The 72,089-nt window shown below is 37.1% G+C and overlaps 1 protein-coding gene and 1 pseudogene across 2 annotated transcripts; one reads left to right on the forward strand and one right to left on the reverse strand.

Annotated features, from left to right (window-relative positions):
* Positions 1 to 4,713: 4,713 nt before the first annotated feature.
* On the reverse strand, positions 4,714 to 40,022 carry LOC129088182 (dnaJ homolog subfamily B member 14-like; annotated as a pseudogene).
* A 27,332-nt stretch (positions 40,023 to 67,354) lies between these two features.
* Positions 67,355 to 70,493, forward strand: PPDPFL (pancreatic progenitor cell differentiation and proliferation factor like). Of its 2 annotated transcripts, XM_054595782.1 has the most exons (5): positions 67,355 to 67,506; positions 67,818 to 67,928; positions 69,121 to 69,186; positions 69,290 to 69,389; positions 70,155 to 70,493. In XM_054595782.1, the coding sequence occupies exons 2-5, from the start codon at positions 67,874 to 67,876 to the stop codon at positions 70,165 to 70,167; spliced, it is 234 nt and encodes a 77-aa protein (XP_054451757.1). In that variant the 5' UTR covers positions 67,355 to 67,506; positions 67,818 to 67,873; the 3' UTR covers positions 70,168 to 70,493. The 2 variants fall into 2 exon arrangements, with proteins under 2 accessions (XP_054451757.1, XP_054451758.1); XM_054595783.1 differs by lacking the exon at positions 70,155 to 70,493 and having other exon boundaries at positions 69,290 to 69,393.
* The last annotated feature ends 1,596 nt before the right edge of the window (positions 70,494 to 72,089 follow it).

The raw sequence follows: 72,089 nt of genomic DNA on the forward strand, positions 1-72,089 counted from the left end.
TTTCTTTCTTTCTTTCTTTCTTTTTAAGGCAGATTTTATTTATTTATTTATTTTAATGTCAAGATCCATTATAAAATATTAAAAAATTTAAATCCATTATAAAGTCTCAGCAATTAAAACATGACACCAGCACAGAAATATTCAAGTAGATCAATGACATAAAATCAGCATTGTAGGAACAAATGTATATATCTGTCTAACAATGTAATATATGATTAAACTGATATTTCAAATCAATGGGGAAGATAAGGCTTATTCAACAAATAAGGTGCATGGACCACTATTACTTGAAATAAAACCAATATGGAGTCCTATTTCACAAATTATACAAAATATATTCAGGTGAGTTAAAAAATAATATGTAAAGTCTAAGGAGTTTTAGGAGAAAATACAAAATAATATTTTTCTTACCCTGAAGTAACATATTCAACCCCAGAAGCTATAAAGTAAGATATTGACAATATGACCATATAAAACATTTAAGTTTATACAATAATATACATATGAAAAAAGTTAAAGGACAAGGAATAGAATAAGAAAGCATTTGCAACACATCTATAAAACGGTTAATGGGCTTTTTTTAGGGATAAATTTCTATAAACATTTAATCAAAAAATGGATAAAGAATACCAAAAAGTCATTTAAAGCTTTTAAAAAATAATATAAATAGGCAAGAAATATACAATAACAGATTTAGCTTCAACTAATAATAAAGTAACAACTAAAATAACACATCATTGCCACAGTCAGACTAAGTATTAAAAATATTGGTAACTGTGAAAGGAACTGGGTACTCATAGACTCTTTTCCTTCATCTTCTTAAAGCAGACTCTTTAGCATATTTTGCAATGCTGATTTGGTGGAGGTGCATTCTTTTAGCCTTCTTTTGTCTGGGAAACTCCTTACTTCACCTTTCATTTTAATTGAGAATTTTGCTTGGTAGAGCAGTCTTGGTTGCAGGCTTTTGCTTTCCATGACTTGGTATATATTTCTTGCCATTCCATTCTGGCTTGTAGTGTTTCTGTTGAGAAGTCAGCTACTAGCCATATTGGGGCTCCCTTATATGTTACTACCTGTTTCTCCCTTGCTTCCTTTAGATTCTCTGTTTGTCTTTGATATTTGCCATTTTAATGATGATGTGTCTTGGAGTGGGCTTCATTGGGTTCCTCTTGAGTGGGACCCTCTGTGTTTCCTGGACTTGTGTGACTTTTTCTCTCCTCCAATTAGGGAAGTTTTCCATCATGACTTTTTCAAACAGGTTCTCTATCCCTTTGTCCTCTTCTTCGCCTTCTGGTATCCCTATTATACAGATATTATTGTGTTTCTGGTTGACCTGCATTTCCCTCAACATCCCTTCTCCTTCTTCTTTTTTTTTTTTTTTTTGAGTCTCTTTTCATTTTCTTGCTCTTTCTGGGAGATTTGTTTCTACCTTATCCTCCAGCTCGCTGATTCGATCCTCTGCTTCATCTAGCCTGCTTTTGATTCCTTCTACTGTGTTCTTCAATTCATAAATTGTATTCTTCATTTCCTCTTGTCTCTATTGATAGTTCCTATGTCCTTTTTCATGCTTATATAGTTTGCAGTAAGTTGCTCGTAGTTTCCCTGTAGTTCTTTGTAATTTTCACTGAGGTCACTGAGCTTCCTTAGAACTGTTGTTTGGATCTTAATACCTGATAGTTTCCTTAGCTCTATTTCTTTTAGTTCTCTTTGTGGTGATTCCTCCTTTCTCTTTGATTAGGGGGTGTTTCTTTGTTTTCCCATTATTTGTGAGATTTTTTTTTTTTTTTTTTTGCTTCTGCTTCTTAAATTGATCTGCCTTGATTTCCTGACTTTTTGGTGTAAACTTCTATGGTAGGAGAATGCTGTTTTTTTTCCTTTCTGGATCTGCCTCTGATGATGTCAGATGTTGACCCTGTCTGACCTTAGGCAGCCTGTTTACACTTCCAGGAATCTATTGTCTGTGGCTGTCTCCTTCAGCTGTTAACCTAGTCACTCTGTACTCAGAATACTCAGAAGGCCAGCTGAGAGACACCACAGGGCAGGGCTGAGTCCCTTCTGGGGGTGGGATTATCATATCCTCTCAAGTTGCTGCTTCTCAGGGGAGTGGTCTGCCTGAGCCAGATGGCTGCTGCCACATGGGGAATGAGTCGGCACTGGGATCCAACTGGCTATTCTCTCAGTTCTCTCCCCAAAGTCTCTTTCCCTCGTCTCTCCTCTGGCTTCTTTAACCCACTCTGTTCCCACCTTTGCCAGAGACCAGGGTAAGTGGCTACATTGTCCCTTTAAATGGCTCTTTGCATCTCCAGCCACCTATCTCTGGCAGAAAGCAACCTTGCTGCTTTTTGCAGCTGGCTGTTTTCTATGTACTTTTTGGGCTCTGGTGCTGTGGGCTGGAGTTCCCCACCAATGTCTATGGTTTAAGACCCCACTCTTCTCAGGGGGATCCAACTGTCTGTTTCAGTATCCTTCTGGGGTTGCCACCCGTGGGTGCCCCACCCACCGTCTCAAGTCTCCTGGACTCCTTACCAGTTAGGTTGTGTTAAAGCTGATTCTTCTGTCTGTTTGAGATTTTCAGGCTCCTTTCTCGCTACTGTTCAGTTTTCTGTTCCAGGTAATTTCTTCACAATTTAGTTCTAAGTCCAGATTGGTCCTGGGAGGAGGTCAGTGTGACTTCCACTCACTCCTCTGCCATCTTGATTCTCTGTGTCAGTTGTTGTTTTTTAAATAGTTTTCACTGCTTTCACTGGTGAACAGGTTAGTGGAGCAACTTATGCTGTCAGACTGGAAGTTAATTTCTACCTATGTAATTTTTGATAAGTATATTTTATTGACCACATATAAGTGCAGACTTAGAACACTGGAAGCAACATAAAATGCATGGTACAAATTAGGGACAGGAGGTCAATGAAAGTCAATGAGTCATGAATTAAAAAATAAATCAATATCTTAGGGTTTTAAAATTTCTAACAGATTTTCTCACATTTAATAGATTAGAAATACTTTTAGGAAGCAAGCTGGCAGTTTCCCAAAGTTATAAACAAGAAAACAGAATAATGATGATTTATCCAGGGTCACATAGCAAGATGGGACAAAGTATAGCTACAATTAAAGTTTATTGAAGCACAGTCATAACCTCTTAACTACAGTGATGTGTTCTGAAAAATATATCATTAGGTCATATTGTCATTGTGTGAACATACCAGAGGGTCCCCTCTTGAGTGGGACCCTCTGTGTTTCCTGGACTTGTGTGACTTTTTCTCTCCTCCAATTAGGGAAGTTTTCCATCATGACTTTTTCAAACAGGTTCTCTATCCCTTTGTCCTCTATTAGGACAACCCAGAGTGTATTAGGCTGTAAGGTATAGTCTAATGCTCTTAGTTTGTAAACTTGCACAGCCTGTCACTGTATTGAATACCATAGGCAATTGTGACATAATGGTAATTATTTGTGTATATATAAACTTATATAAACATAAGAAGATTCAGTAAATATACAGTATAAATGATTCTTAAAAATGGTACACATTTATAGGACACAACATGAATAGAGCTTAAAGGACTGGAAGTTGCTCTAGGTGAATCAGTGAGTGAGTGGGAAATAAATATGCAGGCCTAGAATATTACTGTACACTACTATAGACTTTATAAACACTGTCAACTTAGGCTACACAAACTTTATAAAACACCACAAGATTAAATCAAACACGAGAAAATTATGCAATCAAGAGATGCAGTAAACACAAGATGCTTGAGATTGATCCCAAAGTAACACAGCATAAACTTTTATAAAGAGCTTCTTTTTTTTAAATAACTAGAAAAAGTGCACTCTAAAATAATGACTAAAAGTATAGCCTACTAAAGACATAAATCAGTAGCATAGTTATTTATTATTATTACCAAGAATTATGTACTGTACATAATTGTATGTACTATACTTTTATATAAGTGGCAGCTCAGTAGGTTTGTGAGCTGCCTACACAACAGTATCACCACAAACACATTAGTAATGCATTACACTATGATGTTTTGATGTCACTAGGGGATAAGAATTTTTCAAGTCCATTACTATGTTGTGGAATTGCCATCATATGTGTGGTAATATGTTGACTAAAATGTCATTACATAGCACATGACTGGATACTTAATTGCATTTTCCACAAGTTACTTTTCCTGAAATCAACAGTCAAATCTATAGAAGTAGCAGAAATCATTAGTTATATTGAAATTTGTTTTCAAAGAGCTCAACATTTATTATTTTTTAAGTAATTTTGTCATAGAACATATATTCCATCAATTTAAACTGAACTGTCTTATGGGACTAAACACTACAAGAACTTAAATAAAAAGATAAAGATCTTTATGTATACAAAATAATCATTTCATAAATATTTGCGTGACAAGGGAAAAAATGGAGAATCACTAAAACTGTAAACTGCTGTAGGTGTGATAATCCTTTCTTGGGAGATTTTAAGTTAATAATCATATAAGCTTTTAAAGTAAAAATAATTACAGAAGTATAACTAAAATGTTAATTTTAGTGTTTAGTACCTTACTATTTTAGAGTCAGTAGGTCATGAACAGTCTAAGATTTCAGGGACCAACTAAAAAGTTTAGTTTTTAACTTCAAATCACTTTCATTAACTCTCATGATGAAACTAAACAAAGGGAATAATAGAGAGAGAGTGCACTAAATAGTATAAATAAATTTAGTTTATCAGCTTGTGTAAATACTGGTCAGTCACTCCAGTTTTGTACAGTTGTGCTCAAGGCACCTGTCTTCCTTCAGAGTGGATCATCACACTACCCTTTTGCTGCATATTGCATGTCTGTTTTCCATTGTCTTTCTTTTCAGTAATTATTTCCAATATTAGCCACATTACCTTCTTCTACACTCTTTTCTACCTTTTGTAGTTATATTCCTTTATATTCATTTTTAAAGTCCTTATTGACATAATAAATGACACCTAAGTCTTCTGTCTGAATTTTAATAATGTGTCCTTATCTATATCTGGGATATAAAGAAGAAGGAGGATTATAGATCATCCATTGGCTTAATAATGGCATGAGGATCAATACAATAGTGGTCATCAGCTAAATAAATGCAGAAAAGCCTCTATCCCCTCTTCTTCCTTTCTTTCCTGTTCACTATGTTGATACTGATGTTGATGGCCATAACCAGCTCTTACACTTGAAAACGAACATGTGCTACCTGAAGGAAATCTACCACTAAATAATATATTTAAAAAGTCTTCTGATGTTTATTAGCTTTGCAAGCTCTATGAAAATTTAATCTACCGTTGTTTTGATGATTACTTGTGTTACCAGACTAGAAGGGTCCATTTGTCTGTGTGCATCAGAGCCCAATAAGACAGCAAACAGAAGCTTGCAGCAAAGAAAGTAATGGTTCATGTTTAGGAAGAGGCCCGTGCCCAGAGACAGATTAGCTTACACTCGAAGGCCTGGCTGCCTGATGACTTCCAGGGCATGGGTTACATAGGAGGAAAATCATTAATCATTATTACTAAGGGAGTTAGATTAGGGTCATGGTCTCTACTGATTGGTCAGTGCTAGGTTAGGGGACAGTTGGTCATTGCATCTGGTCCAAATATCAGCCATGGCATCTCTTCATCTGGTTTTGATATTTTTCTGGGCCTGAAGCTGAAACACAAGTATGGACTAGATGTTATTTCTAATTTGACTGAAACTTTCTCTCTGGGGTCAACAGGTCCAAGGCTTTCTTCCTAGGATTATTTGATGTGGGCCAGAACCTCATTGTTCTGAGGGATAAATGATTAAGGGGGTGGTCTGTAAGGGAGAAGGTGACAGGTGAGTCAGAGTGCTGGATGGGGCTAGGCTAAATCAAAAGGAAGAAAAGAGAAATGCTCATATTAAAGAAATAAAGCTTCTAAATGGTTACTCATGCTTTTTAAACATTTATTTTATTTTTGAAATTTTTTATTGTATTTTTCCATTACCATTTAGTTCCTTTATACCGACCATCCCCCCTACAATCACCACACTGTTGTCCTTATCCATGAGTCCTTCTCCCTTTTCTCTCAATCCCTCTGCCCCTTAACCTCTCCCCCAACCCCTTAACTATCATCCTGCTCTCTATCTATGAGTCTGTCTCTATTTTATTTGTTAGTTCAGTTTGTTCATTAGATTCCACATATGAGTGAATCATTTGTGTTTCTCTTACTGGCTTATTTCACTTAGCATAATGTTCTCCAGGTCCATCTATATGGCTGCAAAGGGTAAAAGTCTCTTCTTTGTTCCGGCTAAGTAGTATTCCATTGCATAAATGTCCCATAGTTGTTTTATCCACTCATTTACTGATGGCCACTTGGTATGTTTCCATATCTTGGCGACTGTAAACAATTCTGCAATGAACATTTGGGTTCCTTAGGATATATTCCTAGAAGTAGGATCACTGGATCCAAAGGCAGATCCATTTTTAATATTTTGAGGTATTTCCATACCACTTTCCACAGTAGCTGCATTAGTCTGCATTCCCACCAACAGTGCAAAAGTGTTCTCCTTTCTCCGCATACTTGCCATCACTTGTTTGTTGATTTATTGATGACAGCCATTCTGTCAGGTGTGAGATGATATCTCATTGTGGTTTTAATTTGCATCTCTCTGATGATTAGTGATGGTGAGCATTTTTTTGTATGGCTATTTTCCATCTGTATGCCCTCTTTGGAGAAGTGTCTATTCAAGCCCCTTGATCATTTTTTAATTGTTACTTGTTTTTTGGTGTTGAGTTTTGTACTTTCTTTTTAAATTTTGGTTATTAACCCCTTATCAAATGTATGGGTGACAATGTTTTCCTGTTTTGTGGGTTGTCTTTTTTTTTTTATTGATGTTTTTCTTTGCTGTGCAGGTACTTTTTAGTTTGATGCTTTTTACACCACACACAAGAATAAATTCAAAATGGATTGATGACTTAAATGTTAGACCTGAAACCATAAAAATCATAGAAGAAAACAGAAAATTTCAGACATTGTTCATAGCAATATGTTGTTGGATGTACCTCCCCAGGCAAGGGAAACAAAAGAAAAAAATACATACCAATGGGACTATATCAAACCCATGCTTGTTCTGCATTGTCTATGAGGTTATATCTTTTTTTTTTGATTGCTTAAAACAGCATAAGCATTTCCAATCTTTTTAAAAGCATCTGTTGCTCCAGAGGCATGGCTTTATCTGGATTAAACTCTAATCAAGCTTTCTATAAGCTTTTTTCAACTCTTCATCATCAGCATCTTTGGTAATTTCAAGTACTTTACAGTGACTTTTACAATTGTTAATGCTGAACTCTATATCCTTGGTCATTGGGGTACCTTTTCCATTTTCCCCACTACCAGATGTTCTGTCCTTTGTGCAGCTGGCCTTGCTTTGCTCACCACTACTTGATAGTTTTCAGTAATTAAAGCTATTTATAACCACACTTCCATTTTTGCTCATTATTTCCAATAGTGCTCTGGGTCATAATATCCAGTTTTATTATCTTAAAAATGGAATTAGCAAGGTTTTCCATGTGAATAATCACCAGAGCTGGTGCCATGGGCCAAGGGCAGTGGCTAGAGCTTCCATGCTTTCTGCAGGAAGCTAGGCCTTCTCCAGGATGCTGGCGTTCAGGGCCTCCAGGGTGATCTCCAGAGTTCTCCCCTCATCCCGGTTCCCTGCCAGGGCTTTCACCTCCCTTTATCATTGTTCATTGTCAGAGAAGTGCTTAAGGGATATAGTCTTCATAGATCCATGTAATAAAATAATGTGCAAAAGAAAATCTAATGAAAGTCCTACACAAATGACCTTTTGAGGAGTGGGCCAGGAATAGAGCCATGTTGATGTTTCTCTCTCTCTGAGACCAGCACCACTGCCTCACTCTGATTTCTGCTTTTCTGAAACATTGTTCTCTTTTCTGTCACTGTCCAATTCTCATCCAACAGAGAGTGAAGACCCAATGACGTTTTAAGAGTAGTCAGCTACAGAAAATGAAGGTTGTTCTAGCATACGTTCAACAGAAAACTATTGAAGAATATTAATACTTTATTTTTATAAATAAAAATGTATTGTATTTGAAGCATTTACTTTCTGGAAAAAAATGATCTATGTCTGTCTACTTCTTTATATTTTTGTTTACTCCTTATGAATTGTTTATAATCAAAATTTCTATTTTGACATAATTGTCTTTTGCTATGTAATTGTAAGACATAGTACAAAGAAGTAACATTTATTTCTATTAGTTTCAGGCGTAAAAACATAGTGGTCAGATCATCATATATTTTACAAGGTGTTCATTCCAATATATCCTGAAAAAATACAGGTTTTCTGGAAAAAAATGGATTTCTGATAATTGTTGTAGAAGATATTGTTGTTTAATTGATGTGCATTGTATGCAAATAAGTGCTCTCTTACTTCTTACCTGAAAGGTAAGTAAAAAATAAAAATAAAAAAGGAAATAAAGAGAAATAACATTTATCCTTTATCTGTGTTCTCTAAATGGCAACATCTTCCAAGACTGTAGTGCAATAGAACAAACAAGATGGTGACATTAACACAGGAAAGATACAGAAGAGTTCTAGTACCACAAGAGACCTTCATATTGCCCTATTACAGTCACAGCAATTTTCTTTCTGCCACAACTTCTGACTATCTCCAACCCCATCCTTCACCCTGGCAGCCATTAATCTGTTTCCTATTTTATAATTTGGTTATTTCAAAAATATTAATAAAGCATGCATTATGTTACCTTTTGACATTTTTTTTACTAACAGCATAATTCTCTGTAAGTTCATCCAAGTTATTGCCTAAATCAATAATCTGTTTATTTATTTATTTATTTTTTGCTGATTAGTCTCCCATGACATAAATATACTAAAGTTTATTTAATTATTCACATGTTGAAATCATTGGTCTTTCTTTGGGTTGTTTCCAGTTTTTGTTTATTACAAGTGAAGCGTCTACAATGTAAGGTTTTCTTTCTCTGGGGTAAATGGTCAGGAGCACAATCCCTGGGTTCAAAATGTCTTACAAAGTGGCTTTACCATTTTATACTCTCTTCAATAATGTATAAGTTATCTTATTTTCTCAAACTATCACTGACATTTGTTTTTGTCACTATTTGTTCTAAACATTTTGGTATGTGTGTAATGATATATTATGATTTTATTTTATTTTTTATCTTCACCTGAGGACATTTTTTCATTGTTTTAAGATAGAGTGGAAGGGAGAGAAAAAGAGAAAGACAGAAACATCAATGTGAAAGAGAAACATTGGTTGCCTTCTTGTATGCATCCTGACCAGGGTACATGGCCCCACCAGGGATTGAACCTGCAACCCGGGTATGTGCTCTACCTGGGAATCAAATCCATGAACTTTTGGTCTATGGGATGAACCTCCAACCACTTGAGCCACACCAGCCAAGGTTCTCATGATTTTACTTTGCATTTCCTAAAGGTGAATGAAAGGTCACATTTTCATGTTCTTATTTTCCATTTGTATATGATCTTTAATTAAATGTATTTTGTTATTTTTTCCTGATTGGGTTGTTTCTATTTCTACAGTTGAATTTTGAAAGATAGTAATATATTCAAGATATTAGTGCTCTGTCAGATATGTTGTTGGAAAATCTTTTCTCCAAATAGGGAACTCATTTTTTATTTTCTTAACAGAGGTTTTCACAGAGCAGAAGTTTTAAATTTTGTCAGTTTCTAATTTACTAACATTTCCTTTTATGGATTGAGCTTATGGTGAAAAGTTTGAGAATTCTTTGTCTAGCTTTAATTCCTGAAGAGTTTTGTCTTATTTTTCTATAAGGTTCATAATTCTATATTTTATATTTAAATTTTATTTATTTTTTGTTTTTCTATGATATTAAGTATATCATTTATTTTTTAATTTATTTTTATTTAGTTTTTATTTTTTTATTTTTTAAATTTTATTTTAATTTATTTTTTCAAATACATTTGTCTCTCCCAACCCCCCACCACTTTCCATTGCCTCCTTCCTTCTTTCCTCCCTCAGCTCTTCCCCTTTGGTTTTGTCCATAAGTCCTTGCTATATGTTCCTTGACTTTCCCCTTCTCTTCCTTGTCCCCACCCCCCTCTTCCTCCTTCCCTCTTCTCTCTGTTGATTTCTTTTCCTTTCAGTGTTGTTGGTCTTATTTTCCTTGCATCTTTGTATTGTTGGTTAGGTTCCACTTATAGGTGAGATCATATGGTATTTGTCTTTCGCCCCAGGCTTTACTCGCTTAGCATAATGCTCTCCAGTTCCATCCATACTGTCGCGAAGTTTAGTAGTTCTTTTTTTCTTTCTGCTGTATAGTATTCCATTGTGTATATGGACCATCACTTTTTGATCCAATCATCTACTGATGGGCATTAAGGTTGCTTCCAACACTTGGCTATTGTAAATTGTACTGGATGAACATTGGGGTGCATAGGTTCTTTTGTATTGGCCTTTTGGTGTTCTTAGGGTATAGTCCTAGCAGGGGTATCACTGGATTAAAAGGCAGTTCCATTATCAGGTTTTTGAGGAAATTCCACACTGCTTTCCACAGTGCCTGCACCAGTCTGCATTCCCACCAACAGTGGACTAGGGTTCCCTTTTCTCCACAGCCTCGCCAGCACCTGTTGTTTGTTGATCTGTTTATGATGGCCATTCTGACCGGTGTGAGGTGGTACCTCATGGTGGTTTTGATCTGCATTTCGCTGATGGCTAGTGATGCTGAGCATCCTTTCAAATGCCTCTGGGCTCTCTGTATCTCCTCCTTGGAAAAGCGTCTGTCCAGCTACTTTGCCCATTTTTTGATTGGATCATTTGTCTTCTTGGAGTGGAGTCGAGTGAGTTCTTTATATATCTTGGAGATCAAACCTCTATCTGATGTATCATTAGCGAATATATTTTCCCATAGGATTGGCTCCCTTTTCATTTTGCTGATGTTTTCTTTAGCCGTGCAGAAGCTTCTTATTTTGATGAGGTCCCACTTGTTTATTCTTTCCTTTACGTCCCTTGCTTTAGGAGACATATCAGTGAAAAAATTGCTGCGTGGGATATCTGAGAGTTTCCTGCCAATGTCCTCCTCTAAGACTTTGATGATGTTGCGACTTATATTTAAGTCTTTTATCCATCTTGAGTTTATTTTTGTGTATGGCGTCAGCTGATGACCCAATTTAAATTTTTTGCATGTGGCCATCCAGCTCTCCCAACACCATTTCTTGAAGAGGCTATTATGGCTCCATTTTATGTTTCTGCCCCCTTTGTCAAATATTAGATGCCCATAGAGACCTGGGCATATTTCGGGGCTTCTATTCTATTCCACTGGTCTATGGGTCTGTTCTTGTGCCAGTACCAGATTGTTTTGAGTATAGTGGCTTTGTAGTAGAGTTTGATGTCCGGTATTATGATCACTCCTACTTTGTTTTTCTTTCTCAAAATTGCTGCGGCTATTCGGGGTCGTTTATGGTTCCATATAAATTTTTGAAATGTCTGTTCTATTTTTGTGAAATATGTCATTGGTATATTAATAGGGATTGTGTTGAATCTATAAATTGCTTTGGGTAGTATGGACATTTTGATGATATTAATTCTTTCAATCCATGAGCACGGTCTATGCTTCCATTTATTTGTGTCTTCCTTAATTTCTTTCTTCAATGTTGTATAGTTTTCTGTGTACAGGTCTTTTATGTGTTTGGTTTAATTTATGCCTAGGTACTTTATTTTTCTTCTCGCTATATTGAAAGGCATTTTTTTTCTGATTTCTTCTTCTTCTATTGCATTGCTGGTGTACAAAAATCCCTTTGATTTCTGAATGTTGACTTTGTATCCTGCTGTTTTGCCAAATTTACTTCTTAGGTTGAGGAGTTTTTTGGTAGAGTCTACAGGGTTCTCTATGTACACTATCATGTCATCTGCAAACAATGATAGCTTTACTTCCTCCTTTCCTATTTGGATGCCTTTTATCTCTTTCTGTTGTCTGACCGTTGTGGCTAGGACTTCCAATATGATGTTGAAAAGAAGCGATGAGAGCGGACATCCTTGTCGTGTTCCCGATCTTAGTGGGAAAGCTTTCAGTTTTTGCCTGTTGAGTATGATACTGGCTGTAGGTTTTTCATATATGGCCTTTATTACGTTGAGGAATGCCCCATTTATTCCCACTTTGCTGAGTGTTTTGATCATAAATGGGTGCTATACCTTATCGAATGCTTTTTCTGCATCTATCGAGATGATCATGTGGTTTTTGTCTTTTCTTTTATTTATGTGATGTATCACGTTTACTGATTTGCGTATATTGAACCATCCCTGCATGCCTGGGATGAATCCCACTTGATCATGGTGGATAATCTTTTGAATGTATTGCTGGATGCGGTTTGCCAATATTTTGTTGAGGATTTTAACCTCTATGTTCATCAGCGAAATTGGCCTGTAGTTTTCTTTCTTTGTAGGGTCTTTATCTGGTTTTGGGATCAAGGTGATGCTGTCCTCATAGAAAGAGTCTGGGACTCTTCCCTCGTCTTGGATTTTTTGGAATAGTCTGAGAAGGACAGGGGTTAGCTCTTCCTTAAATGTTTTGGAAAATGCTCCTGTGAAACTGTCCGGCCCTGGGCTTTTGTGTGCCGGGAGTTTCTTGATGACTGCTTGAATTTCCTCAGCTGTTATCGGTCTGTTCAAGCTTTCTGTTTCTTCCTCCTTCAGTGTTGGAAGACTATACTTTTTAAAAAATTTTTCCATTTCATCAAGATATTCAAATTTCTTGGCATATCATTGTTCATAATAGTTTCTGACGATCCTTTGTATTTCTGTGGTATCAGTTGTTATGTCTCCTCTTTCATTTCTGATATTATTAATTTGGGTCCTCTCCCTTTTTTTCTTGATGAGTCTGCTTAAAGGCTTGTTAATTTTATTTTATCTTTTCAAAGAACCAGCTTCTGGAATGGTTGATCCTCTGAATTGTTCTTTTTGTCTCTATGTCATTCAGTTCTGCTCTCATCTTGACTATTTCTGTCCTTCTCCTTGCTCTGGGATTTATTTGTTGTTGTTTCTCCAGTTCTTGAAGTTGTAGTGTTAGGTCTTTTATTTGAAATGTTTCTCTCTTTTTTAGGGAAGCCTGTATTGCTATGAACTTCCCTCTCAGGACAGCCTTTGCTGTGTCCCATAGGTTTTGGACTGTTGTCTGTTCATTTTCATTTGTTTCCAGAAGTTTTTTGATTTCTTCTCTTATCTCATTATTGACCCATTCATTGTTTAATAGTCTACTGTTCAGTCCCCATGAATTTGGAAGTTATTGAAGTTTCTCTTTGAGGTTGATTTCCAGTTTCAAGGCCTTGTGGTCTGAGAAAAAGTTTGGTATTATTTCAATTTTCCTGAATTTGCTGAGGTTTGCTTTGTGTCCTATCATGTGGTCTATCTTTGAAAAACTGCCATGAGCATTTGAAAAGAATGTGTATTTTTCTCCTTTGGGATGTAAGGTTCTATATATGTCAGTTAAGTCTCTTTGATTCAGTGTGTAATTCAGCACCACAATATGTTTATTAATGTTTTGTTTGGAAGATCTGTCCATTTTTGACAGTGTGGTGTTGAAATACCATATTATCAGTGTGTTGCTGTTTATATCTTTTTTGAAGTCATCCAACAATTTCCTTATAAACTTGGGGGCTCCTATATTGGGAGCATATAAGTTAATGATGTTGATGTCTTCTTGATAGATTCTTCCTTTAAGTATTATAAAGTGCCCCTCTGGGTCTCTCTTTCTGGCCTTTGTTTTGAAATCTACTTTGTCTGATACAAGTATGGCAACCCGGCCTTTTTCTCATGCCCATTAGCTTGGAATATTTTTTTCCATCCCTTTCCTTTCAATCTGTGTAGGTCTCTTGCTTTGAGGTGGGTCTCTTGTAGGCAGCATATGTGTGGGTCATGTTTTCTTATCCATTCAGCTACCCTGTGTCTTTTGATTGGGGCATTGAGTCCATTCACATTGAGAGATATTACTGATAGAAACTTACTCATCTTTTCTCTTTGTACCTGTGTTCCTCTCTCTCTCATTCTTTTCCTTCATCTGCTTAAACCAGTCCCCTTAGCATATCTTGGAGTGCTGGTTTGGTAGAGATGTATTCTTTTAGCTTTCTTTTGTCTGGGAAACTGCGTATTTCTCCTTCTATTTTAATGGAGAGCCTAGCTGGGTAGAGCAGCCTTGGCTGTAAGCCCTTGCTTTTCATGGCTTGGAATATTTGTTGCCATTCCCTTCTGGCTTGTAGTGTTTCTGTGGAGAAGTCAGCTCCTAGGCGTATCGGGGCCCCCTTGTATGCTACTTACTCCTTCTCCCTTGCTGCCTTGAGGATTCTCTCTTTGTCTTTGATAGTTGCCATTTTAATGATGATGTGTCTTGGAGTGGACCACTTTGAGTCCCTCTTCAGTAGGGTCCTCTGTGCCTCCTGGATCCATGAGAGTGTTTCTCCCTCATATTAGGGAAATTTTCCATCATTACTTTTTCGAGGAGGTTCTCTATCCCTTGCTCCTCTTCTTCTCCTTCTGGTATCCCTATTATACGGATATTATTGCGTTTCAGGTTGTCCTGCATTTCCCTAAATGCCTCTTCATTCTTTTTGAGCCATTTTTCCATTTCTTGTTCTTTCTGGGAGCTTCTTTCTACCTTGTCCTCCATCTCACTGATTCGATCCTCGGCTTCATCCAGCCTGCTTTGGATTCCTTCTACTGTGTTCTTCAATTCAGAAATGGTGTTCTTCATATCCTCTTGTGTCTTCGTGATAGTTTCTATGTCCTTTTCCAGGCTGATATAGATTGCTGTAAGATCCTGATAGTTTCTCTGCAGTTTCTCATAGTTCTCTTTGAGCTGGCTGAGCTCATTGAGCTTCCTTACAACCATTGTATTGAATTCAGTATCTGATAGTTCCCTTGCCTCTATTTCATTTAGGTCTCTCTGTGGGGAGTCCCCTTTTCCACTCCTTTAGGGGGAACTTCTTTTTCTTCCCATTTTTGTGAGAGTCTGTTAAGTATTTTTGTCCTTTACTTTTCTTTCTGGGCCTGCCTCTGATGATGTCAGTTGTTGACCCTATAGGTCTTGGGTTTTTTGTTTGAGCCTTCCAGGAGTCTACTGTCTGACGCCTGCTTGGGGCAGCTCTGTGACCCCTTCTATGAGGGCTGGGCTAATTTTTGGGATCTATTTGCACTCTCTCGTGGGCTCTTTGAGCGCGCTCCTGGCGCGGCAGGATCCCCCACCTGCCTGGGCTCACATGTACTTGCCCCAGACCAGGGGGCTTATTCGCGACCTTGTGTACTCATGTGGCCCCCCTGGTAGGCGAGCTCCGCAGCACTGGTCAGTTTAAGGACTTCTATTGTGTGTTTTCCCCGATTTTGGCTCTTTGGGTGCTTTGCTTGCCCTCCCCAAATGGGGACTACGGAAACGGGAGGAAGTCAGCTCCAGGACTCTCCGGTTTATCCTGTCTCCGGTCTCTCCTCCAGGGATTCTGGCCAGCTCTACTAATTTTGTGGGCCGCTCCGCAATCCTGGGCAGGCGGGTTAATTTATGCCTACCCTTGCCTCTCTGCGCACTCCTTCGCAGGCTGTATTGGTGCCAATCTGTGGGAGGCCTTGCCGGCCGGTGCAGGCATTCGCCAGCCCGCGGGGGTCACGCACACGATCGCCAACACTTGCTTGGTCACTGGGCGCAAGTGTGCACGCCTGCACTGGGTGTTTTTGGGGTATCTATGTGTGCTTTTCAGCTTTTGGCTCTTTGAGGGTGTGTCCTCTTCCCGCGCGATGGAGACTACGGCAAGGAGAAGGAGTCAGGACTCCCCGGTTCCTCCTCCCATTCTTTCCCCAACGCCTCCGTTTCTAGTCTCTCCTCAGGGGTCTCTGGGCAGTTTTGTGACCCTGTGCGGCCCGCGTTTCAATCGCAGGCAGTCTGGTTCCTGTGCTCCCCTCTTCTGCCTCTTTGGGGGGCGTGCCTTTCCAGCCCACAATGGAGACTACTGAATGGGGAGGGAGTCGGGACTCCCCAGGTCCTCCTCCCGTTCTTTCCCCAACGCCTCCATCTCCACTCTCTCCTCAAGGCTCTCCCATCCAGTCTGCACTCAGCCCCGCAGCTCACACGTGTACAAACTATGTGCGGAGCGCAGAAATGGCAGGTTAATTGATTCCCTTATGCCTGAGCGAGATGGTAGCTGCAGAGTGGGAGGTGCGTTATCACCCGGGCTCCACCGGCCACCGTCTCAGTTCTCTTCACAAAGTTTTCCTCACCAGTCTTTTCCCAGGCACCAGCCCACCCTGCTGCCGCCTCTACCCAGAGATCAAGGAGGGTGGCTGCCAGGGCAATTTTTGCATTGGCCCTTTAAATGTCTCTTTGCATCCCCAGCCACCTGTCTCTGGCAGAAAGCTCCCCTAAGCTTTTTGGGGTTGCGTTTTGTCTGTATTTTCTTCATTTTAGCTGCAGTAGTTTAGGGGTCCCTGTTTATGATTCAGACCCTGTTCTTCTCGGGGGAAGCTAACTGGGCATTTCAATGTCCTTCTGGTGCTAGTGCCTGTGGGTACCCAGCCCACCCTCTCGAGTCTCCACCGCACTTCTCACCCGTTGAGATGTGTGAGAGTCGAATCTATTTTTTTTATTTTGTTTTTCTATATGATATTTTGTTTTTATATATGATATTAAGTATAGATCAAGGTTCATTTTCTTGTCTCCGAATGCCATGTGTTGAAGAGCCTATTCATCCTCAATTGAACTGTTTTGAAATTTGTGACAATGGAGTTGAGCATTTTTTGTCTCTTTTTGGGCCTTCTGTTCTCTTCTATGCATCTATGTGTTTTTCCCTCCACTGGTACATATTGTGTAAGTTACTGTAGATGTCTTGAATTAAGGTTGACTGATACTTCCACATTTATTTTCATATTTTTAAGTATGGTTTTAGCTATTATATCTATTCCATTTTTTATATAAATTTTAGAATAATTTGATGTATTTCAACAACAAATCTTGTGGAATTTTTGATAGGAATTGAGCAACATCTGTATGTCAATTTACGGAAAAAAATGACATTTTTGTTATGTTCTTTCTTATAATCCATGAAACAAAGTTTGTCTCACCATTTATTTAGACAGAATTTGATTGGTTTAGTGTGTTACCCTACAGGTTCAGTACCCATAATGTTAAAATTACACTTATCTTTACCACCAATTGGAAATGGTATTGCATTTTAATTTTGCTATCTATGTGTTTGTTGATTGTATATACTTTTATAAAGGTAAATTTGATTTTTGTATGTTTACTAGTATCCTATGATTTTGAACAGGCTTATTAGTTCTAAGAGTTTGTAGTTTTTGCAGATTCTTTTGGATTTTCTACATAGGCTATAGTGTCCTCTGAAAATAGTAGCATTAGTATTTCTTCTTTTCTAAATTATATGATCATTTCTTTTCCTTGTCTCATTACACTGACTGGAGCTTTTAATACCATGTTGAATGAAGGTGGTGAGAGTAGACATCCTTGCCTTGTTTTTGATCCTAGGGGGCTGCAGTTCATCTGTCACCAGTAGGTATAAGATAACTATAGTTTTAAAAATATTTCCTTTATAAAATTTAGGATGTATCTTTATTTTTCTATTTAATAATATTAAAAAAATCAAGTGTTGAATTTCATCAAATGCTTCTTATCACCAGTTGAGAGATATGACTCCAATTTTGAAAGATCTACTGTTGTTAAAATTCTATCAAACAGCATCACAAACTGCAGAGAAATTGTTAATGAAAGAATCAATAGATGTGACAAATGTATTGCTGTCTTATTTTCAAAATTTGCTACAAACCTGATCAGTCAGCAGCCATCTACACTGAGATGAGACTCTCCACTAGAAAAAAGATTACAAATCATTGAAGGTTCAAATGAAGTTTACGTTTTTTTGTCTTTGTTTTTATTTTTTGCAATAAAGTTTTTTTTTATTAAAGTGCTTGCACTTTTTTTAACACATGATTCTATTGTATATTAATAGACTATACTACGGTATAGTATAATGTAAACATAACTTTTATATGCTCTGGGAAACCAAAAAAATTTTATGAATCACTCTATTATAATATTTACTTTTTTCTGTGATTGTCTGGAATGGAAACCTCACTATGTCTGAGGAAAACCTGTATTAGTTCTTTTGATGGTTCCTCTGAACCCATAAGGCTTCCTCATTCTTTTTCAAATCTTTTTTTCTGCTCTGCTTTTCCTGCAGTTTTAAATGACTGCTCTATAGTTCACAGTATCTTTCTTCTGATTGGTCAAGTCTGCTCTTTTCACATCATTCATGGTATTCTTTAGTTTTAGAATTTGCTACCTTTTTATGACTTCTATCTCTCTGTGGAAACTCTTATTTTGTTTATGTATTATTTACCTAATTTTATTTAGTTGCACATTTGTGTTCTTTTTTACTGTGCTGAGCTTTCTTAAAAGAATTATTTTTTAAAATTCTTTGTCAGGAAGTTCATAAACCTCCATTTTTTTGTTGTCAGATACTAGAAAATTATTTTGTTTTGTTGGGAGTATTATGATTCCTCATTTTTTTAGCACTCCTTGAAATTTTGCATTGTTGTCTTCACAGTTAAAGAAGTAGTCATCTCCTCTAGGCTTTCCTAAGTGGTTTTGAGAGAGAAACACCTTTACTATCACTTGCTAGAGGTTCTGAGGCTCTCTCGGAACTCTTCAATGGATGTGCTCTGTCTTCCTTCTTAAGGGGAAATTATTAAAATTGTATATTTTTTGTTGATCCTACAAAGCCAATCCAGGTTCTAAAATCTTTGTTTGTTTTTTCCTAGGGTTGTGCCCTTAAATGTTCAAGCTTTTGCCTCTCCTCCTAATCCAGCAGAGTCGGGTCAGTTTTCTGTGCACACTCAGGAGCTGCCTGCATAATCTCTCACTTGCTGTTCATAGAGGCATGCCCAGGCATTTGGCCACAGGTATGGGTAGCTGTTCAGAGCTTTTGGGTACTTATGAGCCAGTTGGGGAGTTTTGAAATCAAGGCATCCCAAGCAACTCATGGGTGGGCTGCCTGTTGTGGTCTATAAAGCAGTTAGTATGATGCCTGACCTTTTGATAAATCCTCAGCCTTTGTTGCTATTCAACCCCACCTCTATTCCTTATTACCAGGCTATCCCCACCCCCCAGCCAGGCTGATAACTTTAGTATTCTGAGTGGGATAGGAAAGAAATGGGCTTCTTGAGCAGCATCCCACATGGCTGGGAATGCCGGGCACTCAATTACTATGTTCTCAAGTTCCACAAGGGAGAATTTATAGGTCAAGGGGTTTTTCTGGGCACTAAGTTGTGCTAGCTTTGGGGAGGGGTGTTGTGGGTAAAGTAAAAATGTTTTTCTTATCCTCTTCAATTTATCTCAGATTTTTTTTTCATTTTCAAAACAACATTAAAAAATAAGTGCATTTTAACCATACTCAGCCCATAGCAGAGTAAATGGGTGAGTGGAGCAACACTAGAATTGGCAACAGAGAAAGTTAGCTGAAGGAAAGCAGAGGAACTGTGTCATTTCGCTATTAGAACAAGGGGATCCATAATCATCTGGCATCCACTCAATGTTGTACCTATGGTTAGAAATGTACATGATGGAAACTCCAGGGATATTCCTGATTCTTCTTTTATGGTGCCAGTCAACTGTGGCCACGACATAACACTTTTGCTGAGTTACTCCCAGCACCAAGCAGTCATCTGCATAGGTTCTTTTGTGTGTGCATAATAATCATTTAAATCTTAGATCTTTGGTGATCCTTAGAGCCTCTTGATACTTCTGCCCCAGATATTTTTTTTAATGATGGGCTGGAACTTTTCCACTGGACTCCCAGATGTTAGAAGAATGATGGTATAAAAGTTTTATTCTGCCATCTTGCTGATATCACCACTAAAATTTAGGAATCAAATTTTTTCATTTTAATGTTTTTACTGAAATAAATTTAAATTAACATGTAGCTATAAGAAATAGTAGAAGGATTTCCTCAGTTCCTTCATGCTGTTTGTGCATTTCAGGAAATTTGGGATGTTTTCACCATTATTACTTCAAACATACTTCAACCTTATTTTCTCTTTTTCCTAGAGATTGTGATGATATGAATATTGAACATTTTGTTATTATCCACAGGGCCCTAAGACAGTTTGTCTATTTTTTTAATCCTTCCTGTTGTACATGTTGAGTAATATTCATTGTTTTATCTTCAAGTTCACCAGTTCTTTTTTCTGTTGCCTCCATTTTCTGTTGCACCTATAGGATTTTTTTGTTTTTGTTTTTTTTTTTTTATATTTTATTTTTCTGTTCCTTCCCTCCTCTCCCCTATACTCTTTCCCTAGCTTTCTTGACCCTGCACTCTCCTACCCTTGCCTTGCTTTTCCTTCCCTTCTCTCCCTTCTCACCTCTTCCCTTCCTCTTCCTTTCCTTCCCTTCCCCTCCCTTGCATTCCTCCTTCTTCCTCACTTTGCTATCATCTCCCCTCCTTTCCCTTCCTTACCCCTCCAGTTGCCTCCTTCCCTTCCCTCCCCTTCCCTTCCTCTAGACTATCTGATCCCTCTTTGAAACTCCTTTTCTGGCTCCTACCTACCTCCTACTTTCCAAGCCCTGCACTGCCTTTGATCTTAGCCCTTGACTCTCTCTTCTGTTGCTTACTCACTTCGAACTAGACTCACCCAGTCTCAGGGCTTGAAATGCCTCCTATACACTGATGATTCCCATATTTGCATCTCCATTGTGTACCTCTCCCTTGACCTCTAGGCTGCTTTATCTAACTGCTTTATTGACCTCTCCACTTGCATTTCCTATAGGCATTGCAAACTTAACTTCCCTGTGCACACCTGAAAATCTGATACTTTTCCCCCTGTCTCCATTTCTCACATTCCTCTCCTTTTCAGTTTAGTGGAAATGTCATCCTACTGCTCTGACATAAGAAACTAACATTTTCTACTAGATTACTGCAACCAGGCTCTAACTGCCTTTGCTTCTTCTAAACCAAGGTGATCCTAGTGAAGCGGAAAGTCAGATTAAAATCATATAGCGGTTTCTTCCTCACTCAGGGGAAGCAACAAGATTTTATCTAATTTACAGGACTCAGAAACTTATGACTGCACTATTCACTCCCTCTCACCATTCACTACACCTCCACATCTCTCCTCAGTGCACACTTTGCTAAGCCCAATGAGTACTGCTTCTTAAAAATGCTGTAACCCCTGGCCTCAGGGCTCTTGTACACACTATTTCTTCTGGAGAATCCCAAGAATTCTCTTTTTCCTTTGATGTCCATACAGTGCACACAGACTAGGCATTTCCTTTTCATCCTCTCAGTTAGAGGGCTTCTTTTTATGCACAGGAAATAAAATAGCTGCTATCACTCAGTTATACAGCTCAGTTAAATAATGATTTCACATTTACAAGTTGTTCTCTTTTAGTCTCAATTACAAACTCTTTAGAGGAGAGAATCTCATTGGATTATGTAGAATCAAGTGTCTATTACTGGTTCAATCAGCTTTAAATGTAGGGGTGGAATCAAAAAGCATAGCCATGCCACTGTGTCCAGTCACAGTGGAAGGGAAGCAGGCCACTGTCCCCAAGCAGATTCCTCTCAGCAGCCCAGGACCCCATATTGGTTTGTTTTTATTACAGTCATACATGCTGAAAGTAAAATTTCTAACAGTTCAGAAGACGATGTGATGAAAAGCACATTAACCCTTCTGTTATAGTAGGTAGTTAGTTAGATATTAATGAAAAAGAAGGGAGCCAGATCTAATTAAGCTAAATTAACTAAGAAGAGGCAGCTTCAGAGACACTCCAAGAGACAGCCACATTCCCCGCAAAGGAACTTAATCCTCAGGCACGTAGAAAAGACTGGCTTTACCCGGGGAAGGATGACCCAGTGAGGAGGGGATTCCTCTGCTGAAACATGTGCAGTAGAAACCAGATGATAAGGCAAACCTATGAAGCATGCCCAGTCAGAGTCTAAATGGTGACAGTATAAGGGATCAGTCTAGCCGGAGAAAATCATGAAGAAGGATTGCATAAAATAAGGGCACAGACCCCAGAAGATCCAGGAAAAGAATTGGATGGGGGAGGGCGCAGCACAAACCCATGAAATATTAGGAAGAAGATTGGTAGTTTGAAAGAAAACTTACCCCTTCCCAAACCCAAGGAAATATCATCGAAACTTAACAAAGGCCGGAGGCATTTGCGCAGCATTTTCTCTCCATGGCAGGCATGCAATCCTGGGTGTGGCAGCTGTAGGGTCTGAAGCACAGCCAAAAGTGGGCTGGAGAGGAACAGAAGCTAAAAGCCAGACTACTGAAGCTTCAGATGCCTATGCCAGAGAAACAGCAAAGCATTTCTGAGTGCTGGCCTTCCTGCTGGGCTTAGTGAGGACCAGTGCAGGCTGCAGCCCCAGAGGCTGGACTTCCTCCCCGGAGAGACAGAGCTGAGCCACCAGGTCATGGATGAGGTATTGTGGAAGCTGGACCAGGGACATCTATGCCCTACACACCCTTCCAAAAAATAAATCTTGACACTATTGCTCAAATACACCTACACACATGAGTCCCTGAAATGCTTTTCCTGTGACTTTGCAAGAATCTATTTCCAGACCCACCCAGCAGACCTTTCTTGGTTCCAGTCCACCTCTGAAAATGCTTCTATGCCTGACCTTTGGCACCACTTAGAAGTCTGGAGCACAGGGCACAGGTCTGTGCTCATACTCCAGGCCCACTATGCATAAGAAGAACATAGTTCAGCACTTTGTTTTTTTGTCTCTACAATATATTTTGTTGGCCAAAAAGTTCGTTTGTCTTTTCCCATAAGATGACTCTAGTAGGGCTTAGTTGCCTTTAACTCTATTCACAAAATTTAGTGAGATTTTATTGTGACAGTTGTATTAGCGTGCATTAAAAACCACTTATCAAAGTGAACTTTTGTGTAGTCATTTTAATATTGAAGAGGGAAGAAAATATGCAACATTTTCAGCATATTAAGCTTTATTATTTCAAGAAATGTAAAAACACAACTGAAATGCAAAACAAGATTTGGGCAATGTTTGGGAGAAGATGCTGTGACTGATCAAACATGTCAAAATTGGTTTGCGAAGTTTGTGCTGGAGGGTTCTTGCTGGACAATGCTCCATAGTCAGGTAATCCAGTTGAAGTTGATAGTGATCAAATGGAGACATTAAGTAAGAACAATGAACATTATACCACGTGGGAAATAGCCGACATACTCAAAATACTCAAATCAATAAAATTATTGGTGAAAATGAAAAATGTGTCTTTTATGGAAAAAACTAAGTGGACTTTTTGGTCAACTCAATATTTTGGAAATCTCTTTTTTCATTAGACATGACATAGAATTCAATTTATGGTTATATCACAATTTACTAATTCAGTTGCTCATTGAGGGACACAGGGTGGATGTTTTTTCTTTTCATTGTTTTTGTTATTTATTTATTTTGCTAAATGCATATGATTGCTTCAGTTTTATAAATTCCTGAGCTTAGGGTATTAATATTTAAAGTATCTAAGTTAGTAAGAGTTTCCATGCAACCCATTATAATGTTCAATTCTTTTAAAATACAAGTTGGAATTAAAACTAGCATCTGAGTTATAAAAAATAAATTATGTACAAAAATACTTTCTCATCTTCTTAAAAGTTAGGAGTAATATTTTTAAAGAATTATTTTTAAGGTCTTAGTTTTGTAAAATATTCAAACAGAAGTGTTTGGTCTAATGCCTTCTTTTTCCATTTATCTTGACTAAACAGAGATATCAGGGATTAAAAAATATTTTTGCCCATAATTTTTCTAGCATGTAAAAAATATTTTCAGTAGTTAAAAGCTATTCAAATTTTCCCCTTTACTTTTTATTTATTTATTCATTTATTTGTCTTTATTGTTGTTCAAGTACAGTTGTCTCCATTTCTTTGCCACCACTTTCCCCTGCCCCATACAATTCCTCTCCCACCCTCAATTCTTCCCCAGTTCCAAATACCACTATTGTATTTGACCTGCATTCTCCACTTGGCTCTCCTCCCACCTCCTTCCCCTCTGGTAATCACCATTGTCTGTATGTATGAGTTTGTATTGTTAGTTCGTTACTTTTTATTTCATTTATCAGCAATGAGTGAAATCAGAAAGTTTTGTCATTTCCTGTCTGACTTATTTCACTTAGCATAATACACTCAAGACTACAAGTACTGATTTTTTTTTAAATTAACATTTCAAAAAATCTAACTGGAAAGTTTAAATGTAGATGTTGGAGCACAGAGACTTAAATATGTTTTATGAAATATATATACTCAAATAAAATAATGTATATTGAAATTGGACACGTTAAGTGTGACATAAATTGCCAAAATTAAGTAATCATTTATTCCACCACTCATTTTAAATTACATAATGGGTGAAGAGGTGAGGGGATTGAGAAGTACAAATAGGTAGTTACAGAATAGCCCTGGGAATGTAAAGTACAGTATAGGAAATGGAGTAGCCAAAGAACTTATACGCATGACTCATGGACATGAACAATGGTGAGGAGGTTGCCGGAGGGAATGGGGGTAAGAATGGAGGGTGACAAAGGGGGAAAAGTTGGGACAACTGTAATAGGATAATCAATAAAATATAAGTAAAAACGAAAGAAAATTATATAACTTAATAAAAAATCATTTAAACATTTACAGAGTATTTTTTGGATGATTTAAGTATATATTATGTCTCTCAGGGAATATTTAATCATCTTACTTAAGATAGGTAGCTTTTTTTTCTTCTGTGTCAAATAAATGCTCAAAAGCCAGAACTCCTCAATGATGTATAGGTTAAAGATTTTATAGGGCAAAATTACAGACATTGTGCATTAGGGGACTCAGAGTAACACTGGGAGCTGACAGGTCTTACGAGAGTTGTGAAGTCTTTTCCTGTATCCTTCTACCTGGTTTCATGGGAAAGTAGCCAGGGGGTCATTCCACCTCAGGGCTCAGGAGGTGAAACATAACTTAGGTTCTGATGTTATTTCTAGCTTGCTGGGGGTCTGAACTTTGTGATCATTAGTCAGGTTTTGGGCTACTTTTTTCTACTGCCTTGGGGTTGCTGATTATCCCAGAGAAAGGCTAAGTCTCTGAGGGGTGTATGTATAGAAAGAGAAATATGATTTCTAGAGCTAGAATTTAAAACTAATTTAATCAAAGTCATAAGGACCTTGGGTTTTATTACGAAAAAGTTATAGGCCTGGGGCATGACTACCCACCATGACTTGCCTGGGTAGAAATGTATGATTAGATCATTCTGTAAAGTTAATTTCCATAGAACTCCCCCCCCTTTTTAATTTACAATAGTGAGTTTTCTATTATTGTGCCTAATTCATGGGAAAGTTTTAAATCAGAAGCTATAAACTCTGTGTTTCTGTCTGCCTCTATGTTCATGCGCATCTATATAGGTACGTGTGTGCTATAAATGTGTGGTATTTTCTACCGTCAGATGGCATTACTAAAATTGCTTTGTAAAAGACCTCTCTTTAATTGGCTTAAAGAATGTTAAGTGCTTATTTGAATGAAATTTTCATAAAATTCCCAGAAACAAAATAAATAATTAACCTAAATGTTTTTCATGTTTATATGATTGCCAGTGTGAGAACATCCAAACCTGTAGAAAATTTTCATTAAAAAATTATTTGAGCCAAACAGAGGATACACCTGGAAGCAAGATCTCAAAAGACAGAGATAAATCCTTTATAGAATAACAGTTTGCAGTTTCTTTTATGCTTTTGAAATTAAGGAAGGGATGTAAAGAAGACTTCATGAAGGTGGGAGAAAGAAAGGCAGGGATTGGATGATAGGATAGTTAAGATTTTGTGCTCTGTTGAGGGTGGCCATGCTTTAGAAGGAGTGATCTAAAAGGGTGGTCATGTATTAGAAGAAGGGGTCTAAAAAGAGGCATTTCAAATATATATTAACTTGGATGCACAGAAACAATGTACAGGGCTTGCTTGGCACAAGGATAAGACTACGGAAAGTTCTAAGCCTGTGGCATAAATACCCACCATGAGCTGCCCAATTAGGAATTTATGATCAGATCACTCTGTGGGGTTAACTTCCATAGAATGCTCCTTTAATTTTATCCATATGAGCTAAAATTCATCTTTAATAAGTAAAATCTAGTCTATATTTGTTGGTTTGATTAACACAGGCTTGTCTTTAAAATTATCAGAATTAAATATAATGCTTTTATCCTATGTAGATTTACTAGAAATCAAGTAAGTTCATGTTATCTTTTAACAAATTTGCCAGTAAAATGAACAATAGCTGGAGATGACGGTTCTTCTTGTAATGGGACCCAATTGGAAACCTTGCTATATTACCAAGGCTTTGACAAGACTGTGATATTTGAGAGACATATACATAGACTCAGACAGCTTTTGGAACTTCTAGAAACTTCACTTGGTTTCCTGACTTCACAGGCACTTATGCATTCCATCTGAGATTCTTTATAAAAAGTTCCAACAAAGCAGTTTTAAAAATAGTCTATCTACAGGGTCAAACATTATTCTTGCTACATTTATCTAAATAATCTGACCAACCTAGTTTTAGTGTGATCATCTCTAGTAAAATATGGGGCAATTACAGAGAGAAAAAGTATGTTTGCACTTTTGAATATATTAAGTTCTAATCATGTAAATTCTTTTTGAGGTTTTGTTATATACCAGTAAACTGGACTAGATCCTCAGTTCTTCTAGTTTTCTCAAATTATCTGACTTCATTTCTCCTAATGAACATGTCCAATTTTCTCCCACTCTTCTAATTTGACATCATTAAAAACAAAAATGCCCTTGAATCTCCTTGGAAAGGGCTACACCATGTCCTACTCAATACCCAGATGGCAACCAAACTTCAGTAATTTGAACCTTGGATATTTAAAAAGGCTCAATCTGACATCTGCTTCTCTTCAAATGTTAAAAATCTTCAAATCAAATTGAATAGGAAGAAAAAAAATTGTTAGCATCAAGGTTGACTGCCTCCTCCCAAGACACCACATCAACACTTCATACTTTAACTAAACATGATATTCTTTTTTTTTCCCTTTATTTCTGTTACTCTGGCTTTGGTCTGGAAAGATAATGCCATTACTCATACATCATAGGTCATTGCTAAAGGGAGTAAACTCTAAAATTTAAAGCAACTTATTATTTCAGGATAGGAAAAAGTCTGACTCCTTGCTTCAGTGGGCAAATGCAAGAATCCCTGCAAATGAAAACATTGATGGTGCCACCTTAATGGAACTGTTTGTGTCTGACAGGATTTATCTTTGTCTGTAGTGATTGTCCTTCTCTTTGGATCAGTAAGTGTCTAGATGGCTAGCAATACCTCTTAGGTTACCTCATTTTGTCACTAAATGTTCACAGACAAACTGGGACACCTCATTGATCAATTCCCTTAAATTTACATTGTTGAGTTAGAAGGTACCTACCAGGAGGCTTTCATGATTCAGGATTCATTACCTTTGGTAGGTTTTTACTTTCCTGGTTAGGAGTAAATACAAATGAGGCTATAACCTGGAACCTCTCCTGTACTCTTAAAAATATTGCAGAGTTTGATGCTAAAACAATAGCTATACTACAACAATTCTTAGACTTGCTGCCTATAGTCTCAGCAGTTCTGGACATGGTCTTAGTCGTACAGAAAATACAGCAGGCTGAAGAAGGCTAGTACTCAGTGACAGACCTTGAAAATGCTTTCTTCTCTAGCTCAGTCTCAGAAAACAGCCCACCAGTTTTTCTTCACCTGGGGAGGACTGGCATTTAGTTTTCCTGTGCTGCCACAGGGTTATTTGAACTCAGCAGCCCACTGTCATATTTGGTCAGAAGGGATTTGGACATGATGCAGGTTTCAAGTGTAATAATAAATTAAGTTGATTACATTATGATAATGTTGGAAACTGAGAAGCAACTTAGCACTGGTTTGAATGCAATGGTGATGCACATGACCAACCAGGGCTTATTAATAAATCTAGCAAATATCCAAGGGCCTGCCAGATAGTAAAGCAGTAAAATTCTTAGGAATAACCTGGGAAGGAGCCACTCAGGATATTCTACAAGTGACTAAAAATAAACTGCTGTCACCACAAACCCATAGGACCAAACAAAAAGCCCAGCATTTGGTTGGTTATTTGGATTTTAGAAAACATATATTTCTCACTTGAGAACATTGGTAACTCCCACCTAAGACTACCTGAAGAAAAGCTGTATTTTAGTGGGGACCAGAACAAAAGCAGACCATAGCAGAATTACCAAAAGTGGTAGTATTCTCAGCAACTTTGGGCCCTTATAAACCCCACTCAGATGTAGTTTTGGAAGTGTTTGTTGCCTGTACTCTTGGAGACTTGTGCTTATGGAAAAAAACATGAGTGCCTCCCAGCAGCAACCACTGGGATTTTGGATGAGAAAATTTCCAGGTGATGCTACCCTTGTATGCATTATTTAAGAGACAATTAATCTGCTATTGAGAATTAGTGACTGAAGGATGTAAAGCAATTATAAAACTTGATACCCATAGTGTATTGAATTGTTTTCAGAGAAACACTCTAATGAGGATGGCAGTGCCCAATTAGTTCCACGATATAACGAAAACTGCCCATACAGGAGCATGCAAGGAGGGGCCCACCATATCCATGAGCAAGCAGCCTCTCTTCATTGAGGACAGACTTTCGAGCCACCTGAGGAGGAGCCAGAACTGATTGCCACATGGACAGTGACCTATGCACAGCTCTCAGTTGAACAACAAAGAGCTGCTTTGTTTACTGATGGCAGTTCCAGGGTAAATGACCAGTAACCTGCCTGGAAAAGATCAGCGAGAGGATAAGCCATTTGCCTATTGAAATCCCTAACCTAACCATGCGAGCTATTGATGCCTGAAGCTGAGCTGGGAAAATATACACTGCTTTGCTAGACCAGAGCAGGGACCAGCACTGTTCCCTCCACCGAAAGACCTTTGCATGTCCTGATGACTGAAAATCCAGAAGCCCCCAAATGGGGACTGGCTGACTGTTGCCACTTTCAAGCTGTCAACTCACAAAAAAAATTGTGGTAGTGTGGAGGTTCCCTCCAAGCCAGAGGCTAAGCAGAATGTTGGAAACTGTTTCTAAGAGTTCTCTGTGGCTGGAGAACCTGTGTGCTCTAAGGCGTCACACAGTGCAGATGCACAGACCTCATAGGACCAGGGTGTTGGGGAGAAAGTCACAGGCTGCTGTCTGGAGAGGCCAAGTACTACAGCTCCTTTTTCAGGGACAAAGCATATGCCCAATGTAAAGGCTTAACCTACATATATGACAATTCTACCCTGAAGGATGAGATGGGAAAATATAAACTGACTTCCCAGGGTAAGCCCCTATGAAAACCACCATGGTTTCCTTCCCTGAGAAATACATGGACCCCTTGGAGGCTAGAGAAACGAGGGACATGGTGAGAAGAGAAGTCTGAATAAGGACTAAGGGATGTTCTCTGCTTAACAGCTACTGCCTCAAAGATTTGTCTGAGGGGTGGGGACATCCTATACTCTGAGGGTTTTGCATGTGTCAAGAACCACTCTGCAGAGCCTCCCAGGTCTGGAAGGCCCTGGATACCCCAGGCCAACAGACAGAATGCCTGTTGTACACGTGCAGGTCTCATGAGTTGGGGAAAGCAAGAAACACTCATAGGCAAGTGTCAAAAAGGCCTGGTTTTAGGATTTAGTTCTTAGGGTAACAAGGCATATGTCTTATTTAAAGTCTTAATATACTCATATGCAGATTTCCCCAGTGAAGTCTCGACTGGGAAAATCTGGATTGGCTTTTCAGGGCAAAGTACAGAAGGAATGGACATGGGTTCCTACAATGAGAGACCCCTGAGGCACTTGATATCCTGAGGAGCAGAGATCCCATGAAGAAACAAGTCCAAATAGGGACTGAGTGACCATTTCTATTTTATAGCTACTGCCTCATAGGAATTTTTGGGAGCAGTGGAGGCATCCTACATGCTGGGAGTTTTACAGGTGGTTGGGAACTGCACTAAAGAGCTTACCAGACCTGGAACACTTTCACTTTCCCAGTTTGGTAGACAGAGCACCTATTGCGCCTGAGCAGGCTGTGTAAGTTTAGGGCACCAGGCTAATGTCAGCCGAGGCCTGGTACCAGTAACTGGTTCTTGGAGAGACAAGCAACATACCTAACTAAAAGCCCTAACATACCCATATGTGCTATTTTCCCCTGAGGGTTGAGCTGAGAAAACCAGGACTACCTTACCATGGCCAGGCAGGGCAGGGCCAGCCACTGTTTCTTCCAATGAGAGATAACTGGACATCTTGATGTCTGGAAAGCCAGGAACCCCATTAGGCATTAAGTACAAACGGAGGCTGATTAACTATCACTGCATTCAAGCTGTCACCTGACAACTGTTTTCCGAAGAAGTAGGGACCCCAGAAGCTGGAACGTAGGAAACTCTTCCAGGAACTCTCAAGGACTATAGAAGCCCTGATACTCCCCAGCATCATAGTTGCCCCCTATTGCAAATGCCCCGGCCTTATAACATAGGGACACCTGAAACTCAGCAACAGGCTGGTGTCTGGAGAGGTCAAAGTGGGAGGCAGTTGGATCTCTTGATCGTTGGAGAAACCCAAGACCCTATCAGTTAGGAACTTTAAATAAGCTGACCATGGTAGCTCAAAAGCTACAGTCTCACAAAAATTTATGGAAAGCATGGGGTGTTGTACACCTTGGGAGTTATGTAGGGATTGGAAGCTGCCCGGAGAAGCCTCCCAGGCCTGGAGGGCCCTGAATTCCTAAGACCAGTGGACGACGGGCTGTCTAAATGAATGTGTGGGCCTCAAAGATGCAGTGCACCAAGAACCAGGTAAGAGAGGCTGGTGTCTGGAGAGGTCAAGAATTAGCAAATCTGTTTTGAGGGACAAAGTGTCTGCCTAATTAAAAGGCCTCAACTACCCACATGCAATTTTCCTCCATGAAAGCTAAGCTGGGAAAATATGGACTGCCTTATCACGTTGAGGACAGGCAGAGCCAGTCAACATCCCCTGCAATGGGAGACCCCTGTGCCTCTTGCTGGATGGAGAAGGCCTGGACCCCATCAAACAGTATGTCCAAATAATGATCATGGCATCTTTAAAGCTACTGTCTCACAAGGATTGGCAAGAGGGGTGGGAGCATCTTAAATGCTGGGGGTTATGCAGGAGTCAGGAACCACCCTGAGGAATCTCCCAGACCCAGAGGACCCTGGACTCTCCAGATTGGCAGATGGGGTGCCTGTTGCATATGTGTGGGCTGCACAAGTCTGGGCGCTAAGAACAAGGTAGGATGTAAATGTCAGAGAGGCCAGGTTTTTAGAATTTAGTTCTAAGGGTAACAAGGCATATGTTATTAAAAGCACTTAGCTACCATATGAGCATTTCCTTCTAGAAGTATAAGTCAGGAATATCTGGACTGGCTTCCTACTTCAAGCCTGGCAGTGCTGGCCAAAGTTCCTGCCAATGAAAGACCCTCGATCTCGTGGTGGGTGGAGAAGCCTAGGATTCCATGAATCAGATTGTCCAAATAAAGCCTGAGACATTGTCTTCTTTACAACGAATGCTTCACAAAGATTTTGGGAGTGGTGGGGCATTTTATATGCTGGGAATTGTGTAGAGGTTTGGGATCTGCCTTGAGAAGATTCCCAGGCATGGAAGGTTCTGGCTTCCCTAGGCCAGGAGGGTGCCTAATATGCACATGCGGGGTTGGCAAGGCCAGGTCACCTTGGAAAGGTGGCAAGGCCAGGTCACTGTTTCTTCCAATGAGAGATAACTGGACACCTTGATGTCTGGAAAGACAGAAACCCCATTAGGCAACAAATCCAAATGGGATCTGACTGGGTGTTGATGTATTAAAACTACTACCTCACAACTATTTCCTGGACAGGTAGGGGCTCTCCCCTCTGGGGTTTAGGAATTGCCCTCAGGAGCCCACAAGTCCTGGAGGACCCTAGTGGTCCTAGGATGGCAGAGAGGGCACCTGTAACTCATGGGCATTTTGTGCAGGTCCAGGACACAGGGTATCAGGCAACAGGCAGATGTTAGGGGAGGCCATGTCCCAGGAGCTGGCTTGTAGACAGGCTTCTCCAGTCATTAAAGACATGCAGGTATCTTTCACTGGAGAAAACTATGGCCAACCCTCCTGGTCTTTACCTGGCAGCTAGTCCATATTTTCGCACCTCAGCCTTAAGGGGGGAAATCCCACATGTATGGCGAGAGCTTTTAATTAGGCATGTTCTTTAACCCTTTCAAAAACCAGGTCCTGGGCACTGACCTCTCTTGGCACCTGTGTGTTGCCTGGTCCCTGGTGCTTTGAACCTGTGCAGCCTTCACATGCTCAATAGGCACCTCGTTCTCAGGCCTAGGCAGCTGGGGCCCTCTACGTCCCCAGGGTGGAAGTGTCCAAACCCCTGCCTAGCCTCCAGAGCAGAGGGAGCTCCTTCACCCACAAAAGCCTTTGTGAAGAAGGAATTTTAAAAAGGCAATAGTCAGTTTTCATTTGAACTGGCTGCCCAATGGAGCCCTGGGCTTCTGCTTTAAAGAAGTCCTGGTGTAAATAGAGGTTACCATGGTAATTGCAATTAACATCTGATATATATAACACTCTAGTTTGAATTGATAACAACGTAACTTCAACAGCATAATAAAACGCTGCTTCGGGTCACCTATCCCCCTACTTTTTAATGTATTTGTCACAAATTACATCTTTATTCATTATGTACCTAAAACATGTGTTTATAATTTTTATGAATTTTTCTTTTAAATCACATAGGAAATAAAAAGTGGAGTTACATTACCAAAATGTAATAATATTGCCTTAGGCTTGGTTCTCTTTTCTTAATTATTATACTCTTCAGACTAGATAATGTGAATGGTCCTACATCCACATTTGCTCATTCTTTCTTCTGTCTGCTCCAATCTGATATGGAAACTTTCTAATGAATAACAGCCAGGGTTTCTATTTAGTTCCTTTTAATAATTTCTATGTATTTATTGATATAACTATTTATCTCATTATGTTCAGATATTATTTTCCTGGTTTCCTATTCGGGCAGTAGATTTAAAGTTTCTGTAGTTACTCCAATGCTGTGCTTCTTCAAGCATGGTTTCTGTCAATTTATTACTAGTTTAATTTTTGTGAATGGATTATATTTTCTCTTTTTGTATACCTTGTAATTATTATGGTGAAATTTGGATATTTGAATATTATATCTGGTAACTCTGATAATTGGATTCTCACTCTTCCCCACAATTTAATGTCTTTTTTAAAAATTGTTGGCTGCAATACTATTCTATTTTTTAGTGACTTTTCCAGAGTATTTTTTCAAAGATTTTATTCTTTGTCTTGTGTGGTCACTGAACCCTTTGGGGTTTTTTTATAGCTGTGTTCAGCTAAATGTTTTTACAGATTGCCATTTTAAAATGGATTTTTCCTGTTTCCATCTTTTGTTTAATTGCTATAAATCTTTGACTTTTTCGGCAATAATTCTGGTTGTTTTTTAATGTTTTTTGTGGAAAGACATATGTTTACAGCTGCCTATTTTACTATTTTCTCTAATGGAAGTATCTTAATCAAATAAGCACTAAACTTGTGTCAGAAGGCAGCACTGAGAAAGGATGTAGCTCTAAATTCTGATGAACTGGGTCCAGTGTGGACACATAAGTATATGCCTAAATAAGTCTCTTCCTGAAACACACCAGTCATAATGACTCCAGGAATATTTAAAGAATTTTAGACATGGTGTAGTACAATGAAGAGAGTAACACCTGAAGAATAAAAGAGTCCTTGCCTTTGTACCATCTGACAGTATTATGATATGCTAATAAGAAATTAAGACAAGATTATGGCTGAGATTTCTTCCATATCTTTTGGTCTGTGATTACATTTCTGGGATCTAGAATTTCACAATTTAACATGTAAATTTTCAGCTTGTCTTTTTATCAAATGATTAATATATAACCTTATCTTATATATTTTTGTTTAAACAGAAAAACCATGAACAAAAAGCACCAAGTAAAAATGAAAACAAAAACAAAACAACCCCTCCCCCCCCCAAAAAATGCACTAAATAGACCATGAAGAATGTACTTGTTTATAGTATAACTGAAACAGTTATTGATTTGGGGGGTGCAAATAAGATCATTCACAAATATGGAACCTATGAATAATGACAATTGACTGGATATCTTTGGGAAAATTGACTTTCTTAAAAAAAAAAGAAAGAAAGAAAAAGCAAGGAAAACAATGCTCCCTTTTGAATGGTGTAGCTAATTGTTGATAACTACCATTTTATTTTTATCACTTTGAAAATTAAATAACATTAATGTACTAAATTACTCTTAATCTGAAATTGATTTCACATTATTTATAATTAAGGCATTTGATTATAAGTCATTAGAAGTCATTTGGTACATGTACAAATATTCTTGTTGAATACCCGTCGTGTTATTTTCTTTGCTGGAAATGAAGAATACTGACAAGCTAGTGAAAACTACAGGGATGCTTCCTGAGGATATTTCCTCTGCTTACAGCCAATTAACATTATTACATACTGGAGGCTCATATAAGCCAGGGCATTTTAGGTTTTTAGGTACAAATAACCAAAACCATCTAAGATCAATTATATTAATTAGCTTTTGCTATGTAATAAACCATCCTTAAACATGGTATTTTAAAAGAAGAACCAGTTATTTAGATCATGAGTTAGAGGCATGGTTAGAATTGATAATACTAACTAAGCAAAAGAAAGGTAGATAATAAAAACATTGCTAAGTAATTTAGAGAATAAGGTAGAAATAATACAGTATAATTGGACCAGATAAAAGATGTGTTGATTACTAACAAAACAAACAAGCAAGGAAAATATAACCAGCAACACTGAAAGAAAAAAGAAACCAACAGAGTCAAGAGGGAAGAAGGGAGAGAGGGCAAGGAAAGGGAAGGGAAGGGTCAAGTCAAAGAACATGTATTAAGGACCCATGGACAAAGCCAAAGTGGGAAAGGCTTAAGGGAGGGAAGTGGAGGAGGGGGGCTGGTGAAAGTGGTAGCAGGAAGGTGGAGACAAATGTATTTGAACAATAATAAAAAAAAAAGATGCGTTGATTACCCAAAACGGCAATTAAAAATACACCACAGACTCGGTTCAATGAGAGCATCATTGCTGCTGACCACTAAATGCTGAAGCCAGGATTATTTCTACTGTTGGCATCTAATATGGCCACAGTTTGATGGCAAGTACCATCCCATTAAAACTGGAAAGTTCTGTCAACCTTGATTTTGCAATTACTGGAATGAAAGTTTTACTGGCCTTACTCTGATGAGCACATCACATTGCTGAATTGAAACCACTTACCTTGGGTTCAAGGGAAATTGGAAAAGTGATTATCTAGCCTTTTTTTTTTCTTTTTTTGGCTTACATCATGGGGAATGAATGCTATATTCCAACAAGACTACAGGTGAGAAGTTACCAAATGTATAAAAAGTGTTCAATTCAGGCTCTGAATAGGTAAAGAAAAAAAATGTGAATGCCCAACACATATAATTTTACAAGTAGAAAGATACTAATCTAAAATGTTCTGTCCTAAAGTTCTGTTTGTTTATTATTTAGTTTGTTTTTGACTTTGAAAATCATCACCACCATTCTGCTCAAAAGATGTCTGGAAGTCATCTTGAAACTGACCACTACATTTCTTAGATTCAAAGAGAAATAGACCAAACTCCACCCTTTTTCCCCATTTAAAGGAAAGGATTCTAAAGCAGCTGTGTAAATGAGAGGTGGTGCCCTCGTATACAACGCTCCCTTCCAAATGGAATGGAAGTTAAAGCAGTGAGGTAGGTGGAGAGATGTGAACAGGTTTTTCCCATGAGCAACCCTGTTTGCTTCCACTCCCATATGCATGGATTATACCCAACATCTGTGCCATCAAAAGGCTTTTAGGAATGAATTAATTTGCAATGTTTGCTTTCTATGCTCCCATACCTATCTTTTAGTAAGCATTCATAACACAATTTTTTCTATCTTATTTTAAAATATTTCCTTTTATTTTTAAGTATATTTTCTTTTAATATGGTAAAACATATTTCATTACTAGGTAATTTTTTTCTTGTTCTAGGGAAACAAATATTTTTAAAGTGAAAGTTTTCTGATCTTTCAAGAGCCTTTTCACACTAGTTGCTGTGGCTCAGCAGATTGAGTGCCAGCCTGTGAACCAAAGGATCTTCAGTTCGATTCCCAGTCAGGGCAAATGCATGGGTTGTGGGCCAGGTCCCCACTAGGGGATATAAGAAAGGCAACCACACATTGATGTTTCTCTCTCTCTCCTCCCTTCCTTTCCCTCTCTCTAAAAAAATAAATAAACAAATAAAATCTAAAAAAAAAGAGCTTTTTCTCTAGTTGGAATCCTTCTTTATTTTGTCAATATCTCTAAATTGGAATTATACTGTGAATTTCCAAGTATATCTCCTTGTTCATCCCATTTACATAAGTATGAAGAAGCGAGGCCACTTGGAAAGATAAATAGACACTTGGGAATAAAATAACACCTTTCTGCTATGTTTTTCATTTTGATCACGATGAATGAGCCATTCAGCTGTCTTAGTATCGGGATAAATTTGGATCATGCTCAGGGGAAAAGCATAATGATCATAGCTATTATCCTCCCAGTGGCTGAGATAAAGTCACCTGGAAACGGGATGCAGCTGGATACACAGGGCTCCCTGGGGTTCTCTCTCATCATCCATGCCTGTGAGAGTATGTGTCTTTGTGTGCTATGGATATGTTTCAATTTAAGAAACAGGAATAATCAGAACATTTTTCTATAATATATAGAATATAAGATATTATATAACTGTCTAGCTAAGGCATTCAATAACTTAGCCACCAAAAAATTTCATCCAAACACCTAGAATGATTGGCAGCACACAGGCAAATAAAGAAGAAGAGAAAACAATTATTTGAGAATGTGTATCCTTCTGTAATTTATGATATTCATCATCCTGTCTTCTAGCCATAGATATGAGGTTAAACCTCATGGATCAGTTGGATGAGCATCATTTCATGGATTAGAATTTTAGTAATGACTTTCTTTAGCAGATTTTAGTCCAACTAATAATGGTTATAAAATGTGTAATCATATTGTCCTGAGCTACTCTCATTGAGCTATGTGAACCAAGGCAAGCATTTTCAAATTGGATCCCAAGCAAGAAGTGATGAACATGGGGAAAGAGACAGGGATGCTGCTCCACAGAATGCCATCCCTCATTGGTTAGCAATGCCCTCCATGAAGCTTCTTGCCTGTGCAGGCTGGGATGGGACAGGGGTGGGACTCCCACCATCTCTCATGGTAGTGTCAGAGGCATGCTGGAGCTCAGGTGGGTTGCTGTTAGGCTACTCCTGAGGTTCTTAACCTATGATGGTTCTGTCCCATCCACTATTTCCTCCCCTGCTGGCCCAGGGAACATTTGCAGTACCTGGAGACATGGTTAGTTGCCATGACTGGAAGGCGGTGTTAGTGGCTTCTGGTGTGTGGAGGCCAGGGATGCTACTAAGAATCCTGTAATAATCAGAACAAATGCCCCATAACACAAAATTATCTGGTCTCCAATGTCCATAGTGTTGAGGTTGATAAAAACTGGGGACATTTGTGAAAGGAGTTATCACAAACTCCTTGTGAAGGGAGAAATGTGTGTAATTAAGGGTGGACAGGGAGGATGAACAGCAGGAAAATGGGGTGTCTTCCACAATGCCTGCACATATTCTGAATGCTTGATGCATGGACAAGAATGTGGATCAGAGCAGAAAATACAGATTCTAGAGCAATAATCCTCCTTCAGTTTAATAGGTCAAACAGGCAAGTGGTCCTTTTCCAAAGGAACATTTGAAGGAGGCTAAACCTCTGAACCGGTACAGCCTATACTGAAATAAAAGGTAACATTAACTTATAAGAACCTTAGAAGTGCAGCAAGTAACAGTGGCTTAGAAAAATGAAAATGATGTCCCAAATAAGAATGTGGGGGGTCCTGGCGGGTTGTTCTGTTTTCCACTCTGGTTTGGGTTTAGTTAGTGAGGAGGAAATGAAGTTTTACAAGAAATCACTGTGTGGAATTGATGGTTATTCTATATGATTTATTCCAGCCTAAATGATGAGTTTAGCCTGTTTTATGTGGTAGACACTGAGTTCTGAAGCGGGACTCCCGCAGGTGTGGTCATTTAGAGCAGCGGGCCCCAACCTTTTTGCCACCAGAGTCCAGTTTCGTGGAAGACAAGTTTTCCAAGGACCAGGGCTGGACAGGGGGATGGTTTGGGGATGACTGAAGTGCATTACATTTATTGTGCATTTTATTTCTAGTATCAGTGCATTGTAATATATAATGAAATAATTATGCAACTCACCATAATGCAGAGTCGTGGGAGCTCTGAGCTTGTTTCCCTGAAACTAGACAGTCCCATCTGGCGATGATGGGAGACAGTGACACCAAAAGTGTGTTGCTTATGTCCAGTCTACTCCAGTTTTGGTTACTGTCACCACAGAAAACCCTGCTTCACAAAGATAGGATGTTGAAAATGGAAGCAGGCTTTTCAGTGTTTTCGTGGCAACCTCAGTATATTCTGCCTTGACTTTAATCCAGAATGGATGGAGATTTGAAATTGTCTCCAACATACTTCTAAGGCCATTGTCATTTGTGACCTCAAATAGTGCACGGACAGAGTCAATTCACCTGGCTTATTCATAAATGGGTGGTGGATCCATTCCTCCCCAGTTCGGGGTCTTTTGTGGTTGGGAAGTAACGCTAAAACTCTTTTGAAAGCTGAGATAAGTGATCATGCACCAGCTGGGAGAAAGAAGGCCCTGGCTCAGTCTCTTTCAAAATCTTTGCTAATGTTGGAAACATGTTAAAAATACCAGTGTTCACTTATTGCCCCCATAATTCCAGTTTGGCTTTGAATGCAGCCACTTTATCTGCTGACTTGAACACAGTTGTCATTTTCCCCTGAAGTGACAGATCGAGTTCGTTGAGCAGGTTGTATATGTCACACAAGTAAGAAAGTTTTGCCACCCATTCTATGTCACTGAAATGTGCTGCCAGTGATGACTGTTTTTCTAAAAGAAATATCTGGAGTGGCTTTTGTAACTCAGAAACTCTGCCAGTGATCTGCATGTGTGCTCTGCATTCATCTCCTCACAGAGCTGCATGAACAAATGTGAGTTAAGGACATATATTTTAATGAGGTAGATAATTTAAATCACATCCTGCAAAACGTGGGTAAGTTCAGGTGATATTTTTCAGCTAGCCAGCATTTCTCTATGGATGACACAGTGTGTAGACTCACATTCAGAAGTGACATCTTTGACCAAAGTAGCAAAGCCAGAAAGCCATTCAGGCATGGCAGTCACTCTGTCCATGCATATACTGACAAAAATGACCAATTCAGTTTTCTTAATATGTAATCATTCAAAGACTTGAATAGTTCTGCAGCTGTGGGGTTGGGTTGCAACAAAAGTGTGCAAAACATATCCTCATGCACATCCTCCTGAAAAATGCATCACACAAAAAACAAGCATTGTTGCCTTATTGTAAATGTCGGTAGACTTGTCAACCTGGATTGTGTACCACAGTGACATATTAATCCTCTCTAACAATTGTGCCTCCATATCCTCTGCTATTTCATCAGTGTGTCTAATTATGGTGCTAGCCAAAAGAGGAATCGTGCCATCTTTTGAACTGCAGCCTTTTCTAAAAGTTCACAACAAATATCCTTAGCAGCAGGCAGGATCAACTCTTCACTAACAGTAAAAGGTTTCTTATCTTCAGCAATGCGGTGAGCCACTGAGAATGATGCTCTCAGTGCAGACACATTTGATGAAATGGTGACCTTCAATAACTGTTTCTGTTCTTCATGTTCACTTTTTTTCTCAAACTCCAAAATCTTGTCTTTTACTTCAGAGTGTTTGGTCTCCATGTGGGGAAGTAATTTTGAAGGTTTCATGGCTTCATTGGGTAGCCAGTTACCAAATATTATATACAAAGCAAGTTGAAGAATGTGAATCACCTGTTACAATGAATTTTTAATTTAAATGACTCTTGGTATATTCTTTTAAATGCAGCTTTCTTTTTGTTGGCAGTCTTAGAGTCTTCTGCTGTCCCATCATTAGATCTTTTCCCCTTTTCAAAGAAGTTCTTCAGCAATATTTGTTTTTCACTCATTTTGGCTAAGGTTAGCCTATGGGCTTACCAAAACTGTGACTGAGACAAGTGCACAAGGGGGCAATAAGTGAACACTGGGATTTTTAACATGTTTCCAACATTAGCAGAGATTTTGAAAGAGACTGAGCCAGGGCCTTCTTTCTCTCAGCTGGTGAAGGAACGAGGTGCAGATGAAGTGGTAAATAAAATATTGGGTGGGCCACACGCAGACTAAAATAAGTGTCGGATCCTGACTTAAAACCTGCCACCAGGTGCACCTAAATTGTCACTTGCCACTCACTGATAGGGCTTTAATATGAGTCAGCAAACAATTAATTTATTTTGGTCTTCGTGCAGTCAAACCGCTCTGCTAATGATAATCTGTATTTGCAGCCACTCCCCAGCACTAACATCACCACTTCAGCTCGACCTCAGATCTTGAGGTGTTAGGTTCTCATAAGGAGTGTGCAGCCTAGATCCCTTACATGAGCAATTCATAGCAGGGTTTGCCCTCCTATGAGAATCTAATGCTCCCACTGATCTGGCAGGAGGCAGAGCTCAGGTGGTAAGTCAAGTGATGGGGAGCCACTGTAAACACAAATGAAGCTTAGTTGGCTTGCCCACTGCCCACCTCCTGCTGTGGCCCCAGTGGCTGGGGGCCTTTTGCTTAGAGCCTAAAGTAGGTAAATCTCATGGTTGAAATGATCAAGCAAGTAACTCTATGTCACTAGGTTTTCATCTGTTTGGGTGAGTTACATATTTCATGACTGTGCCAGCCAATAATCCTATCTCACAATTTTAAGGAATAATAATTGAAAATGTGAGACACCGTTACTTCAAATTACATGGTGCTCTTTGAAGTATAACTTTACTGGCCATTTTCTATATAAAGTAGAACAGCAAATTCATTGAGTTGCATGTTGAAGCGATTTGACAATGATACATGCTCTAGGGGTTTCGAGTCTTCCTCACTGAAAAATAAATTTGAGAAGAGAAGTTCTTCTTGCAGATTTTTAAAACTGTGAAGCTCTCATCCCTTTACAACTTAGGTTTCTATGTCTCAGGAGATCACATCCACAGATGCTGCAAAAGCAGAGAAGTTCATGCGTTGGCGTGAGCAGTCATGGATTAGAAGGGGGTGGTGCAGAAAGCCAGCGAAAAGAGGATGAGGGTAATAAATTTGAAGGGAGGAGAGTGAGCCCCTGTTCCTAGAGAAGTGGGTGTAGGTGTGCTGCGCTCCTCTAAGTTTCAGGCAGTTTGTTGGCCATGGTCACATCCTGAACATCTAACATTCTGATAGTGTTGCTCCTCCAGGGGCCCTTCTACATGTTCTGTCAAAGAGAGTTATAGGTGGTTCCTAAGGAAAGGAAAAGAAGAGACCTGCTCGCCTGGATTGGGACGGTGATCAGGGTGGAGGCAGGTACTGGTTCTGAGCATAGCATGTACATCCTAGGAGTTTTCCCAGGCTGAGCGCTTACAGAACCAAGTCATGCATCACAATGGGAAAACCATACTTTAAAGTGCATAAAAAATAAAGGTGCAGGTTAGCCACAGTGGTCCAAGGGGAGCTGAAAGGTCCAGGTGCCCGTGGTTCTGCAGCAGTGGGCCCAGGCAGTGTCTTTAGGGTCAGTTGTTGGCAGCTGAGAACTGGGCACCTGGAGTCCCCTAGTTTTGGTAGGGAGGGAGAGGGGGCCTGGCTACAACAGCTTTCTCTTTTGTTCAGTAGCAACAGGAACAGTCACCTCAGTCCAAAACAGAAATTTGAGAGGAATTTTGTAGTATTCAAGAGAAAAATTGTGGGGTTCACCTGGAACATAGGCTAGTGATCCCACATCTTCACACTTCCCATCTTCTCCCCAATGTGGGCAAAGCATTCACATCAGGTCAGAATAAGTAGGAGGGTTGATGTCTGAATTTGTGTCTGCCTGTGATTGACATGCATGTGGTTATTAGCTCCAACTTAGTTAAAAATATATAAAATTAGGTAGAGAGTAGGAAAGACTCATCATTTTAATAGTGTATATGCAGACATATCAAATCAGCAAATATTTATTAAATATACAGATGTTTTAAAAATGAGAAACAATTAGAAAACTGGCACATTTTATAAACTACAAAATGAAAATGGTCAGACAACGTGATTATTTTCTTCAATTTACAGAAATAGAATTTTTTTTCATTATGGAGCGATAAAACAGACTTCTCACTTTTCAACTTTAGAAATCATTATCTTCTGAATAGTTAATATAAAAATAATTTGAGGTCCTGGATACATTTTTACCATAGCTTAAAATAACAAGGAATGGTTTGAAAGGTGCTTTATATATTTCAGATTATAAAATTAAATTTTCTCTGAAGACTGACGTTGAACCTGTATCCTTGGGGACACTGTGAACAGATGCTAAAATGAGAACACCTAAAAGACCTACTAATAATCAGTTATACGTATTCATGGAGCCCTTCTGAGCACCTTGCGGCATCTTGTTAATATTACTGTTATAATTTGTGATGTTAAAGTTTTCGAGGACTACTAATGTTTCTTTTTTTTTTTTTTTTTAAATTTTAGAGATACTAGGCGCAAAGTTTTCTAATTTAATCATGTCTCAGTTTAGAAAGCAACTAGTGAATCTGGTAGAATTGGAAATGTGACTGCTCTCATTTGCTCATGGTATTTGATCTCTTTAAGATATTGCTGAATTTGGTTTGGTAATTTTTTTAGGTTATTTGCATCTATGCTTATCAGAGATATTGACCTATCATTTTATTTTCTTGTAATCTATTTGTAACAGGGTAATGCTGGTCTTGGAAAGTAAGCTTGAAAGCCTTCCTTTCCCTTCAAATTCTTGGAATAGTTTGATAAGAATAGTTGTAAATTCTTTTTTGAATGTTTCGTAAAATTCACCTGTGAGGCCATCTGGTTCAGAACTCTTTGATTGGAGCGTTTGTTTGTTTGTTTGTTTGTTTTTAAATCACTGATTCAATTTTGTTAATAGTTATTAGTCTGCTCAGATTTGCTGATTCTTCTTGATTCAGTCCTAGGAGATTGTATGTTTCTAGAAATACATCCATTTGTTCCAGGTTATTCAATTTCTTGCCATACAATTGTTTATAGTATTTTTTTATAATCTTTGTATTACTGTGCTTAGTTATCACTTCTCCTCTTTTATTTCTGTTTTTGTTTATTTGCATCCTCTCTCTTTTTTCTTAATGAGTCTGGCTAAAGGTTTACCAATTTTGTTTATCTTTTCAAATAACCACCTTCTGGTTTCATTCATCTTTTCTATTTTTTGACCCCATTTCATTTATTTCTATTCTGATTTTGATTATTTTCTTTCTTCTATTCACTTTGGGTTTGGATTTTTGTTTCTTTTCTAGTTCTGGTATAAGATTATAAGGTTAGATTTTTTATTTGATATATTTGTTGTTTCTTTTGGTAGGCGTGTAATACTATGAATTTTCCACTTAGAACTGCATCTCTGTCCCACAGATTTTGGATCATTGTCTTTTTATTTTCATTTCTCTCAAGGTATCCTTTTATTCTTTTCTTGATCTTGTTGTTAACCCACTTATTGTTTTGTAGATCTTATTTAGCTGCCATGTATTTGCATATTTTTCAATTTTTTTCTTGTAATTGATTTTTAGTTTCATACCATTGTGACTGAAGAAGATACTTGATATGATTTCAATCTTCTTAAGTCTACTGAGACTTGTTTCGTGGCATAACACTGTCTATTCTGAAAAATGTTCTATGTGAATTTGAAAAGACTGTATAGTCTGCTGCTTGGGAGTTAAATGCTCTAAAAATATCAATTGAATCCATATGGTCTAATGTGTCATTTAAGACCACTGTTACCACATGACCCGACAATCCCACTTTTGGGTATTTATCTGAAGAAATCCAAAACACTAATGTGAAAAGATAGGTGCATCCCTGTGTTCATTGCAGCACTATTTACAATAGCCAAGATATGGAAGCAACATAAGTGTCCATTGATTAATGACTACATAAAGAAGATATGGTACATATATACAATGAAATATTACTCTTCCATAAAAAAGAATAAAAATCTTACCATTTGAAACAACATATATAGGCCTCAGTGGTTTTATGCTAAGTGGACTAAATGAGACAGATAAAGACAAATACCATCTACTTGTACTTATATGGGGAATCTTAAAAATAACAACAACAAAAAAAACCCAAAAACAAAACAGAAACAAACTTACAGGTACAGAGAACAAACTGATAGCTGCCAGAAGTGAGGAGGTTGGGGGTCTAGATGAAAAAAGTACAGGGAATAAGAAACACAAACTGGCAGTAACAAAATTATCTCAGGGCTGTAAAGTATGGAATAGGGAATATAGTGAATAATATTGTAATAACTATGTATGGTTCCAGGTGGGTATGAAACAATGGGGGAGTTTATATGTTATATGACTGTCTAACCTCCATGTTGTACTCCTGAAAGTAATATAATACTGAATTTTAACTTCAGTAAGAAAATAATTTAAAAAAAAGTGTCTGTCCCAAAGGGACATAATATTTCAAACCTTAAAATTTTACACTTAGTCATAATCATATAATTATTAAAATTTAATCATGAAGAAAACCTAAAATATATAAAATATACTGTTTAAACTTAATGTTTATTATAAAAATAATTTTAGATGCATCATACATCTAAATGCAATCTACAGCTATAGGATAGCTACATGGGAAAATATCTTCGCAACATTGGAATAGGCAAAAGTTTCTTAGTGCAAACATCAAAAGCACTAAAAATAAATTTATAAAATATTAATTGCCCTTCAACAAAATAAAGAAACTTTATGCTCACCATACTGATCACTAAGAAAATACCCATATAGGAATATGTGTTTCCATTTGTATGAAAAAAGCCAAATGCAAAAGAATACTCTATGTGTATTTCCATTTGTATGAAATTAAAAACAGGTATAACTAGTTTATGGTGATATGAATTAGGAACAATGGCTGTTTTGGGAAGATGGGAATGACTGCAAAGGGGTGTAAGGGAACTTTCTGAGGTGATGAAAATGTTGTGTATCTTGACTAGATTGATGCTTACACAAATATATACATTTACCAAAACTCATCCAATATGCACTTAAGATATGTACACTTCACTGTGTGTAAATTTTACCACAATAAAAATAATGAAATTTGAAATAACAAAAGCAATTATCATGTGTTATTTCAACTTTCTTCAACTTTAACTATTGGATTTTTAAAACAGGTTTGAAAACATAATCATGTCCTTGAGCTTAGATTTAATTGGAGTAGATGGTCTTCAAATGTTTAAGAAATACTCATTTTCTCTGAGGGACAGAAGGAAAATACGTATTTCTTAAACATTTATGCACAAAGTACGGTGGTTCAATGTTTAATATATATATATTAAGATATGTAAGATAATACATATATATTAAGTAACATTTATAACAACCTTGTGAATTATTTTTTAATGACCTCCCATTCCACAGATAAGGAGATTGAGTCATGAAGATCAAGTAAATTGCCAAACACTAGAGTTAAGAAGAGGAAAAGTCAGAATTCAACCTCACTCAGGCAGGTTTGCTTCAAGATCCTTTCCACTGTATTAAGCTGTAGTTCCTTTGTGCTCCAAATAAGCAATATTTGTTGAAATTTCATGTTCCAAAATAAACTAGTTTATGACTACATATATGTATGTATATAGACCTCAGACAGTTCCCCCAATCTCCAGCAGCTGCCCCATGATATTTTCCTGCATCTTATCGATGGTCTGAAACCTCTTCCCTTTCAAAGGTGATTTTAGTTTTGGGAAAAGCAAGAACTTGCCAGTCACCAAATCTGGGCTGAAGGTGGGGCTGAGTCATGTTCATGTGGGTGATTTGATGTTTTGCAAAAAAAACTCTTCGCAAGACATGATGCATGAGTAGGTACGTTGTTGTGATGAAGCTGTCAATCACCAGTTGCCCATAGCTGTGGCCTTCTGAATCATCCAAATAGTTTCCACAGGAGAATGTTCAAGCTTAACACAAAATCTGATGCAGACTTGTTGCTCTACTCACTCAGTTATTTTGAATGTGACGGCCACACAGTTCACATGCTCACTCAATGGCATCTACCCCCCACTCCACGGACTAGTAGAGGGAAGTTGTCATTATTTACGCATGTGCATTCCAGTCTACTCTCCTTGACTGTCAGGTTACATCGATGTTGCACAAATTGTTTTCGTTATATTGATTTTGGCCAGAGTTTTTTTGGACAGATATATATATATATCTATATATCAAGATATAGAGGAGTTCTAGAAAGCGATATTTCCATATATATCTATGAAAACTATTTGGATGATTCAGAGATATATGGATATATCTCCTTCTAGAACTCCTTCCTTTTCTTTCTCTTTTACCACATGAAAGAAACTATATACCTCAATCTGTCTACCTATTTCCCATGCAAAGATTTGGGGCTAGACTGAAGAAGTTTGGGAAAGACTAAGACAATGCATTTTCATTCAAGAAGCATATGCCACATATATGTCAATTAATCCTCTTAGTTTTTCTCTCTCTAATTTCCTAGGTCAGGGTTATTTTGTCCAATAAACTCTGTAAATGTTGGTGTTAGTGTTACTTAAATCTGTGTGTGTGTGTTTATCTTTTTAACATTGGCTGGAACCCTGTTATCCATAATTTTTTTTATAGCTCCATGTGTGCTTCAAACACCTAAAACTGAATTCATTGAATTTTCTAAAATGAGATTATTTCTTTGCATTTTCTCTTTAAGGGATGGCACTGTTGTCTCATTCTGTGAGTCATCCTTGGCTCTATGGTCAATTGGTTTTTTAGTTCTGTGGACTTTACTTTGTTAATTAGTATTCACATTATTTCCTTCCTGTTCCTTCCCATTGCTATTCTCTGATTTCAGTTATTAAAAGCCCTCAGCATGGCTTGCCTAGATCTCCTGTCAAAGGCATCATTGGCTACCATTTTGCAAATTAATGGTTTCTGTTTTGAAGCAATTGACAGATCCTCTTTCTTGCCACCTTTATCTTACTTTGCTCCTCAAACAACGCATTTGTAAAATTTTCTTTTATTGGACTATTTTCTCTAACCCAATTTCTTATGCTGGCTCTTGCTCTTCTGTTTGATTTCTTAACATTCCTTTGGATCAGCCTTCCATGTTCTTTGCATATCGCTGTACACCATATCACAAGGTAATCTAATGCAGGCTCTTGGGTTTAAGTACCACATGACATTAGTAATACCTGTAACCGGAAACAAAAACTTTATACTACTATGATTAATGATGAAATGGAAATAGAAAAAATGTACTAACAGACTTAAAAAAATAGTAATAGAACAACAATAAAATAAACTAAGAAAAGTGTTGGAAGCAACCTAAATGCCCATCAGTAGATGATTGGATCAAAAAATTATGGTACATATACACAATGGAATACTATGCAGCAGAAAGAAAAAAAGAACTACTACACTTTGCGACAGCATGGATGGAACTGGAGAGCATCATGCTAAGCGAAATAAGCCAGGGGGCAAAAGACAAATACCATATGATCTCACCTATAAGCGGAACCTAACCAACAATGCAAAGAAGCAAGGAAAATATGACCAGCAGCACTGAAAGGAAAAGAAATCAACAGAGACAAGAGGGAAGGGAGAGGCAGGGAAAGGAAAGGGAAGGGGGAAGTCAAGGAACATATAGCAGGGACTCATGGACAAAACCAAAGGGGAAGAGCTGAGGGAGGGAAGGTGGGAGGAGGCAATGGAAAGTGGTGGGGGGAGGCAGAGACAAATGTATTTAAAAAGTAAATAAATTAAAAAAAAAGAAATATAGAAATATAACAACAAAAAAAAAAGAACTCATATACTGACAATTTCTTTAGAAGCATGTTGTAGGTATCAGCAGTTCCAGTTCCTACTTGTACAAGAAATGGCCTTGACCATGACTTTGGTTGATGCAGATCACCCAACTTCAGGAATTTGCCTGGCACTGACCAGCTCCAGGATACTGACATTAAAAATCCATAATGGGATCATCAAGGACATTGACTGCATACCCACAGCCCCTCCCGCTGGTGTCTTTCTTCTGCTTTCTGTCTCTCTCTTTATAAAAACTCCCATCTGCACTGAGATATTTAGATGGTCTTTGAGGCATGAGCTTGTCATTTTCTCAGGTTGCTGACACTGGAATAAATCACTTTCCTTTTCATCAGCACCTATCTTACAAGTTGGGCTTTTTTGGAGGCAGGCAGCCAAACCTTGGTTTCAGTTACATACCCAGAATTGTCATCCTCAGGACCTTTGGACTCTCTCCTAAGATCCAGATAACTGTGTTTATCTCCACTTAAATTTCTAATAGGCTTTTCAATTTTTCTAAACTAGAACCTCTAATTTCTATCCTCTAATACACAAGACACCAAAGTCAATTTTTTGTCATTCTAATCCATATCAGTCAATGACATCAGCAATAGCTGAGATAGAAAATCTTGCAGTCATTCTTTTTTTTCTTTTTTTAATCTTCACCTGGAAGTGGAAAGAGAGAGGAAGGGAGAGAGAGAAACGTCAATGCAATAGAGCAGCATTGATTTATTTCCTCCTCTATGTACCCAGGCCAGGTATTGAACCCACAACCTTTCAGTTACTGGACAATGCTCCAACCAACCGAGCCACACTGGCCAGGATCATTCTTATTTTTAAAAATCATTTTTGCCCTATATCAATAAGCATATTTCATCAGTTCTACTTTTAAAATATGAAACCTGATGTCTGTCACTATCATTATTTTCCAAGCTCTTATTAATAGTCTCTAAGGGATTTACAATTACCTCCTAACTTAGCTACTTGCTTTTACCTTGCTAAATTTAGTCTTTATTACATAGGACAGCTAGAAAGATTTTTTTAAACATGAAAATCAGATATGTCATGCTTCTATTGAATGTATAAATGGCAATTCTATAAATGAAATATTGATAAATAGGCCCTTATCATGTTCATAATAAAATACAATGCTCTTACAAGTCCTACAAGTGCACATATGAACTTGTCTCCACTTACTTCTCCAAATGTATTTCCTATCACTCCCTTCCCTCTCTTCATCTCATTCACCTAGTTGAATCTACAAATGGTTTATTATTGTATTCCAATACAGTGCTACATCAGAGCATTCCTACTTTCTGGCCTTGTTTGGAATTTTTCTCATGCTATAATGTATAAGTTTGATTGTTCATTCAGACTCTGCCCAAACAAGCCCCCTCAGAGAAGCTGTTTTATGACCATTCCTAATTTAGCTTCCGTCCCTCCAACACTCTTTTGGCTTAGTTATCTTTATTTTATATGTAACATGTTTCCCTAGTGGAAATCATATTATTAATCTATTTGCTCACTAGCATCTGCTAGATAAAGGACTTTGTCTTGTTAGCCTTATGTATCAACATGATAATAAGCCCTGGTATATAGTATACATTCAAAAACCCTTTTTGAATGAATAAATCGATTGAGGCTCACTACTATTCCTGTGTAAGCAACCCAACTATATTCAATGATACTGAGAATTTATAGATAGACTATTGACTTTCACCATACTTGTGAAACAACATCCATAAAAAAAATCTAATCCCCATGAATGATAAATAACACTTGAAAAATCATTTATGACGTCAATCCTTACCTTTCTATTCTATTATAGGTAGAAATAGGACACTCAGTAAAACTTTAGTATTCTTCATTGGAGTCCACGTGATATTTGGCAATAAAAATAGCAGCATCGTGCCTGACGCACAGAGGTCACTCTATAAATATTACATAGACTACGTGTTGGAAAATTTGTTATCATCTTACTTACTTTGTCAGCTGATGATGCATGGCTCCTTGATTTTTAGAGCATAAAATTAGTTTTTCAATATTGTCTTAGGATTTGGTAATTATTACCTGTAAACTCAATATTAGAAGTTTGTATTTTTTCCCTCAATATTTTTTAAAGATTTTAGTATATGTGTGAGTTATTCAGAAGTTAATACTGCTCTTTAAAATGATAGGTGGTGCTTAAAATACCTTGATTCTAAGTAAGCATTTGTAATATATGTTCTGAAAGAAAAAATACTAATGTTTACTAATACGTGTATGGTTTTAATTCATGGACATTGTTTATGTGGCTATAGAAAGAATTATAAAGTTTAATTCTATGATCTCAGTTTTTGATGAATTATTTATATTTTATTTTAATGAAGACTTTTTTTCTTTTTTTTATTTTCTTTTTTTTATTTTTAATTAATTTATTTACTTTTTAAATGCATTTGTCTCTGCCTTCCCCCCACCTCTTTCCCTTGCCCCCTCCCACCTTCCCTCCCTCAGCTCTTCCCCTTTGGTTTTGTCCATGAGTCCTTGCTATATGTTCCTTGACTTCCCCCTTCCCTTCCCTTTCCCTGCCTCTCCCTTCCCTCTTGTCTCTGTTGATTTCTTTTCCTTTCAGTGTTGCTGGTCATATTTTCCTTGCTTCTTTGCATTGTTGGTTAGGTTCCGCTTATAGGTGAGATCATATGGTATTTGTCTTTCGCCCCCTGGCTTATTTCGCTTAGCATGATGCTCTCCAGTTCCATCCATGCTGTCGCAAAGTGTAGTAGTTCTTTTTTTCTTTCTGCTGCGTAGTATTCCATTGTGTATATGTACCATAATTTTTTGATCCAATCATCTACTGATGGGCATTTAGGTTGCTTCCAACACTTGGCTATTGTAAATTGTGCTGCTTGGGGTGCATAGGTTCTTCTGTAATGAAGACTTTTGAATTTCGGACAATAAGCTTTTGTAAATATTCAATGAAATATAGTAAACACTTCATGTTGTATGGAAAATTTAATTTAATTAAAAGTTAAAGCAAACTCAGAGAATTCCCATTTGATATGACAGAGTGGATTCTGTTCTATTTATGCTAAACCCATTACAAGTTATATTTTATAAAGTAGTATCAGTGAACTTGCAGTCATTATATGTGTTGATAGCATAAGCACTGTTAAGTTTGTTAGTAATTCTAAGTAAAATCTGAAATCAAAGATATCAGAGTGTAGGATGTTTCACAAAAGGTCTACATTTTCCAAGAAAAAGTGTTACAAAGGCAAGCTGTATTTTAATGATTAAGGGAAGTTAGTTTGAATAAAATTCAATGAAAGAAGTCCTTCACATCTTCTAATATAATTATATACATCAGTAATCCAACTCCAGTAGACATATCTTCTTAGGGACAGTTCATGATCTTTCATAGATGTCTAATGTAATTAATTCAAAAGTAAAAGGAAAACACTAACTAGGTTAAGTTGGTAAAAAGTGAAATAATGTGTCATGTTTTTCAAATGCACATGAGAATTTAAAAATTCCTAGAAATAACACTTTGAAGAGTATTTAAATTTTAATAGCCTTATTTTCACAATAAAAAATAAAGGCATCAGGGAGATACATGGTGTCCTGCTTATCCCAACACATTTAGACAAAATCCAGATGTAAATGGACTGGCGTTTGAATTTCAGTGGTCTCCTTTACCAATATGTATGTGAAAATTTTGAATTGTGGAAAAAAAATACAAGGAAATTTGTCTTGGTTTGCATGATTACCTCAAGCTAATGTAAAACCTGGAAACTCTGGTATCCAATTTTGAATTTGGAAATCTGGATTATTTTTCTTTCAATTCTGTGAAATAAACATAGTCTTACTAAAAAGATTGACAATTTATTATTAAATGGTATATTATGTGTAGCATATTACACTTTGTGACTCTATGATGTATTATTCAAATTCTGTTCAGACATTCTTTTGTTGCTTGGCATCCTAATTTGGAATATGCGAGAGATGAAGACAGTGAAAAAATCCCAAGTGAGCTGCTGAATCAATGCATATGCCATCTTGGAAACCAAAAAAGAAAAGATCAGCTTGCTGAAGGTATTTCATCAATCTTACTGAGCATATTAAATGTGCTCTTAAGAAAATAAAAGTGTTTTAATTACAGCTTAAATGCACTCAGAATAATAATATGACAAAGATTGAAACATTCCATTTCTGTTAGCTTAATATTTTATACTTAGCATATTGCTTACAATGGGATATCTAAAAAATTACCTCACTTAGGAAGTTTTTGTTGTCTCATCATAACAGAAGAGGCCAGAAAAGAAAGGCAATGGCTTTATATATGTAATAAAAAGCCTTAAAGATATCTTAACCTCAGAAATCTTACTCTAGAAAAATTTTCTTGATCAGCTCCATGCTGAGAATATCTCTCTTCTTCTCTTCAACTTCCTGAATGCTAGTTCCACCCACTTACATATTCTTTTCTAACAGACATTTTGGGGGGTGTCTGTTTATAAAATTATCTCCATCATTTAACCTAATGTCAGGGTATTTCTTTTCCCTTCCCACTATGTTTTGAAATATACTGCACATTCAGAATAGTGATGTTGACTGAACAACTGTGGCCATGGCTCCATTAGAAATTGACATGTTCCACGAGAATAGTGTTTGTCCCACTTGATTGAAAACAGCACACACATGACAGGCTCTATTTCCTGTTTCACTCTGACACAGCGCCCTTCCAATGCTACTATCTTGTTTCCCGGTCCCAGGTCCAAGTATTCCATGCTGTTGGGGTGGGAGAGGAGAGTAAAATAAAGTAGAAAACAAAACATACACATTTTGGGTCCTAATAAATGGAGATAAGGATAGCATGGTCATCGTGGTAGTAGTAAGGACGAATTAGTGAGGGATATAAGGTTTAGTCAAGAAATTACAAAATAATTTATTTGTACACAATTCACCAATAATTTGAAATGTGTGTGGATTCATCAAAGAATACCAAATTTTATATTTGAGTCCAATGCTATCATTGAATTAAATGGAAAATTTTGCCATATGTTGAGGCAATTCTGTTTTCAGCAAATGTTTTGCCTATATTTTCGCTAGGTTGCAAGTAACACTGTTGTGTTACAAACATTTATTATATAGGCATCTAAAATTCTATATCTCCTTGCATGTTTTATAATTGAGTACATGCATTTGAGCACATGTAGACATAATATTTAGAAAAGTTCTCTATGATCTAACTTTAATTGCTTGTACCTTTCTAGAGTTAACTATTCATAAATTACCTTAAGCTACCGATGTTGATTATATAAAATTATTTTATAATGTTATAATGGATTTCCAATACAAGTGAGTTTTCTTTGGTTTCTAGCAACAGCTTGGGAAGATTCTGGCCAAAGTAATTTTTCTCCTTTCCTTCCTTGTGATGAAACTTACCAAGGTATGTTGTACTCCCTGGGCTAAAGTTCAAAATACATTTTTGAACTTTAATAATCTGATAAAAGTCAATATGCTATCTGAAAGTTCTGCAAAGTTTATTTCCATAAAAGAAAAAAGCAGATAAGAAGCGAGGTGACACCATAGTTAAAAATTATATACTCAATTAGGCAAAATGTAATAAAATAAACACTATTATTAAAACAATTCTTTCTTTTTATGTGTAGGTCTTAGATTTTAAAATTTTGTTTTATATAAATAATGTACAATTTAATGCTTTTAACATTTTGGGTTGATTTGGGCTCTTTGATAATAACCATTAAGCTATTAAAAATGCATGTTTTGTCTCTTCCTCTAAAGCTCATTGCATTTCTGGTTAAATTTTGACTAAGAAATTGTTTTGTGTAAGTTTATTTGAAGGATCAGCAAAAGATGATTGCTGTATGTGAAATTTTATGTCAAAAACTATATAAAAAAGAAAATGCACACTACATTCTAACAATAGCAATGCTTACATTTATAGGTAAAGATAAATAAAAATTGATAACGTTCTGGATATTCAATTAAACAAATAATTCATGTCCAAAATTAAAATTATCTTTTGCACACAATTTGTATTTGAAATCTCACTTTTATTTGGTAAATTATCTGAGTGATATTATAATGAAATTGATGAGGAGATAGATGTTTTGAATAGGTGATGCTCATAGCTTCTTTCTGACATGCCCCATAAACCTCCTCAAGAGTGCATCTCAGAGTCTGCTTCCCAGGGAACTCAGCCAAAGATAGTATGAAAGTGGGCTAGGATTTTGGAGCTGGATAACCCGTCAGCTGGCTGGCAATGTGGACCCTGTCATTGGTGATAGGTAAAGTGTCAATAGTGTCTGACATGCCGTAGCAGGTTGTTTGAGATAAAATGTGTTCCCCCACAATTCACATGTGGAAGTTCTAACCCTCCGTATCTCAGAATGACTGCATTTGGACACAGGGTCTTAGAAGAGGCAACTAACTTTAAATGTCATCCTTAAACTGGGATCCTAATCCAGTATAAACAAGGTTCTTTTAAGAGAGGAGACAGAATGCAGACACAGAAAGAGGAAGACCATGTGAAAACAGAAAAATGAAGATGACCTGTAAGTCACAAAGAGAGGCCTTTGTGTTTCATCACAAAGAGATGAAACAAACTATGTCTACTCCTTGATCTTGGACTTCTAGTCTCCAGAACTGTGAGATATTAGTTTCTATTGTTTAAGCCGGCCAGTCTGTGGTACTTTGTTATGGCAGTTTAGCAAAGTAGAGTACACAGAAATTGCTAAAAAGTGTATCAATACTAAACTGGGACAGGATATTGGCGGAAGAAGATGGTTAGCATTTGCAACATCTCAGGTGTTTGAGAGGCTCAGAGGAAGTAACAAATAATAGGACTATTATCTTCTGCTGCTAAAAGTATCAGAGCTCAGAGAAGGTTGAATTCTCAACCCTGGCAAGTCTGCTTCTCCAAAGCCAGGACCAGGGTTGGGAAGAAACTACACACTGAGATTTCAAATAGGGACATCTGAGTCAAGGCACACACAGGCACATGACAGCCAAACCTTGTGTGTCCACAGAAATGGCCAACTTATCTTTGTAAAAATCATAGCTCCTCCTTTACTTAAAGGTGATACATAAACCTCTGCTTTACAAGACACCACCTGCTCCCTCAGAATCCCCCTTGCCACCTATCCTGGCCATCGGATAAATAACTCAGATCAGTTATATTAGTTAACTGAGACCTGCAGGGCCAGCTGAGATGCAAAGGGACTATACTCTAAAGGAGTTGCAGGATTTACATGGGTTAATACAAGTACGTGTATTAGTACAAGCGGAACTGGATCTTTATGGTCTTGGGTCAAAGAGTACCAGTCTTAAAGTTGGCTGGGGGAAAGTATAGTGATAAAGGTGATTTTCCCATGATATAGGATCTAACACCCTAGGACCATACAATGCTAATATAGTGTGAGGATATTTTTTTTGGAAGAAACAATGGCTCATACAAAGTAAAATATAAATTCCAGAATTGTTGTAGAAGGTGGCATGAAGAAAACTCAGAAATGGGCATGCTAGGGTAGATATCCGACATAAGGCCAGAAAGCCCAGCTGACTATGTTTCCCAGAGGCTGCTCTGTTTTCCCAAATGAGAAGGAACACATTAGAGAAAGGAGCACCAACTTCACTGAGGTGTTCAGTGAGGAGTTCTCTACAGTTTAGAAGAGTAGGATATACTGTTACAGAATTGACTGCCAAATGCTATGGGGGTAACAAGGTCCCCAAAAGGAGGCCAGTGGCAGTGACACTTGACCATCAGAAGCTTGGTGAGTGCAATTATCATAATGGGTTGTAATTTGAGACTAATAGCAAAGGAAGCTTCACATACAGTGAGATGACTTGTAGAACATGGTGTTCCCAGGGCCAAGGTAAAGGAGACAGTTTTCATACCTGAAACTCATGGATTTAAGCAGCACTGGTTCCCATGAGTTAGGATCCTGTAACACCACAGAAAGTGTATCAGATCATAATTCTCCTAGTTCTCTCCCAACGGGACCTAAGAGGTAATGATACACTGTGAAATGGAAATGCATAGATATTTTGAGGACTTTCAAACAAAAGGACTATGTTGAAATTGATTCTTAGGAATCAGAAACTCACCATGACATGCTTGTTATTAAATGATGTATCAGGCACAGGTCATCAACAGAGCCATGATGCAAGTCTTGTTCACATTTACTCTGTACACTGAGCCTTGTGGTCATTTCTTTGGATGGCAGAAACACCATACTCGTCATTATCCTGGGATGTAGAAGTGACTGTGGTGGGAAAGGCTAGGTGAAATCCTTGAAAACTGTCCTTTTGCATACTGTGGCCAAAATGGTAAATTTTTACAAATTGCATTTTGGGAAGAATGGTTGATATTAGTGCTACTTCTAAAGATACAAAGAATGTGTGAGTGATATTAGCCATCAGATCCCTATTTCATTTAATTGCCTGCCTCGTATAAACACCAGACACCAGCTGGAGTCTACAAATGATGGTAGACTTCCAACAATTCCCGTTTCGAGGCAAGTCTGGAGAAAGTTAGGTGAAAACACCCAAGTGCCCCCTCTCAGTAGCATCATTTGGGACACACTTAATTTCCCTAGTAACAGTGTGACGTGTTTGAGGTATTCAATCAGGGAGGTATACCTCAGCCTTCGAGTCCAGGGTTTTTGAGTGTCAGTCATGGAGGCATATGGCACCAGCATGACTTACCTCATTATGAAGCCCCAGATCACCATCAGTCACAATGACCCAGGCAACTGGGAGAGCATGGCTCGCGGCCTCTGGTATGTAAAACACTCTTATGAGGCAGGACATTTCAGGGGCTCAGTTCCCAGGAGCCAGCCAAGGTGAAGTCATAAAAATAGGCCTTTTGCCTGACTGGTGTGGCTCAGTAGGTTGGGTGTCTTCCCGCAAACTGAAAAGGTTGCAGGTCACATGCTTGGGCTGCAGGCCAGGTCCCTGGTTAGGGGTGTGCAAGAGGCAAACCGATGGCTATTTCTGTCACACAGCAATGCTTTTCTCCCTCTCTCCCTCCTTTCTCCTCTCTCTAAAAATAAATAAATAAAATATTTTTTTTAAAAAATAGGCCTTTCTGGGAGTGTGCCTTCTCCACACAAACAACCTAAGCTTAAGAAGGGCATAATGACAAGTGGCTCAAAAAACCCAAGATGGAGATTTAGGTCAGTCCTCCTGGCAAAACCCTTGGAACAGCAGAAGGACTAGCCAAGGGAAGGGGATCTATAAGATGCACAGTAAGGGATGGAGAGGATGGCTGTCTGATGTGACACCAGTCCAGCTGCAGTGGCAGGAATTACACTTCATCCCACTGACCTTTTTCAGTTTTCTCAGGAAAAGAAACTTACCTGAGTTTCCACAGAGGTTTTCCCAAGCAGGATGAACTTGCTATTCACATCATGTGATTTTAGTAATTTTCAAGGAGTGGACTGTGGGGACCTGGCTGCGCTGTCAAGTCCCCTTTGGACCAAGTTGGTTATCCCCCAGCTACAACTGCTGCTCACTGTTAGAATATTGTAGCTGATGTCTAAGAAATCTATCAGTACAGTAGAAGGGAGCTTACCTTTCCATTGCTGTGTCCCCTCAGGGGCAGCTCATAGTTGCTGATTAGTTAATTTAAGTGGTAGAGTCCTGATCCCTTGCCTAATTTGGGACTACTTAGAAGGGCCATTTTATTTTCAGAGCTCTTTATACAATCGACTGAGGCAAGTTTATTGTAGTTCAACTTTTCTCAAATTCTGCTTCCTTCACCTGCTTTCTCTGTGTTATTTTTTTTTTTCTCCTCAGAGAAAAACCTAACGACTGTAGGCAAAGTATCTACTGTGCAGAGAACAAAGAGCCTAAGACACCTGTAACTAGATGATAAGATACACTGTGTATTTTAGATTAGGATTTTGAGGCATATCAAAATTAACAACCTTTTCATATTTAGACTGGGGATATGTGGGGAAATGGACTGATTAAAGGAAAGAAAAATGATGTATAAAAGTTTGACCTGACTTTTAAAAGCAATTGAAATTAAAAATATTCTATGAATTTTTCTTTGTTTTTACAGATATTACAGAAGATATGAAAGAAAAAGTGTATTTATGTTTCCAAACTTTTTCACAGATCTCCAAAGGGTTGTTACAAGGATCATTATGAAAAGTAAGCATCCAACCTGGCAGACATAAAATTCACAAACCAGAAACACTATGTTTGATTTTATCTATGCTTAGAATTGCACTGAAATCATTTTGGCTGCAGTATATTTATTATTTTCACTGCATTTGCTTACCTAAATACCTCAGCAATTAAGAGGGAAAATGTATTTGATGAAATAATTTTTTATTAATAATTACTTTTATTTTTTTAATTTTATTTTAATTTATTTTTTCAAATACATTTGTCTCTGCCTACCCCCCACCATTTTCCCTTGCCCCCTCCCTCCTTCCCTCCCTCAGCTCTTCCCCTTTGGTTTTGTCCATGAGTCCTTGCTATATGTTCCTTGACTTTCCCGTTCCCTTCCTTTTCCCTGCCCCCCCCCCTTCCTCCTTGTCTCATTGATTTCTTTTCCTTTCAGTGTTGCTGGTCTTATTTTCCTTGCATCTTTGTATTGTTGGTTAGGTTCCACTTATAGGTGAGATCATATGGTATTTGTCTTTCGCCCCCTGGCTTATGATGAAATAATTTTTGCGGGCTTCCCCACAAGCTCTCCAGACTCTGCCCTGCTGGTCCTAGAGAATGTAGGGTGCTGCAGCGTTGGGGAGTTCAGCAGTTATTATCTTAAATTATATCCTTTGCCAAAAGAGGAAAACATTAACAGTAATTTAAAAAATGGCAACTGAGAGATTCCTGAAAAGAGACCCTACTGAGAGATGGTCTTTGCACAGAGAGGGAAACTGTCTTTTCCTCAGTCTGTAAAATTAACATTGAAGAGGAAGAATCTTGTTACTCTTTGCATAGACTTGGCTACCACAGTGGTTACTCGCCTGCATGATTGCTTTCCAGATGATGTGGAGGTGACCTCTGGGTAGGACCTCAGGAATCAAGACCAGTGCTCATTACTCTATGATCAATGTTTTATATTGTAATTAACATTTGGAGACTGGCTGAGGAGGATGTGGGTTAGAGGAGAGGAAATAAAAACTGGGGCTGATTTTTTATAATGTTTCACTATTTGCATAGTTGGTAACTGACTCATTATTTTGTCCAATAATAATACAGACATGAGAAGTCATTGAACTTAATTCTTTGCTTCAAATGGGTCAAGAACAAGAGCTGAAGAGAAAGATTTTTAAGTAAGTTAAACAATGTGATCAGGGCACACAGTGGTAGTGAGACCAACACAAGTGGAAGAAAATGGCTAAAACTGTTCAATAAAGCATGTTAGAAACAAGAACACTGGAATAGGAGGGTGATATCAGCTTTTGCTCCTAGCAGTTTAGCATCAAAGAATCTATTTGTGGGTCCAGCAATCTGTACCTCTCACTACAGATGTCAGAGTGATTTTCATGGTAAGAGTGCAGGCTAGGCTGTATAATGAGACTAGAATACAATGTCTAAAAAGATAATTTTATTTCATTCTTATGTAGGAACAGCTATTCCACCCCATGAGCTGTAACCACTTACCTCTGACAGAAAGTTCAGGCAAGAGGATTGGTCTTTAAGAACATGACCTTGAAGATGAACCACATACTTCTCACATTTCATTGGCTCTCACCAATCTCTAGCTAGAAGGGAGGCTGAGAAAAGTAGTCTCTAGATGAATGGACTATGCTTATTGAATATTAAAAAGAAAAGGAGAGAATAGACCCCAGAAGGACAGTAAGCAATTTTTGCTATGATGACATGTCCTCTAACTATGCAGACAGATAAGCTGACCAAAGTTTAGACAATAAGATCAATTCCAATAGAGGTTTGGCGATAGCTGACAACAGCGTGTTCATCATTTTCTGCCTAGGTGTGAACTGGGTAGGTGCTTTCCTTCTTGAATGTATTAGGTTCCTGCCATATTCTAAGCCCCGATCCTCAGGGGAGCTCCCCAGAAGGACAATAGCTCACAGGACAATGTACACAATAGGATTTATTGGGAAAGCCTATGAACCAGGGTCAGTAAAAAAAGGCACTCGAAACCCCAGGCTCCCATTATACCGCTAAGTCAAGATTTTCTGGTGAATATGCTGTAGTACTTCATTCTTATAGTTCTCCCTTTGTATAAGGCAATACAATTTTCTCAGTGAAGAATTTAACAGGCAGCATTTTAGAAGGCAGACTGGATGGGTGCCTACTTTTTAGAGGTTTTTAGAAGCATTGTCTAAGAAAGCCAGCAGCCCAGCTCTTGGAAGGTGAGGTTGTGGCAATTTTAGCTTCTTGTGCTACAGGATGTTCAGTTTGGCTGCACTTTCTTCGAGTCACTACTCCAGTTATTCATTGACCAGAAAATTTCACATAAGTTCTTAAGATCTCATGGGATGATTTTGTTTGGCAAATCAAGCTCTCTGTGTTTCTTATTGATTTTATTAATTCTCTGTCCACTCTTCTCTCAATAAATTATTTCTCTGCTTCTAGATGGAATTGGTTTCTGTGTACACAACGATGGTAATTGACTAATAGACTAAATGTGACCCAGAAAAATATAAAACTTAAACACACAGTTGAATAATTTAGGGACTTTATTGGATCTTAAACAAAGCAAGATATTATTATTACTATTTTATATATTATATGTAGATGCCCAGAGATCTTCAGTAACTAATTATTGGTATATTTCCCACAACAATTATTTTTAAAAAGTGTTTTAATGCAGACTGTCATATCTTTTAAAAGCACTTGGTACATATGTTAATTTGCAGCATTACATATTATAGCTGACTATTCTATGTTTAATATGGCATGTTTACTTGTCTGGATATTACTATATATTTAAAATCCCTGACATCTTGTATTTATAACTGCAGATTGAAATTAGATATAGACAATTTAAGCCTTCCAGAAGAGTCAGATATTGACCTACTTACACTGCTCAGTTGGCCAGTTGCCTATGAGAGCACAGAGTCATGATAAATTATCTACAAGCTTAACCATTTTTCCTGCCATGAATTTCCATGCCCTACAAAACAGCAATCTGATATCTATTTACTACATCATCCAATGTGAGTAAAATTAGAAAGAGTAACAGTATCTTACATGTGATAAAGAGTTCACCCAACAGAAAGGCTGCAGTTGACTTTAATTAGTACTTATGCCTTCTTAAATCTATCTTTCTCTTCTTCTATATGAGATTTCATTTGGGAACATCTTGCAACTTCTCTGAACAGGCATGTGAATGATTGCCCTACCTTCCATGTTGGTTTGAAGTGTATCATCACAGCTGGGCTGTCACTCTCTTCTTGTTATTATCAAAGAAAAATGTTAGCATAACTTAATTCTAGGACAAAAAATGATGAAAATGGGGTTGTAACTAATTTTAAGAGTCAGATGTTAAAAAAATAAGAATCAGAAAACAGGTAAAAATTTATCTCATTATATCATAGTGATAGTATGGAAATTTGAGCCCTGACATTTCAATTATTATCCAAGGACATCACCATCATTACATGCACAGGAGGAATCCACTGGTTTTATCAGATTTTAAAATCATGTACAATTACATGTATCAGGTTTCATGCTGGATATTTCTAAAGCAAAAATGAATAGGAAACACATTCTAATGTGTGACAGAAACAAGTAACTCAGTTAAATGTGAGCACTCTTATAATAGAAAGCATAAAAATAAAAACTGTAGTCAGGGGGGTACAACCAGGACATCACCAAGGGAGAGGGGAATGATGTAGTAGATGGGAGCGGTGCGGAGCAAGGTGGGCAGAGAACAGTAAAAGTTATCACCCACTCAGAATGAACCTGAAAACCCACATTCCAAAACTTATTAAGAAATCTAATGTTAATAAAGACAACTAACATAAGCAATAGTGGCAGAAAGTATATGAGATTAAGTAAATTTTCTGAAGGGGTCTAATCAAGATTTCATAATGACCATGTTAAGGATGGTCAAAGAAACAAATGAAAGAATATTAAGGGAAAAAAAGGCATAAAAATGCAATAAGAGGTAAATTGGGAAAATGTAGCAAAAAATACTTAGGGGCAGAAGCATAAAATGGAGTAAAAATAGCCTCTTCAACAAATGGTGTTGGGGATCTGGACAGCTACATGCAAATAAATGAAATTCAACCACCAACTTACACCATACACAAAAATAAAGTCAAAATGGATAAAAGGCTTAAATGTAAGTTGCGACACCATAAAAGTCCTAGAGGAGAAATAGGCAGGAAACTCTCAGATATTCCGCACAACAATATTTTCACCAATATGTCCCCTAGAGCAAGGGGCATAAAGGAAAGAATAAACAAATGGGACTTCATCAAAACAAAAAGCTTCTGCACAGCTAAAGAAAACATCAGGAAAAGGAAAAGGGAACCAAGCATATGGGAAACAACATTTGTCAATGATACCTTGGAGAAGGATTTGATCTCCAAAATATATAAAGAACTCATATGACTCCACTCCAGGAAGATAAACAATCCAATTAAAAAATGGGCAAAGGATCTGAGCAGACACTTTTCCAAGAAGGGCATATAGAGGGCCTAGAGACATATGAAAAGATGTTCAACATCACTAGCCCTCAGACAAATGCAAATTAAAACATCAATGAGATACCACTTCACCCTGTTCAGAATGGCCATTATAAACAAATCAACAAACAACCAGTGCTGGTGAGGTTTTGGAGAAAAGGGAACCTTAGTATACTGTTGGTGGGAATGCAGACCAGTTCAGCCCCTGTGGAAAACAATCGGAGTTTCCTCAAAAATCTAAAAATGGAACTGCCTTTTGACCCAGGAATTCCACTGCTGGGATTGTACCCTAAGAATCCTGAAACACCTATTCAAAAGAACCTATGCACCCCAATGTTTGTAGCAGCACAATTTACAGTAGTCAAGTGCTGGAAGCAACCTAACTGCCCGTCAATAAATGAGTGGATCCAAAAACTATGGTGGTCCATTTACACAATGAAATATTATGCAGCAGAAAGAAAGAGTTGCTACCATTCATGACAACATGGATGGAACTGGAAAGCATTATGCTAAACAAAATAAGCCAGGGGGTGAAAGACAAATACCATATGATTTCTCCTATAAGTGGAACCTAATCAACAAAACAAACAAACAAGAAAACTATAACCAGCAACATTGAAAGAAGAACAGAGAGGAGGAGAAACGGAGATAACGGGGAAAGGAAGGGGAAGGGTCAAGCCAAGGAACATGTATAAAGGACCCACAGACAAAGCCAAAGTGGGGAAGGATTGAGGGTGAGGGGTAGTGAGGGTGCAAGTGGGTGGGGCAGGGGAAAGAGGTGGTGGGAAAATGGAGATAAATGTATTTGAACAATAATAAAATAATGAAAAGAAAGACATACTATAAAAAGGATGTCAGTGACATTTTTAAATATCTCAACAAGATAAACTTTTGATTGAACATAAGCAGAGAAGTAGTAAACTGATCATGTAAAATGTAGTAGATACATGATATAATTAAGACTATTTATATAAAAAATTGAAATTATACATACATTTGTGTTTGAAACATGAAGACCATAAAGGAAGACCTTGACATCTCACTAATAGGAGATGCAGAAATGGAGAACATGTGGAATGAAGGGCATGGTGTAGGTTAAATTATTGTCTGGCAAATACTCCCCTCACACTTCAAACCATTATGGTAGTAGTATAGGCCTCTATTCTATTATTCTTGGTTCTAGGTATATGATATTTTTGGCAATTGGAATATAGACAGATGTCACAGTTCCCAGCTTAGACATGGAAGTCATTGAGTATTTTCAATAGCTCCTCTGGGAGTTTCCATTTAGCCACAGGTAAAAAAACATGCACCCTGTAGCTGGCTGCTCTCAGAGCAATCAGAGGCACATGAAACTGCCCAAAACCAAACTCACGGCCTCAAGCCACATCTGGATCATTCAAATCTCAACTACTCTGCAGACCTACCATGAAAGAGCCTCTTCAGCTAATCTGCAAATGTGAAAGCATATTTATTGCTTGTATAAACTGATATAAGAAATATATGCTTATTGTTTCATGCCAGTTACTGGTATGTGTGCACATGTGTGTTTATGGTGAATTATTGTGAAAAGATACAACTAATACAGTGTAAAAACAACATTTGAAGGAAAAATAATTGAGAATTCTCCAAAACAAAACAGAAAATAAGCTCTTATATGAAAAATACATTCTGAATACAGTACAGAACTAATAACACAAACTCTACACTTAGACAAATTCAGTGCAACTGCAGAGTGGACTTTTTAAAAAACTTAGTTCATTGCAGAATTATTTACAATTGCCAAGGTATGGAAACAGCCCAAGTGTCCAGCAATAGATGAGTGTACGAAACAACTATGGTATATTTACACAATGGAACACAACTCAGCCATAAAAAAGACGAAAATTTTACTCTCTGCGACAGTGCAGATGGACCTGAAGAACATTATGCTAAGTGATATACGCCAGTAAAAGAAAGACAGATACCATATGGTTTCACTCATATGAGGACTCTAATGAAAAAAAATTGAACAACCAAGCAAAATAGAAATAAGCTCATAGATGGAGATCAGGATGACAGAGAAGGTGTGGAAGAGGTTAGGGGGTGGAAGTACTGAGTGAAAAAGAGAAAGGGCTCGTGGCCATGGACAACAGTGTGTTGATTGTAGGAGAAGGGGAGAGTAAGGAGACTAGATGGTAATGGAAAAAATATAATTCAAATTTTAAAAAACAAAAATAAAAAACTGAGAGTTGAGTATCTATAGTAATAAAAATAAGAATATTCATTCAATGAATAAAAAATAAATAAATAAAATAAGAAAAATACAATATATTTTTCCTGGAATGGAGGGAAAAGGTCTACACATGAATTAAAGAAATATTGTTATATTGAAATCACAGAATAAGATGATAGAAAAAAGTTCAAATATATGATTAATTCTAGAAAATGTTAATGGATTAAATCCATATTTTTAAAAAGTGTGTTTGTATGTAAAATTAGGAAAAATAATACAGCTAAATGATGCTTATAAGTAACTTCTAAAATGAATTATACAGTGAGTTGAAAATAAAGATATGCAAAATGAAATAACTTGTGAGTACTTATAAAAAAGCTGGTGCAGCAAAATTAATATTAGATCTATTAAAATCTAGATAAATATAAATAAATAAATAAAAAGCATTAGTGCTGATAAAGTAAGAGAAAAACAAAGACTATAACCTTTTTTTATGCACATAGCATCAAATATTAAAAATTGATAGAATTAGATGATGCAATCACACTAGAAATTGCTGGGTCAAGCAGTAACATTTGTTAGTATACAGACTATTTGTTTAACAAATTTAAGTAACACAATCTAGTGGACCAATATAATGATTGTATGCAATAAATAATAAATATTTATTATTCTCAAATATATAGAAAGCCATTGAGAGGATGTGACCACTGTCTGTCCCAGGACCTGGACCCAGGCCAGTATGGAGTTTGCTTTCTGCAAACCCCCTTTTAGGACTGTCTGATCAGAATTGATGATGATTCTGACATAAATCACCACCACTATCTTGCTTCCCGCTATGTGCTGGTTCTTGGAATAGGTTATTGTCTTAACCTGGTCAAGTATGTACAGTAATTTTCATACCTGATGACATTCACATACTAGTATCCATGACTATTCCCTTTGTCCCTACCCACTCCCCTTTACTAATTCTCTGGCACCTGCCAAGCAGTATGGGGATCTAGTTCATCTTGTAGCCACCAAAGACATGACTTGTACATAAGTTTTTCTTAATAACTTCTATTAATTATCAGACAATAGTGGCCAGTTTCTTTCTCAAAGAGGTTGAATTTTAGTCTCGAGACTTTTCCCTGGTCTGAGTGTACTAACAACCATTTGTGAAAGCTAATTCAAAAAATGAATTAAAATTACACATTTTCTTTTGACAATACAGTACAATTAATTTATAATCAACAATGAATTGATAGTTTAAAATTATACATTTGGAAAAATAGAAGCATCCTTAAATAATTCAAATGTTCAAGAAATGTCATAATGGCAGTTACAAAATAGTTTGAAATAAGTAACACTAAGAATAATCCTACTAAAAAGAAGAATAAAATCAAGTCAGAAAATAATGAAAGATACAACAAAGAATCAAAAGAAAGGACCAAATAGTTCTTAAACTAATTTAATAAAAAAAACTTCTTGCAAAACTAATCAAGAAAAAAAGAGAAGGCAGAAGTAAATAATATTGGCAACATATAGGGGCCATAACCAGGTAGAATAGACATTTAAAGATAGTTATAATGGCACACTAAAAGAAATGCTTTTAATAAGTTTAAACCTAGCTGACATTACTAGTTTTATAATAATGCTATGTTACCAAAATTGATTTAAGCTGGTTGGACCAATAGCCACCAAATAAATTGAAAGAGCAATTGATAATTCCCTCAACGTAAAGAGGAGCCACATTTGATCCACAGGTAAACTAAGTCTATGAAGTGGCCGAACAGTTTATACAAGGAATATTACTAAAATTGGAATAGAATATTACATTCCTATCAAAAAATAATATTGATATAATGTGAGAAAGGCACATAATTTTCCCCATATGCATGATTTTCAGGTCTTATATTATTCTCACTGGAATTTCTAACACATCATCCATCGAGTCCTATAGAATATGTCTCTTCCCACAAAGACTTCAATGTTTTACATCATTCATTGTTCTCTATGACCCTGTGACTCTGTCTTGTATCAATGTATTTGTGGGTATGCCCAATCCCCTCAGCTGACCCGAGGCCTGTCTGTTGTGCCCCATGTGGAGCACAGCATAGTGCTTTATTCCAGACTGTGTGATTATATCCAATGCGGAGAGTGTATGCGGCTATTGCCTCCTTTCCTATAGAAAGCAGCAGTCATAGCTGTGACCTTGCAGCGGGCAAGTGCAAAACAACATCTGGGCCAAACCCAACTCTGTTGCAGGCAGCCCCACTTGGCACGTTGATGTGAGCAAGAGCAGAAAGCCAAAGAGCTTACCCATGCTGCCTCTGGCTGGCTGTGTGCCCACCTTTCCTCTGTTCACTCAGAGCTCAGGTTTCAGCCTTCTAAATATAAGGTGTGCTCAGGGGTCCAAGACCACACTCAATGTCACCAGACAGTGTCTCCTGGCCTATTGGGGCAAAACAGTTTATTCTCAGCCACTACAAATTGATTGTTTCAAATTATTCATTTTCTGAGGAAACTTTAGAATCACTTTTATTTTAAAAGAACAAATTAAAGAGGTGAGTGATTATATCATGGTTATGATAAATATTTTTTCTCTGACCTTTAGGTTTGTTTCAGATGAAATAAGTTGTGGGCATTGTTTGTAGGTGGATACAAACCTTTTTTTCTTGCTTTTTCAAATAAATATATTCATTGGTTGCATTTTTGTTTATTATAGCATATTTGATTATAATTTTGTATGAACTTCCAATTCTTTTTATCAGATATATATCATATGGTATTGAATTATATTGCTTTTCAAAAAATTTTCATTTAGAAAAAAGTAAAAGGAAACTCCATGTTATTAATATCAACCTCTTTTCCCCAGACACTGTTTCTCAGACTGCTGTTCAGTCTTTCTGGTGCTTGTTCACAGCGAAAGCAATGGCATCCGTACCTTCTGTTGGTTGTCTTCTGGCCAAAAATCAGTATTATCGAAGTAAGTCCTATCATTGCTAGAGGTTATACCTATAGAGAATATGATCTGAAGTTATGTCTGTAGGGTATTAGTAACCTACATATTGTGTCCTAGTCAGAACTTAAGGAAGAAGATTGATGACTGTTCGTGATAGTGAAGCAAATAGGAATAGAAGTCATCAGAGTCCTCTCCAAATCAGTATTATCAAGGAAGGCTCATTTCTTTGTTTTAACTATGTTATATTGTATCTATGAAACCATTAATACTTATAAGTAAGTAAAAATCAGCTTATATTTCATAATTATATTTAATTTACTTTTCATTTAATAAGATACATTAAAAACTAATACTTTTATAAAAATAAAATATTATTCATTTCTTAGAAAAGCATGACTATGCTTCAGGGATTTTCTAATTTCCACATTGCTGCTATGGATAATTGGTTAACATCTTTTATGCCAGTTTTATTTTTATGCATGCATCTCTGAGTATTTATAGCTCAATAAAAAATGGTAGCTTCTTAAAGAAAATTAGTAAATTTCATTAAATAAAATAATTACATTAAAACCAAATGATCATTTGTTGAAAATATGCTATAAACATGTAAAGGAAACCCTCTAATTTTAAGATGCTTCCAACTCTGTGTTGGAAACATCTATTAATATTCTTTTTATAACAAGGGTTAAGCTATGCCTGTTTACTTAGTGTTATTATATCCCCACAGAAGTTATTTTTATATTCTGATCTTTTACAAGGCTTATATGTTTCAACTACAATTATGATAGCACAAATAAACTGTGTATTTTTTAAAATAATACTTTTTGTCTAAATTTGATAGCTTTTGTCTGCTATTTAAATATATACACATATAATATTTCTAATGCAATAAAATAACATTGGTTATTTACTTCCTAAAGTTTTTAATTTGACAATACTTATAACATTTTAAACTCTCTATCTATATCCGTGGAGAGAGAGAGAGAAGAGAGAGAATGTCCGCCATGGAAAGGAATATACTATATTAGAAAAAAATGAAACATGCTTTATTATTCCAGAAGTTTTTTTAATTGATTTATTATTGAATTTTCCATTCATAAATGCATGAGCTAGAAATAAATAATTTGAAGCTATACTACTTGAGAGTTTAGAGATAAACAATATGTATGTGTTTGCTTGTTATGTATTTGTTCACTTATTATTGCTTCTTTTGTAGAGGCCAGTATTTCTTCAGTTAGCTCTGACACTGTTAATTTCACAGAGGAAGACAAACCCCAGCAAGGTATTTAGTTTATTTCTTATCAGTATCACTCTCATTGCCTTTCTTTGTTTTCTAATCTCTCAAATGTGTTATGTAAGGAAGTAATACACATTTTATTTGATAGGATTACCTGAAGTGGCAGAATCCAACTGGTGGTTTAAATCCTTTTTTTATTCTGAACCTGTACTTTCAAATGTGATAAGAAAAGATCTGTCTGCTAGTGGGTAAGTTTCAGCCTTTCTTGTGAAAGATATTTCTTTCTTAGTGAATGAAACAATGCATGTAGTGATGATTAACCAATGAAGATAAAATTGTTTTTTTGAGGATGGTGAAAGTTTTGATATAAAGCATACTAGTAGGGGTGGAGAGGGAGAAAACTATAGCTCCCCATTCTAGTTAAACATCATTTAGATCATGAGCACTTTGTCTCATTCTCCTGAAGAATGATTGAAAAATCATATGCCAATTTTTACTGTTCTTTAGGGGAGATAGATTGGGAATCAGAGGCAAGGTTCTAAATGTGTTTTTTTTTTAATTACTTCAGGAAACCCTTATATAGTTGCTATCCCTAATAACCTAGATTAGTCCCACTGCTAGTTTTTTTAAAAGTACTTTTGTTTTTTACACAATGGCTGATACTAACACTGATGACTAGTCACTAAATGGAATTAAAAGAATGAATAATGATGGAACTTGTAGGCTATACTGTGAAAACATAAGGTTTTGATTAATTTTCTAATATAATAAATTTAAAACGGAATCAATTAAATATTAATACCTTTTAAAACCAAAAACAGACAAGTTTTTGAAAAAATACATTTTTTTTTTACTTTCTTTATCAAGCATATTGATTTGAATTACCTAGGTGTTTTATTTATTTTCCACTTTGACTATAAAGACAACCTAACTTACAGATAAGCATTTCTCAGTTAATCATTTTGTATTGCAATTCAGTGAACATGGTTGTAACAACTGTCTATTTTATACAGCACTAATTGTTGACTCTGACAATCCAAGTGACTCTACCTCCTGAGGTGCTACAAATTTGAACAATACTTTCCAGCACTCAGGCTATTCTGGATGACTCCTCTCCATTGTAAAAAGGAAAAAAACCTGCCGGGAATCTCAGCAGCCACCCCTAAAATCAGGCATTTTCTTCACTATTAAAACCATTACTATAAGTAGCAGCAGCTTCATGGAAAATGTTAGAAAAGCATGGTATTAGAAATATGTGTCCCTGTAAAGTAATGAATCTTCAAATGTAGTAGACTTTTCATTATTCATATTATTTTTTCAAAACAAATAAATTTTTTTTAATTTTCAAAAAATTCATTAGACTCTCTTTCTGTTTGTTGAATGATTTGTTGTACTATACCTTAAAGCCAAAGCATCTACACGTAACCATGGTTTAGCGATCATTGGATTTAAACACGTAGAAGAGCTGCAAAAAGATTTTTAATAATGAAAATTGGAAATAGCAAACATACCCATAAATGAATTACTATTAATTACATTACTGTACATTTAAACAACTGGTTATTGTGTAGATTTTAAAATTTATAGTCTTAACAATATTTAACAACACAGAAAATCATGATGATACAATGTTAAGTGAAAAAAGTATGGTAATCTATATATGGTATGATTTTAGTTGTTTTAAAGAGATATATATGCCTAAGATTGAAAGACAATATAACAAAATATTAACAGTGGCTATTTTTAGAGACGAAATTATGGGCAGTTTCCATTTTCTCCTTTATATTTTTCTGTATCTTCTCAAATTTTCTAATACTACCAGCTTTTCTGTATAACTAGAAAATATAAAACATATTTTAAAAGGGCACTGGATTAAATTTCCTGAATGTGAATAAATCCTACATTAGTTTCAGCATTTCCTACTTTCCTCAATACTGGGTAGATAATATTTAATGAGTTTCAACATAAAAGTTTCTATATAGTGCTTGCAAATATTTTTTTAATGTAAGATGATAAATATTAAGAAATTAGGGATGACATAGTCCCTTAGAGATAGATGAGCACTATGGTGTTTTGTGACTGATGTTGCATTAAACATCTTGCAGACTCAACACACATGATTATTATCCAACTGTCTTCTTATCCCACTATATAACCATAATAAAATATCAAGACTATTCTCAGCAATGAACACTACTATTCTTTCTAAGTAATAAATGCATTGCTTCAATCTTGTGACTTTTGTCACTTTGCAGTCAATGAAGGTGACTCAAATATCACTTTAGTTCAGTAGCACATCATTGTTTATATATATGATTACCTTTTCTGGTTGTTTGAATTTATAATTTTTATATATGTATAGAGGTTGGTTAAAGTTTTAGACTGTATATTTCATTTGGTTTTAGTCTAAAATTGCATTAATTTAAGACTGATTTTTCCTAAAATAACAGAAAAATATAAAACAAAATGGTAAGTTTTGGGATGATTTGTTTTTACTCTTAAGATTATCAACAAGTTCCTTTTTACATAAAGGCTTAGTATATGTGTGAACAGATTGTTTGTTTAGGTTATTTGCTAGATTTCCCAAAAGTGTCAAAATTGTTGCTTTTATGTTAGTTTAGAACAGTGTTGCTGTTGCTAAAAGTTATTGTTTAAAACAGTTGAACTTTACAAAGGTTTTTAAATCAAATATATTATCATAAGTATATATACTTATTAAGCATATTTAGATTTGTGAGGATAGATCAATTGATGATAATATAAGGAATCTTCCTGAAATATGCTAATGTGATTTTTTAGAAAATGATTTAAAAATTTAAAGTATTCCTGTGTGAAATTCCAGAGATTCTACAGAATTAAAATGACAAAAATACATAAAGAGAACAAAATATTTTCTAGGTAAATTCCAGTTAATTGATTCTAATGTAGTTTTCCTACAGTCTTCCTCT

This window comes from Pteronotus mesoamericanus, unplaced genomic scaffold (assembly GCF_021234165.1).
Source record: "Pteronotus mesoamericanus isolate MK-2021 breed Mesoamerican mustached bat unplaced genomic scaffold, CSHL_Meso_final scaffold_54, whole genome shotgun sequence".
Taxonomy (NCBI): domain Eukaryota; kingdom Metazoa; phylum Chordata; class Mammalia; order Chiroptera; family Mormoopidae; genus Pteronotus; species Pteronotus mesoamericanus.

Bases quoted from the DNA above. Each gene is read 5' to 3' on its own strand.
- PPDPFL (XM_054595782.1), top strand. From the start codon at position 67,874: ATGGCATCCGTACCTTCTGTTGGTTGTCTTCTGGCCAAAAATCAGTAT. The intron at 67,929-69,120 runs GTAAGTCCTATC...CTTCTTTTGTAG, and splicing joins CAAAAATCAGTATTATCGAA to AGGCCAGTATTTCTTCAGTT. The intron at 69,187-69,289 runs GTATTTAGTTTA...TTTATTTGATAG, and splicing joins GGAAGACAAACCCCAGCAAG to GATTACCTGAAGTGGCAGAA.